The sequence below is a fragment of the Cervus elaphus genome, chromosome 14 (genome assembly GCF_910594005.1).
Source record: "Cervus elaphus chromosome 14, mCerEla1.1, whole genome shotgun sequence".
NCBI lineage: Eukaryota > Metazoa > Chordata > Mammalia > Artiodactyla > Cervidae > Cervus > Cervus elaphus.
The window spans coordinates 72,198,726-72,259,673 of record NC_057828.1 but is presented as its reverse complement, the minus strand read 5'-3'; the positions used below and the strand labels follow the sequence as shown (position 1 = coordinate 72,259,673).

The 60,948-nt window shown below is 50.9% G+C and overlaps 2 protein-coding genes across 7 annotated transcripts; one reads left to right on the top strand and one right to left on the bottom strand.

Annotated features, from left to right (window-relative positions):
- Positions 1–209: 209 nt before the first annotated feature.
- On the bottom strand, positions 210–31,919 carry PACC1 (proton activated chloride channel 1). Of its 5 annotated transcripts, XM_043924439.1 has the most exons (10): positions 31,723–31,737; positions 26,614–26,710; positions 24,442–24,531; positions 23,071–23,849; positions 10,712–10,921; positions 9,220–9,371; positions 6,728–6,870; positions 5,449–5,590; positions 2,769–2,876; positions 210–962 (listed from the first exon to the last, which is right to left on the bottom strand). In XM_043924439.1, exons 5-10 carry the CDS (start codon positions 10,821–10,823, stop codon positions 801–803), a joined length of 819 nt encoding a protein of 272 aa, XP_043780374.1. In that variant the 5' UTR covers positions 10,824–10,921; positions 23,071–23,849; positions 24,442–24,531; positions 26,614–26,710; positions 31,723–31,737; the 3' UTR covers positions 210–800. The 5 variants fall into 5 exon arrangements, with proteins under 5 accessions (XP_043780374.1, XP_043780373.1, XP_043780370.1 ...); XM_043924438.1 differs by lacking the exon at positions 23,071–23,849; XM_043924435.1 differs by lacking the exons at positions 23,071–23,849; positions 24,442–24,531 and having other exon boundaries at positions 31,723–31,917.
- An 8,980-nt stretch (positions 31,920–40,899) lies between these two features.
- On the top strand, positions 40,900–48,237 carry NENF (neudesin neurotrophic factor). 2 transcript variants are annotated; one of them, XM_043923924.1, is made up of 4 exons: positions 40,900–41,150; positions 45,750–45,810; positions 46,648–46,751; positions 47,598–48,237. In XM_043923924.1, the coding sequence occupies exons 1-4, from the start codon at positions 40,983–40,985 to the stop codon at positions 47,871–47,873; spliced, it is 609 nt and encodes a 202-aa protein (XP_043779859.1). In that variant the 5' UTR covers positions 40,900–40,982; the 3' UTR covers positions 47,874–48,237. The 2 variants fall into 2 exon arrangements, with proteins under 2 accessions (XP_043779859.1, XP_043779860.1); XM_043923925.1 differs by having other exon boundaries at positions 40,910–41,150; positions 47,697–48,237.
- The last annotated feature ends 12,711 nt before the right edge of the window (positions 48,238–60,948 follow it).

Here is a 60,948-nt window from a genome sequence, read left to right as displayed (position 1 = left end):
GCACACTGATTCCTTCTGTATTAACCTAACTTTTATTCACCTGTTAATGAGATCATCAAAACACAGAGGAGGGACCTACTATGCACACATGTCCTAGCGCCTCTGCATGTTAATCACACCCAACTCAGACATGCATCCGTCAATATTCTAGCCAGACAGGCAGGTGGCTGCTCAGTCCACAAGTGATCTAATTACTATAGTATCCACAGTAGTTTTAAAAAAGTCTCATTTAATATTTAACACATGAGAGTATGTCAGAGACTTGCACATGGCACCAGAGATATGAGGGGTTTTCTGCTTCTCGCAAATAGCACACTGGTTCCACACTGTGACCTCCACCGCCGGAAAGTCACCAGTGCGGAGAGAAGAAAGTCACACACCCTTCATTTTAAAAAAATCTCAAGGAGAAGACCTGCGGTCAGAACCTTAATCATCCTGTCGGACCTTAACTATACACCAAACCAAGGAAGAAGGAAGACAGCTTCCACAAACCTTGAGAACACTGGATTCTATCTGAGTCCATCTTCCATTTGACATATTCATGTCATATGTCAAAAAATGTTCACCAATAATTTAAATACTTAAATAACGTTTATGTCATCCACTGGATCTGTTCCACTGGGCTCTAAGATAGTCTCGTTGGGGGGCCGGGTTAGAAGCTGCAGTGTGACAGGCTAGGCCCCCGGCAAAGCCTGTTTTCTTCAAGTGAGGACTGGATTGCTGGCAGCCTGGTTTACCAAAGTGGAAGTGATGAGAACTTCCATCAACTCGGGCAGTTTCTAGGAACAACACCGACAACCTCAGCTTATGTGGTTTGTTGCCTGACCTCTTCTCTTAAGGTATCGTCTCCGAATTTTGATCATCCATTTCACACTCAGTTTGGCAAATTCTGCAGCTTTAAATAATGCCAAGAAGGCTCCACAGAGAAGAGCAATTGTGTTCCAAGGATTGGCGGTGATTATCTGCGAAACGGAAACAAACACAAGTTTCTCAGCTGGCTTCCATTTTGATTCTCAGTGTTATTGTCAAAGAGCCCCCCAAATTACTGGCACAACAAGAAAAACAACTGGTCTTTAAGACTGCCATAACTTGGGACTTTTCCTGGCTATCCAGTGGTTAGGACTCCATGCCTCCATGGCAGGGTGCACGGGTTCGATCTCTGGTCAGGAAACTAAGATTCGGCATGCCACTTGGTGCAGCCAAATAACTGTTCCATTGCCATAACTCTATGCTTCGTTCATAGCTCCAGTTTGAGGAGAAAAATACTAGTCCCTCCTGATAATAAAGTGATCCTGAAAGGGAAAAAAAAAAGGGAATTTTTCAAAAAAGCTCTGCACAAATAAGATAATCAGTGCTGCGTTTTAAATTTCTGGCCTAATTCACAATGCAACCTTGTTTCCAAACAACACTGACGGCCTGCCTGCAGGCCAGGCCCCTCGGACTCGCCTGCCCGGGCTGCTTTCATGAGTCACTCATCTTTCCAGGCCCCTCACAGCTTCCGCTGGCCACTAAGCCAAACCCTCTCAACGTGAGCAGAGAGATTTCTCCCACAATCTCCCCTGGCAGTTCCTCACGGTCTGCAATTACTTCCTTTATGGCTTAGACGGTCCTTTGACCGACTGAAAGAAACTCCTTCAAGGCCAAAGTCACGGCTTGTATGTCTGAGTTCCCCGCTTGGTCAACACACAGCACTTCAAAGTCCTGGTTCAGCAGGATCGGGCTCATCTATGAAAGCGGTTACTCCACCACCACCATTCAGGATGGCTGTGAAGCTGACAGACGACCTAAGTCAAGCGACCTTGAGCTCAGGGCTTTACGTGGCCCGTAACAGCAGGTGGCTGAACACAGCAGGTTAGAAGACGCGTGATCACACATTTCCCCTGTGGGACTAAAGGCATTCACTCTTCTGTGTGGCGTCTTTTATTCAGGGAGTCCGCGCACACTTACTGCGTGCACGGCCCAGCTAGGCCCATGACTTAACAGCGGGGTGGCATCACACACCACGTCACAGAGACCCTCCCGGTCTGAGCCTCAGCTGTACGATGTCTTCCCCCAGCCCACAACCGCATCAAGATACTTTGTGATGATCTTAAAACAACTGGTTATCAGATCCAGGACTGGCTCTGGTGGATGGCGTCTCAGGAATGTTCTTCTGGCAAAACTGTCCCATTACTCCTCCCCTTTTGAGACGGTGAGTCTAGAATCTGACATTAATTGATGCTCCCTTTAATTTCTGATTAGTACCTTTCCTTTTTTTTTTCCTTTCTGGCCCCACACCACAGGCCATGTGGGATCTTAGTTCCCTGACCAGGGATCAAACCGGCGCCCCTTGCATTGGAAGCATTAACTTAACTACACTGGACTGCCAGGGAAGTCCCCTGAAGAGTACCTTTCTACTCTGACTTATGACAAATAAAAGATTCTTACTCTACAGAGAAGCAATAAAAAAACACTGGCTTCCAACAGCTGTAACTAGATGATTAACTTCGTGCTCGCTACCCCACTCACTCACTACCAATACTCAGTGGCTGCTCTGGACTACGCACCTGTGGACACCAGTTAAATGGTGAACAAAGACGGAGCCCCCGTGTTCGCAGGGCAGACAGTCCAGAGCTGAAGTTGAGATTAAACACAAATGAGACACAAGACGCATGCCATAAATACAAGCGACAGATCAGCGCTACAGAAGGAGATGAGGACGGCCCGCGAGGATGAGCCAAAACGGCTCAGGGAGGAAGCTCTCGGTCAGGACCTGAGGTAATACTCACGTCCTGGACTTTCTGGATGAAAGGATCTTTCCATTCAAAGACCACGAAGAACAACTGAGCGCTCTTCTCGGCTGCGGGTCTCTGGTCAATGTAGTTAACCACACTGGTCTAGGTACAGAGGAGAGAAAGCAGTGTCACCGCCTGTGTGCTGCCCTGGCCGGGGCTCCGGGGAAGGAAAGGGCAGTTTAGGGGATCCAACACCCCGGCTCCCCTCGCTCCATCTTTTGGAGGCAGAGAGACAAAAACCCTCCTCTACATGACGTCCTGAGACTGGTCCCAGAGCCCAGGCTTCAGCTCGGTTCCTACAGTTTCTGAAAGAAACAGGCAGGATCTGGAGTACACAGTAGGTGTTCTGGACTCACCGAAATCTGTAACTAGATGCCCGTGCGTGCTAAGTCACTTCTGTCGTGTCCGACTCTGTGCAACCCCATGGACCGGAGCCCACCCAGGCTCCTCTGTCCCTGAGATTCTCCAGGCAAGAATACTGGAGTGGGTTGCCATGCCCTCCTCTAGGGGATCTTCCCGAACCAGGGATCGAACCTGTGTCTCTTACGTCTCTGGCACTGGCAGGAGGGTTTCTTTACCACTAGCGCCTCCTGGGAAGCCAGATATCTGTACTCCTGATTAAATCATTTTCAAAGTACTGTGTAAGACTCAACTCACAACATAAAAATCTCACATTTCAAAATACTTGACCTGAAGAGCTGAGTGTTACAACCCTTCCAGTCTTCCAGGACAAAGTGCAGCCTCACAGCCTGGCCCAGCCGAACATTCCCTGTAACGGTTAGCAGGCGTGCTTGGTGAGGCCTGGCCACAGCTGCTGCAGAGGCTGGGAGGCGAGATGGAGAGCAGACAGGTCCCGGGGCAGAAGCCTGGCTGTGTCATCATCTACTCTGAGCCCTTCCTTTGCATTCATCGGTTCAGTTCTGTTCAGTCGCTCAGTCATATGCGAATCTTTGTGACCCCATGAACTGCAGCTCGCCAGGCCTCCCTGTCCATCACCAACTCCCGGAGTTTACTCAAACTCATGTCCACTCATGTCCACTGAGTCGGTGATGCCATCCAGCCATCTCATCCTCTGCCGTCCCCTTCTCCCGCCTTCAATCTTTCCCAGCATCAGGGTCTTTTCAAATGAGTCAGCTCTCCTCTGCACTCATAAACAGGACAAAACGCCCATCTCACTGAGCTGTAGTGAGGCTCTCATAAAACAACACACAGGATTTTGAACCTTACAACATGATATAAAAACATTACAAAAATAATTTTTAAAAAATTTTTGTTGAAAGGAGTGTTCACATCCCCTGCCAAAGACTTCCCGTGCAGACAATGCTAAAAGGCACGCATGCCTTCCACAGCACACAGGCTTGCAGGGGGCTGGCCCCCTGGTTTCAGGTCACAGCTGGAGCTCCCAGGGGACCCAGGGAGGCCTGGGTGAAGATCTAACCATAAGGTGGACACGCCGAGTCTCCTTTCTCAGCTGATTTGGGGGCCAGATAAGAAAGAACTTGTGGAGCTCTTGGCAGAAAAGGGTGGTGTAAAAATCCAGGTGATGACAACCATCTTGCACAACAGAAATATTTTAAGGACCTACTGCCAGGGGGTCGTCACCACCTATGGCAGGAAAGAAAAAAAACTGTCTCTTAAAGACAACTGGCTTCAAGCCTTTCCCAAAGGCCTCCCACCTAGAGAAGTCCTAGGAGCGTGGTGCAGGCAGGGGCAGACCCAGAGGAGGCCCTGAGTACCTGGCTTCCATCGGCCCATCCGTCAGCTGGAGTGGGTCCTTCTACTTCAACCCGGCCCCTCCCTAACGCTGCCCCTCGGAGTCCAACCCAAATGGAACTCCTCCATGGGGAGCAGAGGATGAGAGAACAGAGCGGTCTCCTCCACGCCCCTGCAGGCCCCCAGCCACCGACACACAACACTCGGGATGGTTGGCCCCTGGGCGTGGATGCCGGCGGGAGGACTGAGCCCCCGCAGGGGCTGAGGCCGAGGCAACCCCAGGGTCCCCTCCCTCCACCCCTGCTCCACGCCTTTTTCCAAGAACCTCTCCCTCTCCTGCCTGGATCACGGCATACTTCCTGGCTTCAGGTTAGCAGGCTGAAAGCGTTTGGATTACACTTCCCATCAGTAGAGAGTTCTGAGCATGTACCCAACACATTTATCACTCTCTTACAAGTGACATTACTATTACTGTCCTAACGTTACCTGCATTTTAAAACACTCAAAAAGAAAAAATGAGATTTTTAAAATATAAAAAGAAACTTCTCCCCCTGTGTCCCAACGGGTCACCATGCACCCAACACTTCAGAGGTGACTCACTATATCTAATCTCTGCGAATAGTCTTTTTTTTTTTTAATGCAGCTACCAGCTATGAAGGCAGGAGGGAGTGGAGCAGAGCTACATGCCAGCTCAGATCCAGCTGGGCCAGGCACCGCTCTGTGAAACGCTCCAGCGTGTGCGCTCTGAGAGCTGCTGGGACAAAAGCAAAGGGTCTGGAGCAGGCCAGGCCTGCAGAAGGGACACGCAGCGAGCCCCCAGCGGCAGGCCCATTCTCTTCCTGGTGAACATCCACTCACCCTTAAGATCCCAGGGCAAAGCTGACCCCTCTGAGAGGCTTCCCTGCACCTGGGATTCAAGGGTGGACCCAGGGCGCTGCGAGGCGAGCCCAGCGCCACCTACCTCCTGCCGGAACTCCACCGCCTCCCGCCTGTCCTCCTTGGTCTCCACCAGGGACATCTTGACCCAGGTCCGGAAGCCCCCCGAGAACTTCCAGCTGGAATAGGCGCTCTCGCAGGCCTGCATGAAGCCGGCCCTGTCTGGGCTTGGAGGGCAGAGAAGGAAGATCCGTGTTAACTGGCCAGACTTAAACTCCAGCCCCTACAGCCAGCCAGCTCCTCTGCTGGTACCGGCAGGACATGGCCCACCCACTCCTTCCTCACGGCTGGAGGGGGAGCTGTCACCTGCCTCAAGGCCAGAGTGTGGTCCCTGGAGCCCCCAGCAGGAGCCCCCACTTCCTGTCTTCTCCACCACCTGCTCCCAGCAGAGGCCTGCAGACGGGGCTGGGCCCCCCAGCACCCTGGAGAACTCAGCTTCAGCAGCCCTGGGGTGCTCTCACTGCCCGTCAGCCTCCCTAAAGGCCCGGAGAGGGGAGGAGGGCTCCCTTGGGAGCTCTCAGCCAGAGGAGGCACCTGCAGTGCCCGCCCCAGGGTCACAGAGGAAACGACGGGGCATCGCTGAGAATGCTCAAAGCGGGGCAACAGGGAGGCACTGGGCAAGGAGGGGACGTGGCCCGCATCCGCAGGGAAGGGCGGGGAGCTCCAGCTGGAAGAAGGCACAGAAGAGGCTGAGGTGGAGGCTCCGAACCCCAGGACGGGGCCACAGGTGTGACCGGCGGAGGCGGCTCATGGCCACGTCAGCCCAGGGATGGGGAGGCCTGCCTTCAGCCACGGCTGCTGCTCTGTTTCCTTGAAACCGAGTCACTGCCCCCTCAGGCCCCCTGCAGGACCCGCTCCTGCCACCCACGACCACTCTGGGCCCCAGAGGTGGTGCAACGGGGGTGTCCCAAGATGGACAAGAACTTGCACCCTCCTGCTAGAAACGGGTGGCATGTGGGCACCGGGCCCTCCCTTAGGGCCGGCCCCAGCCCCCGGACACCGCAGGAATGCAGCCCAGGGCAGAGGCTGGCCGCCCAGGGCCTCACAAAACCCAGGCAGCTCCAGTCTGTCCTCCACAGCGCCGTCAGGGAGCGGTGGATCCAAGCACCCACCCTCCGGGGCGCAGCCAGCTCTGCGTGAGGGGTCAGAACACGCCCCCAGGCTCCCCAGACTCGGTCAGGGGCCCTCCGTCAGCCTGGCGGCCACCTGACGTCCCCGATTCCTGGCACCTGCCCCCGCCCCCAGCCCTGCGATGCACACGGCTAGAGTGAGATCCTTGGGGTCGAGCGGGGTCTGAAGGGCACCTCTGCAGGAACTCCTGGAAGGACGAGAAGAGCAGGTAATCAATGGCGCTGAAGTCCTCGCTGCTCTGGTTCAGGCGGAACTGGAGGAAGACCAGCTCCCGCTTCTGCACCTCCCGCGGCCCCTGCACAATCAGGGCGGATTTCTGTAGAGACAGAGAGACCAGAGTGCCAACCTGGGGAGCCGGGCACACGTGCCCACCCACCAAGGCCAGTTCCCCAGCAGACCAGGCCCGGGCAACCCAGGACACAGGAGTCTCCGCCAAGGGGCAGCCCCTGCCCCACCTTGACCTTCCTCTCAGGCTGGGGCAGGACACACCTCACAGGTCCCACCCTGGGGGCATCACCGGGCCTGGCGGTGCCTCTCGGGGGAGCTCCACCGCTCTGCCTGGTGCAGGGAGGGACGTGGGGCCCGGGGCGCAGGTGTCTCCTCTCTAGTTCACGGCCGTGGACGGCAAGAAGCCAGCTGGGACCGCAGGCAGTAATTGCAGTCAGCTTCTGTCTGCACGGAAACGACTCTCCCTTTGAGCCCTCACTTCATGAATTTCTATAATAGTCAGTTAAACTATAACTACTATAACAAATACAACTGGCCTGGACAGGTGTGGGCCGCAAGGACTCCTAGTAAGCATCCCACTCAGAGGGCAGCCAGGAGGAAGGACGGCCAGGGAGCCTGTAGCTGCAGCATCGTCCCAGTGGGCACAGGCTGGTACCCAGGGAACTAAGACAGCAGGGCATCCGGATAGTGTCTGCACTGTCCTATCCAGCTCTTCCTTAAAATTTCTTACAGTTCTTTTCATTTAAATTAGCTTCCATTTCCTGGAGTCAGTTCTTTTCGTTCCGCTCCATCCTTTCGTGCTGTTGGCCTCACATCACAGTCCGGCGGCCCTGAATTCTCCATTCTGAGTATAGGGCCAGGCTGACAAACGCGGGTCTGGGCTGTGGGCTTCCTCCTAAGCGGGGCTCTTGCAGGCTGGCCCCGGCCTGGGGCTGATGGGGAGGACACCCCGAGGCAGTGGGCCGTGCGGGCCAGCAGGTCAGGCGCTCCGCGTCCTCGTCTGCCGTGAAGTCCTTTCCCCCAGCGCTCTCCTCCTTGCACTGCGGACGTCCCATCTCCAGTTCTGCTGTTCCTCTCTGTGGGCCCAATGCCCAGGCAGGTACCCCCCACCCCGAGCTTATGCAGAGAAGGGCCCCGGGGCATTCTCCCCAGAGCAAACACTGTCCCCAGCAGCCCTGCGAGGGCTGCAAGCCGGGCCGGTGGGCCCACAGCCAGGATCCCCCTCTGCCCAACGGGCAGCCCGGCTCTTTGTGATGACAAAGAGCTGGGAGTGGGAGGAAAGCCTTCACCACGACAGCGGGGACCCCGTGGCACCTGCTTCCAGGCACGGGCTTTCCCAGGCCCTGCTCCATCGATCTGATCCAACAGGCTGTTTATACTTTACCCCAGTTCCTCAAAATCTCTGGTCCTCCTATCCGTTCTTGGTTGGCAGGGATATTATCGCTATTGTATCTTACGCTATCGTGTGCAGTAGTGGGAATCATTTCAGCAGGATTTTAGGAGGAGGTCTAGAATACATATTAACAAAAAGTCTCAGAGGAATTCTTTCATCTCAAGGTCCACCTGGGGGCTCTGTTATCACCCAAGAGGCAGGTCCTGCTCCATACTCGACATGCAAGCTGCCTCGTCCGGCCAGTCCTTCTATCCACAGCTTCACCATCTACTGCCCTTTGGGTGCCCCTGGCTCTCCAGAGACATCCACCTGTGGAATTTTGCTCAGAGACGCAAACAAGCATGCCGCTGCCTCCCTTTATGTTTTGGTGCAGAGTTCCTCTGCCTAGAAAGCCTTTCATTTCCTTCCTTGCTTTAAGCTGGAAAACTTAACGCAGCCCTGTACTTTAGGAAACAAGGATACAGGATGCAAAGGAGAAGATGTACATATACACAGAATTCCTTCCTTGCCTCCAGAACCCTGGTCGTCCACTTCCCGCTGCGCGGAGCCTCGGTAACGGCAGGGCCAAGGTCCTTGTTCCAGGACCAGCGCTCCTTCTCACACTGGCCCCTGTTACTCCAGAACACGGATTTCCAGGCCCCATCCCCAGGAAAGAACCATGATTCTGGTGGGCCCAAGTGGAACCCGGAATCTGCATTATCAAAAACGACCCTGGCAGTTCTGTTGCACACTCAGGTATGGGGCCTGCCTGGCAACATCACACCAGCTCCACTCTGCAGCCCTGCCTCCTTCCATCCAGGACCGGTCTCATCACACTGCTGGGAATCGCAGAGGGTCACTCAGAGAACGCTCAGGCCCCACTGCCCGCCCTGGATGCAGGCGAGCCAGCCACGGCCACACCCCAGAGGATGGCCCCGTGTTTGCTGGGGGCAAGGGCCCACACTAAGGGCATGGGAGGCTAGCTGGCAGAAAGAAGGCGGGGACCCTCAGGGAACCCGCTGACGGAGCCCTCTGCCCAGCCCCAGCCTGGGAGACGAGCGTTACCAGGGTCTGATTGGAGAAGGGGTCCGTGTAGTTGATCCTCTGAGTGGTGCAGTTCACATCTCCAGGCTGCCCGGGGCTCCTCAGAGGCGGGATGACCTCGTAATAATGCTTACAGCTGAGCAGCTGGGCCTGACCGGGATACAGAGCGATGCCTGGAGGAGGGACAGGGAGAAGTGAACACACCCCTAAAACCACGTCATGCATACTTTTTCACACTCATCAATCACCTAAGCCCAGGACTCCCGGGGTGACTGCAGAGGAGGAAGAAGAAAGAGGCTGTTTACAGAGGGTGGGGAGCCCCACACCCTGCCCTCAGAAAGCCCTGCTCTCATGGAGGCAGCCGGGGCCTTCTCAGTTAGCCCCTCTCCTGGCCGGGGACGCAGCCTCCCCGGTGTCTACACCAACACCCACCCCATTCAGAGCCCCGCTCCACGTGCTCCCAGGGGGCCCCCCAAGACCGAGCCGGGAGGCCAGGCCCCCGGGACTGCCCCCCGCCTGCAGGCTCACCAGGCGGCCCTTGGCGGTGGGACTCCCCAGGTCTCCCCGTCTCTCATCTCCTGCTCCGGCTGGGAGCTCCCAAGTGTGCAAGTCACACCTCCCAAGTCCCTCCCCTTCCCCAGCCAAGGCACCTCGCTCCAAGCTCCAAGGATGGCAGCTACTCTAACCTCACTGAGCGCTGCACGTGACCCCGGACACCGGCAGCGTCAGAGAGGCAGATGGACCAGATGAAACCCGCCAGACCAGGGAGTGAAAAAGGGACCAGGTAAAACCCCCAGACGGAGGCCAAGGCGGACACACAGCGAGGGGGGCAATCACAAAACGGGCGAAGGCGCCGCGACCCGAGACTCCGGCTCTGTGCTGTGAGCAGTCCGTCCGGAGGGTCACGTGGGGTGTCCTGTGGGCACAGGGTGCGGGCACAGGCCGGGTGGGCAGAGTCCAAGCCCCCAGAGCTCACGCCCTCCCCACCCCACGCTCCGTTCACACCACGCTGCCAGAGCCCAGTACCAGCACCGCCGCCCTGGAGCAGGCAGTCCCCTCTTCGGCAGAGATGGCTCCCCTCTCCAGGCAGGCCCCAGCCACCTCTGGATGGCCGTGCCTCCCCCGCCCCCTGGGACTCCCACTTCCCGGCATCACTGGCCCCGGCTCCAGCCAGGCTAGACTCACCTCCCCAGAGAAGCCCTGTCTCCCTAAGCTCACCTCTGCTCCTACAGACCCGCCTCCCAGAGAAACTCTTCCATTAGCCAACGCCCAGATCAAATCCCGCTGTGAGCGAAGCCTTCTGTGCCCACTCCAGCCCTGCAGCCAGCACTCCAGGCTCAGTCCGCCTCCCTCCTCAGTACACGACCCTCTGGCTGGGTACCAACCCAGACTGTGCTGGGACTCCCTGCCCTGCCCGTGGTGCCTGGCACTATGCCAGGAATGCAACGGTGGCTCAGTGGGTATTGAGAAGTCACTGCCCGGGACCTGATGCCTGTCCTGGGGCAGGCTCTACCTGGGGCATCGTAGCGATCCACCTCCTTGTAAGACACTGACATGACAGGGTGCTTGAGCTTCTCGCGGAAGTCCATGATGGTCTGGTAGACCAGGAAGACAGCCACGGCCATGAGCAGCAGGTAGATGAAGATGAGCAGGACTGAGAAGACGTTCTTCAGGCAGGCCTTGCTGAAACGGATGCTGCTGGAGGCCGACTCGCTGTCCAGGGCTGACCGACAACAACACACACATGACCCAGAGGTCGTCTCCAGGCCCCTGACATGCTTTACCCCAGAGGCAAGGCTGTCTGCACACCTTACCTCCCCCCACCCCAAAGCCCAACACCTGGCACCCATCAACACCACACACCACACTCCTGCTCTGCCAGGACGGGGACCCTGAGCTGGAGGAGACTCCCCCAAGATACGCTTCCAACCCAGCATGGGTGCTGCCCGCCCCTGACGAGCTGTATCAGTGTGCCCTCCTCTGCCCTGAAGGCCCTCTCACCCCAAGCCTGGCCTGGGAACACTGTTCTCCCAATGGCTGCCTCCTAACTCATCCTTCAGGTTTCAGTTTAGAAAGGCATGTCCTCAAGGAAGCCTCCCCTGACCCCATAACTTGACTGCGGCAGCCCTTCCTCGGTGCCCCCAGGACACTCTATGGCCCCGGTCCCCACTCTGCAATGTCACTGTCTACATGTCTTTTTATCCCCCCAGGCTATGAGCTCCATGAGGGCGGACACGGGGCCATTCTTGTCCACACTGCACCCCCAGCCCTTCATGCGGTACCTGGAATACAGCGGGCCTTCTGTAACTAAACGGTGAATGACGGCATGTGTCCTGAGGCCATCCCCTCCCCAAAAGTCCTAAGGTGATGCCCCAACCCCGAGGGTGACAGTATTTGGAGCGGGGCAGTTAGGGAGGTAAGGAAGTTAAAGAAGGTCGTAAGGATGGGCCCTAATCCAACAGGACGAGTGTCTACAAGGAAGAGGAGGAGCCCAGTGGCATTTTCCACAGGACGAGAACAAAACATTTTCAATTTGTATGGACATACAAAACACCCAAACAGTCAAAACAATCTTGAGAAAGAAGAACAGAGCTGAAGGAATCATGCTCCCTGACTTAAGACTTTCAGTTCAGTTCAGTTGCTCAGTCGTGTACGACTCTTTGCGACCCCATGGACTGCAGCACAGCAGGCCTCCCTGTCCATCACCAACTCCCGGAGTTTACTCAAACTCAGGTCCATTGAGTCGGTGATGCCATCCAGCCATCTCATCCTCTGTTGTCCCCTTCTCCCTTCTTCAATCTTTCCTAGCAACTTGAGACTATGCTACAAGGTAATCAAAACAGTATGGTATGGGCACAAATACAGAAACACTGGTCAAAAGAACAGAATATCAAGCCCAGAAATAAACCCACACACTCGTGGCTAATTAATCCATGACAAAGGAGGCAAGAATATACAAAGTAAAAAAGAAAGTCTCTTCAGTAAGCGGTGTTGGGAAAACTGGACAGCTACGTGTGAAAGAATAAAATTAGAACATTCCCTAACAACATACACAAAAATAAACTCAAAATGGATTAAAGACCTAAACGTAAAACCAAATACTATAAAACTTCCAGAGGAAAACATAGGCAGAACACTCTTTGACATAAATCACAGCAATATTTTTTTGAATCCACCTTCTAAAGTAATGAAAATTAAAACAAAAGTAAATAAATGGAACTGAATTAAACTTAAAAGCTTAAAAATGAAAAAGACAATCTTATGGTCTAGGAGAAAATATTTTCAAACTACAAGACTGACAAGGGATTAATTTCCAAAACACACAAATAGCTTACATAGTTTAATATCAAAAAAACAAAAAACAATCCAAACAATGGGCAAAAGACCTAAACGGACATTTTTTCCAAAGAAGACATACAGATGGCCAAAAGGCACATGAAAAGATGTTCAATATCGCTAACTATTAGAGAAACACAAATCAAATCACAATGACATGATCACCTCACACCTGTAGAGAATGACCATTGCTGTAAGAGGCCTACAAATAATAAATGCTGGAGAGGGTGTGGAGAACAGGGAGGGCCTACACAACTGGTAGCAATGTAAGCTGGTGCAGCCACCATGGAGAACACTACGGAGCGTCCCCAGAAAACTAAAAACAGAATTCTCCATGACCCTGCAATCCTACTCCTGGGCCTGCATCTGGAGAAAACTCTGATTCGAAAAGATAACATGCACCCCAACGTTCACTGCAGCACTGTTTATAACAGCCAAGACACGGAAGCAACCTAAGTATCCAGCAACAGGTGCGTGGACAAAGATGTGGTACACACACATAATGGAACGCCGCTCATCCATTATAAAGGACGAAATAACCCCATTTCCAGCAACATGGATGAACACACAGATGACCAGATGAAATCAGTCAGACGGAGAAAGACAATCACAGGATATCATTTATACGTGGAATCTAAAAAAATAACACAAATGAACTTCTTCACAAAAGAGAAATAGACTCACACACTTAGAAAACAAATTCATACCAAAGGGGGTAGCAGGAGGGCGTGTGGGGAGAGAGAGATTAGGGATGTGGGATTAACATATACACACTATGGTATAAAAACAGGGCAACAACAAGGGCCTACTGCAAGCACAGGGAACTGTACTCAGCATCACGCAACAACCCACACTGGAAGAGAAGCGGAAAAGGAACACACGTGCGTAACTAATTCACTCTGCTGTACAACCGAAACTAACAAAACACGGTAAATGAACCACACTCTGAGCGAGCAGAGGGAGCGACACGAGGGAGCTGACACACAGGAGTCACACATTAGAACATGCGGCCGGCGCCAAAGGAAAGCGGCCTCGGAGACTCCAGACTGCCGGCGCCGGGACCCTGAGCCTCAGCCTCCCTGACTGAGAAAAACGTTTCTGCTGCTTCAGCCACCAGCCTGAGGCACCTGGTTAGGACCAGCCGAGCTGAGACACTCCCTCGGTGCTCCGGGAGGGTCTCTGCTCCTGAAACCGCTGGCTCCCTGAGGAAAAGGCCTGTCTCCTCCCCAGCCGCTGAGCACAGGGCTGAGGAGGAACGGGGCTCAGAATGGAAGCCCCCAAAGCTACGTGCTTGGCTTCTGGCTTCCAACAGCGACAAGGCTGCGTGGTCACACCACCCTTCTACAGAACACAATTACACACCTGGACAAAATAATTTAAAATTATTTGAAGGCACTGGAAAATGATCAAAAGCAAGCTGAAACTACCTCTTTTGGAAAAAAAAAAAAAACTGCATCTGGTCAACTTGCAGCTTTTCGCCTGAGGGCGCTGAACAGTCTCCACAAGGTGTGGTGCAGTGGACAAAGCTCAAGGCTGGGGAAGCAGCCAGAAAGTTAGGGGAAAACTCTGACAGGGAGGCAGCCACATGGGGAAATGAACTCCCAAACCTGCAAACAAAACATGCTCCAGTTCTTGGTGGAAGACCCCAGGAGGGCCAGAAAAAACAGCAGCTGGAAACTGCAAGATTGACAATAGACTTCAGCTGCTCTTCATGCAAGGAATATAGAAGATTAGAACTTGAGTCTTGCTATTTTATCTACTTGCTAAAAAAAAAATTCTTCACAGGATGATAAGAGAATTCAGAACTTCTACTATGTGTCACTGAAAATGTCTAGTGTTCAACAAAATAAATCATTAGATGTGCAAAGAAACAAGAAAATGTGACCCAGGTTCAAGGAAAAAAGCTGTATATACAAAGCAGCACTAAGACAACCCCAAATGTTGCAATTAGCAGACAGGAATTTTACAACACCTAAAGGACTTAAATGAAAATGTATGGCTAAGGAATGAACAGAGGGAAAATACAGAAACTATAAAAAAGAACCAATTCTAGAGCTGAAAAGAAAAATAAATAAAATGAAAAACTCAACTGTGTAGTCTTTAACAGCAAAAGATGGCAGGAAAAACAAAAAGCCAGTGTAGCTGAAGTTACATGAACAGAAAATATCCAATCCAAAAAAGACTGAAGAAAAAGCTAACAGAGCCTAGATAACTGTGGGACAACATCTAGCAGTCTAACAAAGGGCAACTGGAGAGAGAAAATAGATTGCAAAAAATATTTGAAAAATGAATGGCCCAAATTTCCCAAAATTTGGAGGAAAAAACATCAATTTATAGATTCAAGAAGCCCAATACATGCCAAGCAGGATAAGTAATAAACCACTTCTAGGCAAATCATACTGAAACTGCCAATGCAAAGATAAAAAAAATCTTGAAGGCACCCAGGAAAAAAAGGAGGGGGGTGCATATTACATACAGGAAATTATATCTAACAACAGGTTAATTTTTGATCAGAAATAATGAAGGAAAAAAAAAAAAAAGAAATAATGAAGGCCAAAAGACAATAGGGGCTTCCGTGTAGCTCAGATGGTAAAGAATCTGCCTGCAATGCAGGAGACCCAGATTTGATCCCTGGATGGGGAAGATCCCCTGGAGAAGAAAATGGCAACCCACTCCAGTATTCTTGTCTGGAGAATCCCATGGACAGAGGATCCTTGTGGGCTACAGTCCACGGGGTCACAAAGAGTTGGGACACAACTGAGCAACTAACACTACTCCTACTACTAAAAGACAATGGAACATCTTTAAAGTACTGAAAGAAAAAAAAATTCCATCAACTCAGAATTTTTAAATTCCACCAAACTAACCTTTAAAAATGAAAGTGATATTAAAGTAATTTCAAACACAAAAGCAGAGAGAATTTGTTACCAACAGATCTGCACTAGAATGTATGCTAAAGAAAACCCTGAAATGACACTAGATGGTAACTCTCAGATGCATAAGAAGGAACAAATATCCCTGGAAATGTTAAATATGTGGGTAAATATAAAGCTATTTAAATAATTTTAATTATTTAAGGCTATCTAAAGCAAAAATTATACAATAATACTGCAAATTTTCTAACTTTCAGGAAAGAAGCAACAGAGAAACAACAAACAAAATTTGTCTCTATATGAGACAAATAGAGAATAATAAAATGGTAGAACCAAATGCAACCATATCAACACTTACAGTAAACAGACTAAACACCAATGAAAAGGCAGAGACTATCAGTCTGGATTAAATATAAGACCCAACCAAATGCTGTAATTAAGAGATGGACTTCAAATACAAAGACACAAGAGTATTTGCTCGTAACTATCTCATTTTCTTTTATTTAAAAGGCACAAAAGCAAGGCGCACAGAACTACAGAGGGTCCCAGGTGGTCAGAAAGAAGGAAACCATTCACTTCTCATCTACAAACAGTGAGCACCAACTCTGCGTGCAACACTTCGCACTGCGTGCTTCAGGGAGGTTCCGAGAGAGGAAACCAAGAGAGGAGGACTGACGGTTTGTGCTACAAGTGCTACAGAACTCCAAAGGCTATGAAGATGTAAGATGTGAGATTTCTTTCCTCAGAGGGAAGAAGGGGAGTCAGGGGGAAGTGCAGAGGTCAGCAGAGGCTTTGTGGAGGAGCCTGCATCAGCTCTGGGACTAAAGCACCAGGAGGATTCTGAGGAAGACATAATCTGTGTTCATTATTCATGTGTTTTGTGAATTGGAAGACCAGATCTCTAGCCCAGTGGAACAGTAGGAGCATGGGCTGCAAACCCAGCTCTGCTACCAACTATCACTGCTCTGTGACCCAAGGCAAGCTATCTGACGCTCCTACGGCTCACTTGCTTCATGTGAAAAGGAAATCATTTCCGTTTTCTAGGATGTCTGGGAGAAGCAAATGAGAGACTGTTGTAAAATGCATGACTGAGTACCTGCCCAATGAATTACTGTAACTGGAGAGACAGAATGTACTCGCTACCCCTCAAAAAATGAAGCCCTCAGCAATGAAGATAACAAAGATGAAGACCATAAAACAACAATCTCATAATAATTAACGAGAAAAAATACATGAAGATAAAATGGAGGTGGGACAGAATATAGTCTTTCACATAGTAGGCATGTAATGTTTTCATGTCTGTTAAACGGATGAACAGCCAAAAAAAACCAGATGAACTAAGTTGTGCAGTGCTAACTTAGCTACCTCTCAACTGGTTAGTCAGTACTTTTCAGGCAAGTAAAACTATAAGCCAATTGGTGTGCCTTACTAGTAATGACAGAAAGTTTAAAAAATTCTTCCTTTACAGGAATGCCAGTTTGCAGAAGTGTTTGTGTGGTTCCTTCAGGTCGTGAAGAAGAGGTTATTCTAGACAATGGATGTTTAAGAGGAAGCAGGAAGCCCCTAGGAAACTCCTTGGGTAGCTGAGAGTGAAGCCAAGGTACAGAGCAACTCCAGTTCTCCAAAAGGAATTAAAGCAACTCACGTTTGCAACTTGCGTTGTCTCTGATTCTACTTCTGCTGCTTACTGTTACCAGGGACTGTGCCATTTTCTGCTCCCTCACAGCTTTGCCACCTGCCTTCTCGCCGTGTCGCTCTCATAACTCTGCTCCATTTTACTCTCAAAGTCTTTCTCTCAGTCTCGCATTCAGACCTTCTGGAGAGTATCCCGTATGGGACAGGGTTCCCCATTAGGCATGTCACAAGACACAGCCCTTCCTCACACTCAGCTGCAGGTGGCTTCCTTTCGCTCAGGTGCTGAGCCCTGATCGGTCACCAGAAGCACAGCGGTCTGTGCACAGGGACCTGCCCGCAGCTGTTTTGCTTGGAAGGCACTCCCAGCCCCTAGGGTCCATGTGGGACCACAGGTCCACTTCGGAACAAAGCAGGTGAAAGCGCATTCACTGTCTGAGTGGCTCGTAACTGCAGTGGCCACAGGCATCTGGGTGCTACATCCTAAGCTCACAAGATGACAGTGAAGGAACTCTGAATGACTGAATTCGTGCCTAACATCTGAACAGAATCTTTTAAGAGTTGCTAGGGACCTAAAAGGCCATCTGGTCCAACTCCATTCCTTGTGCAATGATCCTGGCCCCACAGTCAGCAATGGACATCGAATGAGGGTCCTGGAATACTGACTCCTAGACTCCAAATTTAGCTTCTTTACAGGGCTTTCAGTGATCCACAAATTGGCATGTAATTAAAAAACCGTAGAACTGTTTATCATCCACACATGCTATATGTGACACTCCAATGCCTCCTGAGCAATCTGTAAGCAGGTCAAGAAGCAACAGTTAGAACCAGACATGAAACAATGGACTGGTTCCAAATTGGGAAAGGAGTAAGTCAAGGCTGTGTACTGTCACTCTGCTTATTTAACTTACATGCAGAGTATATCATACGAAATGCCAGGCTGGATGAAGCACAAGCTGGAATCAAGATTGCCAGGGAAAATATCAACAACCTCAGATATGCAGATGATACCACCCTTATGGCAGAAAGCGAAGAGGATCTCAAGTTTCTCTTGATGAAAGTGATAAAGTGAAAGTGATGAAGTCACTCTTGCTGAAGGTGAAAGAGGAGAGTGAAAAAGCTGGCTTAAAACTCATCATTCAGAAAACTAAGATCATGGCATCCGGTCCCATCACCTCATGGCAAATAGATGGGGAAACAGTGGAAACAGTGACAGACTATTTTCTTGGGCTCCAAAATCATTGCAGATGGTGACTGCAGCCATGAAATTAAAAGATGCTTGCTCCTTGGAAGAAAAGTTATGACTAACCTAGACAGCATCTTAAAAAGCAGAGATATTACTCTGCCAAGAAAGGTCCGCAGAGTCAAAGCTATTGTTTTTCCAGTAGTCATGTATGGATGTGAGAGTTAGACCATAAAGAAAGCTGAGTGCTGAAAAATTGATGCTTTTGAAGTGTGGTCTTGAAGGCTCTTGAGATTCCCTTGGACTGCAAGGAGATCCAACCAGTCCATCCTAAAGGAAATCAGTCCTGAATATTCATTGAAGGACTGATGCTGAAGCTCCAATACTTTGGCCACCTGATGAGAAGAACTGACACATTAGAAAAGACCCTGATGCTGGGAAAGATTGAAGGTGGGAGAAGAAGGGGACAACAGAGGATGAGATGGTTGGATGGCATCACCGACTCAATGGACAAGAGTCTGGGCAAGCTCTGGGAGTTGCTGATGGACAGGGAAGCTTGGTGTGCTCCAGTCCATGGGGTGGCAAAGAGTCGGACACGATGGAGTAACTGAACTGAACTAACTGAATGCTAAAAGTATTTTTACATTTTACCATTATTTTTAAAAAGGTGCTAGATATTTGATAAAATGCCCCATGTACTCTTCAGTCAGAGAAACCAAACGCTGGCTCTTCTGTGGCAAGTTGGATGAGTGCTTGTTAAAAGTACGTGTCCCTGTGCTAAGCCGCTTCAGTCATGCCCAACTCTGTGATGCTAAGGACTGTGGCCTGCCAGGCTCCTCCTTCTGTGGGGCTCTCCAGGCAAGAATACTGGAGTGGGTTGCCATGCCCTCCTCCAGGGGCTCTTCCTGACCCAGGGATTGAACCCATGCCTCTTATGTCTCCTGCACTGGCAGGCGGGTTCTTTACCATTAGCACCACCTGGGAAACCCATACATCCTTCATATATATGCAAACTCAGAGTAGTAGAAAGACAAAAAGAATGCACAAGACTTTCTTGAGGAAAGTAATTTGAGTTTTGTAAAACCCATAACAGAATTGTGTCAAAAACCAAACGTGCCCCAGAATGTATTGGTAAGTCAGTCCATTAAGATGTGTGATGAGCAACTCAATTTCTGAAAACATTGTGAGACCTTTATTCACAGGAAAGGAAACAGGCTGACTACCATAACCCTGCAAAACTCTACCTTGCAGACAGCACTGGGCTAAGATGCATTCAGATTGCAAATAAGAAATGAATTGTTTATCCTTTTCTTCTTTTTAGTGATGTGACGGGTTTGTTGTTTTAATTTCATTTTGTTTTTTCTTGAGATATAATTACATACCATAAAATGGACCTTTATAAAGTGAATATATTTAGTAGTTTTTAAAATATTCACAAAGTGTACAGTCACAACCACTATCTAATTACAGAACACTGTCATTACCCAAAAAGAAACTCTATACCCACTGGCAGCCACTCCATCTTTCTCTTAGTCCCTGGCAACCAACAGTCTACTTTGTTTCTATGGACTTACCTGTTCCAGGCAAGTCTCATAAACAGAATCATACTATATGTGACCTTTTGTGTCTGACTTCTTTCACTTGACAGAATGTTTTGAAGATTCATCCATGTTGTAGCATGTATCAGTTCTTCATTCCTATTAATTGCACAATAATATTCCATTGTGTGAACACAGCATTTTACTTATCCATTCATCAGTGGATGGACATTTCTGTTGTTTCTACTTTTTGTCTATTATGATCCTGCTATAAACATTCTTTACAAGTTTCTGTGTGGACATACAGTTTTCATTTCCCTTGGATATATAACTAAGAGTGGAACCACTGGGTCATATGGTAACTCTATATTTAACCTTTTGAGGAACTGCCAGGCTATTTTCCACAGTAGCTGCACCATTTTATTAATACATTCCCATCAGCAACGTCTGGGGTTTCTAATTTCTCTACATCCTCACCAAAACTTGCTTATCATCGTCTTTTTGATTGTAGTCATCCTGGTAGGTATGAAATTACACCTCATTGTGGTTTAGATTTGCATTTCCCAAAGACTAACAATGTTGAGCATCTATTCATGTGTTTATCCGTCATTTCTATACCTTCTTTAGAGAAACATTATTCACATCCTTTGTCCACTTTTAATTGGGTTGTCTTTTATTACTGAGTTAAGAGTTCTTTATAATTGCTAAATACAAGTCCTTTATCAGATATAAAATTTGAAAATTTCTTCCATCCTAGGGGCTATCTTTTCACTTTCATGATAATATCCTTTGATGTGCAAGTTTTTCATTTTGATGAGGTTCAATTTACCTTATTTTTCTTTGGTTGCTTATCTTTGTCTGTTCTATTAATATATAGTTGTTTCCCTGGAGAACTAACTAGCCAAATGTTCTCTTCGATTTGATTACATCCCTAATACAATAAACTGCTTATTCAATTAGCACGTCTGGTCTCATCTTTTCCTCTGAGAAGAATAATAAGCGGTTGTGCTCCCCCTGGTAGAGAGGAAATGAACAGACTGAGGCTTTGACCACATCATGGCGTGGAATTACCTCCCTCACAGTCACACTGGGATACAGTCCCGAGCGCTGGGCGCTTAACTCCAGCCTCGGCTGCTGAACACTCAGCGCCCCTGTGCTGTCTTCCTGTCTCGCTACCCCGAGCTCCAGCCCACCTCCTCTTCTGGCCTCCAAGTGAGGACCCTTCCCGTCCTCACGGCCCTTCCCTGCTTATTCCACATTCTGTGTCCGTGGCTTTCAACCAGGCCCCTAAACCTCCCGCTATGGGTCCAGTCCTCACCTCTCTCCCGTCAATCCTGTAGCTCTCACAGCCTCTGGACCAACTCCACCCAGACACCACACCCACTGAAGCTGGTGTGTCTTCTCTTCCAGCCACTTGCCCCTCTGGACTCTATCTCTGCATGTTATTCTCCCACTCACCTGGCTCCAAACCTCAGGATCTTCTTTGATTCTTCCTTTTCCCTCTCCCCCACATCAAAGCAGCCTATCATATCAGCCTCCAGCCTCTGATATGGCACAGTTGCCTTCAGTTCAGTTCAGTTGCTCAGTTGTGTCCGTCTCTTTGCGATCCCATGGACTACAGCATGCCAGGCTTCCCTGTCCATTATCAACTCCCTCAGCTTGCTCAAACTCAAGTCCATTGAGTCAGTGATGCCATCCAACCATCTCATCCTCTGTCATCCCCCTCTCCTCCTGCCTTCAATCTTTCCCAGCATCAGGGTCTTTTCCAATGAGTCATTTCTTTTCATCAGGGGGCCAAAGTATTGGAGCTACAGTATCAGCATCAGTCTCTCCAATGAATATTCAGGACTGATTTCCTTTAGAACTGACTAGTTTGATCTCCTTGCAGTCCAAGGGACTCTCAAGAGTCTCTACAACATCACACTTCTAAGGCATCAATTCTTTGGCACTCAGCTTTCTTTATGGTCCAACTCTTACGTCCATACATGACTACTGGAAAAACCATAGCTTTGACTAGATGGACCTTTGTTAGCAAAGTAATGTCTCTGCTTTTTAATATGCTGTCTAGGTTGGTTACAGCTTTCCTTCCAAGCAGTAAGCGTCTTTCAATTTCATGGCTGCAGTCACCATCTGCAGTGATTTTGGAACCCCAAAATAAAGTCTTTCACTGTTTCCATTGCTTCCTGATCTATTTGCCATGAAGTGATGGGACCGGATGCCATGATCTTAGTTTTCTGAATGTTGAGTTTTAAGCCACCTTTTTCACTCTCCTCTTTCACTTTCATCAAGAGGCTCTTTAGTTCTTCTTCACCTTCTGCCATAAGGGTGGTGTCATCTGCATATCTGAGGTTATTGATATTTCCCCCTGCAATCTCGATTCCAGCTTGTGCTTCCTCCCACCCAGTTTCTCATGATGTACTCTGCATAAAGTTAAATAAGCACAGTGACAATATACAGCCTGCTTATACTCCTTTCTCGATTTGGAACCAGTCTGTTGTTCCATGTCCAGTTTTAACTGTTGCTTCTTGACCTGCATACAGATTTTTCAGGTGGCAGGTAAGGTGGTCTGGTATTTCATCTCCTTAAGAATTTTCCACAGTTGGCTTGCTTCACCTTAATCGAGCCCCACACCCTGGCACACTCATCTTCCTTAAATGCCCACTTCATTTCTTACTGTTCTGTTCTAATTCCTTTAAATACTGCTGTTCCCTAGAGAAAGCCAAAACCCCCCAATGCTGAAACCCTGCCCCAGTCTGACCCAGCCAAGCTTTCCTACTCACCTCCCTCTACTTCTCTCATCAACCCTCTGTTCCAACCACTTGCTTTCCACTGGTGCTGAAACACCCTATTTTCATTCCACCTCTGTGTGTTTGCACATGCCACCCCTCCTCCTGGGCCAGCCCTTCTTTTCCACCCATACATCACCCTTCCTTCGGATTAATCCCATTTCCTTCACCAACCAGCCCTCGTTCATTCATTCCTGAAGCCCCTGTCTCCAGCATTTCTTTGGCCTTCGTTCACTCATTCATTCAAGTTGGCTTAGATGTAAGATACTTTCCTGCTCTAAATCCCCACCTCCCTCTCCCAGAGCACTGATATACATGGAGCTCCTAGAGAGGGCCAGGCTACTAAGCACTGTAATTACAGTGAGGGTAGAGAGGGGACAAACCTTCGTGCCTCACAGAACTCAAGGGCAGGCCCACGGGGTTGACACAGCTAAAGAATTACAGTCAATAAACATGTCCTCCCAGCTGTGCTACGAAAGAAAAGTAATGAACACTAGGAAAGCAGGCAACAGGGAGAAACCCACCCCATTCGGTTGTTCAGGGCAGGCTCTGTAGAAGGAGGGTTAAGTTCTTCTCTCTCCACACGGCCTGAAATCCTGGAAGCAGGCCATGTCTCATGCCCCTTCTTTGTGGTTTTGGCATTTGGCGCAAAGATGAAGGAGTCCGAGTCCATGAGTGACTGTGGCGGATGATGGGCAGGAGTTCGGGACAAGAAAGCACCTCATCCAGGAACAACTGAGCCAGAGTCAGAGTACATTCAGAGAGACAGGCCTGGGTGCATCGCGAGCCCTGCCATTCATTCAGCTGGAGCACAGTGCTTCTCTGTGCCCCGGGTGTGTCTATCAGCTGGGACTAAACATCTCCCTCAGAGAGTGGCTAGGAGGATTATAAAGTAGTGATAAAGTCTGTAGAAAGCCCCACCCAGGCCTGGTGCAGGACAGCACCTAGCCAGTGTGGCTGTTGTCGTCAGTACCATTAGTTTTATTACCATAAGGGGACTCAGAGGCACGCCATGAACTCAGAAAGTCGTACACCACATCGCCAAAGTCACTACTGAGACTGGCTAAAGGGACTTCTGAGCACCGGACTGTCTATGGTCTAAACAGGACATGCATCCAGCCGAGTTCCCCCAACAGCAGGGAAGGCTCTTGCTGGCCAACTACCCAAAATCCGCCTGCCTGGGGGCTGGCTTCCCGCTCTGACTGATCGCAGGCTTTGAGGCCCCAGGAATCTGAGGCAGAAGGAGAGGCTGCTAAGGTTGAAGGTCGTCATGGCCATGTCCTCATTTGCCTGGCATTTATCTCTGAAAGGAAACACAACAGGGAACTTCATCTTTCCCAGTCTGGCCTCCATCCTCTTCCTGCTGCCTCCAGCCATCCTCTTCTGCCTTGGGGTAAGAGGGCCGTGCAGGGCGCAGCAGGCAAAATAATGACCCACCAAAGGTGTCCATGTCCTCAAGCTTGGAACCTATAATTATGTCAAGTTACAGGGCAGAGACGGGATTATAGTTGCTGATTATCTGACCTTAAAATGGGGAAATGGGACTTCCTATTCAGTGGGTAGGAGTCTGCCTGCCACTTCAGGGGATGTGGGTTCAACCCCTGGTCCAGGAAGATCCCACATGCCTGGGGGCAACCGAGCCTGTGCGCCACAACTACTGAAGCCCATGTGCTCTGGGGCCCGCAAGCCACCAACTACGAAAGCTCATGCACCTAGAGCCTGTGCTCAAAAACAAGAGAAGCCACCGCAAAGAGAAGCTTGTCAGTGCAATAAAGAGTAGCCCCTACTCACCGCAACTAGAGAGTCCACATGCAGCAACGAACACCCAGCACAACCAAAAAATACATAGACAACTAATTAAAAAACAACAGGGAAATGAAATGATTCTGGATTACCTGGATGGGTCCAGTATAATCACAAGGGCTCATTAAACATGGAAGAGGGAGGCAGAAGTCAGTGTCAGAATGAGGAGATCTGAGAAAGACCTGAAGGTGGAAGAAGGGACATGAGCTGAGGAAGGCAGGCAGCCTTGAGACGCTGGAAAAGGCACTAAAATAGATTCTTCTCTGGAGCCTCCAGAAAGGAATTGAGGCCTGCTGACACCTTAACTTTAGCCCAGGGAGACTCATTTTGGACTTCTGACCTCCAGGACTGTCAGATAATAAATCTGAGCTGTTTTAAGTCACTAAGTTTGTGGTAATTTGTTACAGAAAAGATAGAAACTAATACACAAGGCTTTTAAAACCTTCTCCCTAGGACCTTAGGGCTTCAGAGGCAATGTTCAGAGTCAGAGTGAAGGCAGTCCTGCTCCAACCTTTAGCACATTAGAATTTAATAGAAGGATGTGTAAGTTATTTTTTCAAAACATCACAGGTGCAGTAGAAAGCATCTGGGGTCAGACAGAGCCTGATGCAGTCAGTTTGCAGGCCAGCTTCAAGATTCTCCCACAATGCACTTAACCTCCCTGAGTCGTTTCAAGTGGAATCAAGAGGATGACTGCCTCACAGGGCTATCATGAGAATTAGATGGCCATGGGGATGACAGAGCCTGGCCCGGGGGAAGCAGTCAGTAAATGTTATCTGCCCTTCCTGCCTCTTTCCTTCTACGAAGTCTTCTCTAAGGATTAGACACAACCACAGAATTTCCGACCCCATCCCCACCCCTCCAAATATGGGAATCCAGAGGAGCAGAAGCCCACCTCCCTCAATCCACCCAAGAAGCTGTAGTCAGGCGGGACTCCACTCACTCATTCACTCAGGCATTCATCCGACAAATCCTTATCGCACGGCCAGGGCTGAATGGGGAAGCAAAAAGGACTGGTTTCTACCTTGGCGGGGTTTAGAGTCTAGTAGATTACACAGACATTAATCCAACAGTCAGGCAAACTCTTACACCATCCATCAGCGACAGTTGCAAGCCAGAGATGCAGAGATTACCAGTGACAGTGGACATGATCTAGCCAGGCAGTCAGACAAGGCTTTGCAGGAAAAAAAAAAAAAGTGAGCTGACAGCTGAAAGATGATTATGCGTTAACTAGATGACAGACAGAAGAGAACTCCAGGCAGAGGAATAAAACAACAAAAAAGCCCGGAGTGAGGCCTGAAGTAAAACCCCAGCAGGGTCAAGGGGCAGTGAAAACGGGGAAGCGGGGAAGGAAGGAAAAAAGAATGACTCTCAGGTCCAACTGGGTGGTGCTGGCATTGTCCCTGGAAACAGGAAACACTGGGAGAGGGTCAAGCTGGCAGTGGGGAAACCATAAGGTCAATTTTGGACGTGTGGAGTTCGGGGGAACTTTGGGACATCTAGGCAGAGCCATCACCTGGGAATCAGGGTACACAGCATATGTAAAAAGGTACCTCTGGGCCAGAGATAAAACCACGCAGACACGTGTGAGCAAACAGTGACTGAAGCAGGGGAGGGGGCTTGGGTGAGGATACCCACCAGAGACTGGAAGAAGGGGCGTCTGGTAAATATTTAATGCCCAAGAGCGGGAGGGTGACTGCAAAAGAGGCTGCAAGGAGCAGTCTGAGCAGCGCAGTGTCACATGATGGCAGCTAAGGGAGCAGAGTGTAGGCAGGAGGAACAAGGGGTGGACGCTTCAGACGCTGTCACTGCCAGGCTCTGCAGGATGCCACCTTACTGATGGGACCAGCTAGCTGGGGGGCAACGAAACTGGAGAGGCCTCTTGTCGGAGACGTGAGCCTACCAGATAATCTCCCAGAGGACCCTGGGAAGTGACCCAGGTATCAGAGGCTCAACTGCCAACAGCTTCCCAGGGAAAAAGAAACAGAAAAGCAGAGACCCAAAGTCCCTGCCACTGTATCCAATGACCGGGCCTCAGGATCTGGCTCAAACCAGAGGACAGAAAAGAGCGGATGCCGGCATGACCACATCCTCTGTCCGGAGGCTGGTTAAATATGTATGGCTGCAAAACGAGGGTGATACTGGAGATCCGACACGGGGCAGGGACTGCCCCTCTGACACAGGTGTCCGGCTGGACTGGGGCCTGCAGCGGCAGCTAGGGCTCAGCATGGGGCACGTCCACCCCCAGCACTGAATCCACTTACCTGGTAAGATCCCTGGACCCTGGACTTTGACCGTCTCCTTGTCCCGCTCGTCCGCGTGCTCCGAGTTCTCAACCACCTGATCCAACTCCTCACTCAGCTAAAGGCAGGAACAAAGAGCACAAAGCCGTCAGCTCCATCAGCTTGGCCTTTCTGGACTAAAATAAGAAAGCAGAGGCTGCTTCTCACTTAATTATCACCAAAAAAATAGAAGACCATATGTTGCAGGGCATGTGCATGCGTGCATGTGAAGTCGCTTGAGTCCTATCTGACTCTTTGCAACCCCAAGGACAAGTTCCTCTGTCCATGGGATTTGCCAGGCAAGAATACTGCACTAGGTTGCCAGGCCCTCGTCTAGGGGATCTTCCCGACCCAGGGATCGAACCGTGTCTCTTTACGTCTCCTGAATGGGCAGGTGCCACCAGGGAAGCCCATGATGCAGGGAATGTTATACCACCTCTACAGATGAACACAACGAAGCTCAGGAATTTCAAATAACTTCTTATATGTTAGTCTTCCAGGGCTGCCATAACAAAGCACCGCAAACTAGCTGGCTGAAAACAACAGGAATTTATCCCCTCATAGTTATGGAGGCTAACACACTGAAGTCAAGGTGATGGCAGGGCTGGTTCCTTCTGAAGGCTGTGACGGAGAACCTCTTCCATGCCTCTCTTCTAGCTCCAGGTAATGCCAGCAATTCCCCTTGCTCCTTGGCTTGTAGATGCATCCACTCTCCACACTGTCTCCATCTTTACATGGAGACAGTGTCTGTGTCTCCACACGGTCATCCTTCTAGTAAGAATACCAAGCATGTTGATTTAGGGCCACTTTCCTCCAGTACAACCTCTTCTTAACTAAGTACATCTGCAATAACCCTCTTTCCAAATAAGGTCACTCTCTGAGGTGCTGGGGGTGAGGACGTCAACGTATCTTTTCAGGGAACACAATTCAACTCACAAGACTTTCCATGGCCACAGAAACAGGAGCCAAATCCAAGTTAGTCTAGTTCCAAAACCCACGCTCTTAATCACTTTCCGGAGGAGGAGGAAATGCAAGCTTAGCGTCTACTGAGACAGAAGATGGAACAGTGAAGTTGGCGTCAGAGCTAAAGTCCACCAACTCAGGCTGCAAATGCAGAACAAAGTGGGGAGGACAGGCCACCCCAGAGACAGGTGCTAACGAGCAGGCTCAGAGCAGGCAACCTCCACCTCACTGCCTCAGTGTTCTCACCTGTCAAATGGGGACAATGATACAGTGATAACCGACAAGGCTCCACAGTATCAAGGAGAAGAGCAAGAAACACCAAGACCAGTGTGTCTCACTCCAGGTAGCAGCCAGCAATCCCCCGGATTGGGAGGGTGGGGGAGGGAATAGATTTCCCCAGTGTTTTCTTAGGTTCACAATGTCAACACTCAAGGTTTCAAGATATTTTCTCTTTTTTAAAAATATTTTTTCTCATTAAAAAAAAAATAAATTTACTTATGTATTTATTTCTGGCTATGCTGGGACTTCACTGCTGCTCAGGCTTTTTCTCTAGTTGAAGCAAGTGAGGGCTACTCTCTAGTCGTGGTGCGTGGGCTTCTCATCACAGTGGCTTTTCTTGTTCCAGATCACAGGCTCTAGGCACACGGGCTCAGTAGTTGCAGCGCACGAGCTTAGTTGCTCCGTGGCATGTGGGATCCTCCCGGACCAGGGATCGAACCTGTGTCTCCTGCATTGGCAGGTGGATTCTTAACCTCTGGACCACTAGGGAAGTCCCTCAAGACATTTTCATTAAAAATTCATCTCTATGAGACTTGAGCTAAAATAAAGTTCTCATGTACTTAATACTCTTCTGTCTCCTCCTCCACACCTGTCCTTTTAGAATCAGGGAAAACTTCTAGTTTAAAGCCTTCCAAGCCCAAAAGAAAAGGAAAACCAACACATGAAAGAGGGCTAGGAGCTTAAAGAAGATACCAGGAGACCCAGGCCCCCAGTGGGAACACAGACCAAGAGGACCCCAGGGCTCCCACTGGCCGAAGGGAAAGTCCTGGAAAGGCCCAGAGCTCTAGCATCCAAGCTTCACACAAGTTCAGCCTACAACCCTGCTGCTGCTGCTAAGTCACTTCAGTCATGTCTGACTCTGTATGACCACCGTAGATGGCAGCCCACCATGCTCCCCCGTCCCTGGGATTCTCCAGGCAAGAACACTGGAGTGGGTTGCCATTTCCTTCTCCAATGCATGAAAGTGAACAGTGAAAGTGAAGTTGCTCAGTCATGTCCGACTCTTTGTGACCCCATGGACTGCAACCTACCAGGCTCCTCCGTCCATGGGATTTTCCAGGTAAGAGTACTGGAGTGGGGTGCCATTGCCTTCTCTGGCCTATAACCCTAACAGGCCCCTAACCCAGGTCCCCTCCTGACTACCTAAAGCCATAACAAACCCACCTCCTCGCCCGACCCTGGCCAAGTTCTCCAGCATGACGCCTGCAAGAAAGAGACAGGAGGCCCCCTTCTTCTGAAGGTGAGACAGGACCCTCAGAATGGGCCACTGAGGAAGGCAAGGGAAGGAATCCTTCCAGTGTCTCCCACCATGGGGCAACAGAAACTGAACCCACCCGTGGCCTTTTCCCTGCAAGCAGGATAACTGTCTCTGTTTTAGCAAACGTGTTAGGAGCCTTGCTTGAGAAGGGGACGGTAGCGTTTACGTGCAGATGATGAGGGACAGGGTCCTGTAAACCAGGACCCCAAAGCTTCCCAGAAGCAGGAGCTGCCCACACCCTGTTAACAAGAACTAACATCCACTGAGGGGCCACTACTGCAGGCACTGAGCTAAGCACCCTACATACCAACTCAGCCAGTCCTCACAGCCCATGAGATAAGGACTACCACTACCTTCATTTTACAGAGAAACTGGAGGCTCAGAGAAGTGACTTGACAAAAGTCACACAAATGGCAAGAGGCAAGGCAAGGATAGGAACTCGGGCTTTTTGACTTAAAAGTCCTGGTATTTGGGGGTTCCCTGGTGGCTCGGTGGTGAAGTATATACCTGCCAATGCACAGGTACGCTCCCTGGTTGGAGAAGATTCCACATGCCAAGGAACAACTAAGCCTGTGCACCACGACGACTAGGCCTGTGCTCTAGAGCCCAGGAGCCGCAACTACTGAGCCCACATGGCCTAGAGCCTGTGCTCGGCAACAAGAGAAGCCCCCGAAATGAGAAGCCTGTGCATTGCAACAGACAGTAGCCCCCACTCACCGCAACTAGAGAAAGCACGCACAGCAACAAAGACCCAGCAGAGCCAAAAATTAATAAATCAAAAAAAATTTTAAGTCCTAGTATTTATCCATTATGCTCTATTCCCTATAAACCTGAAAACTTGCAGAGTCAGGAAAAGACACAACTCATTCCCCAGGATTCCCTCACTGCCTCGGGTACAGGATCTAGGGGCCACAAAATCCCTAGCACTGGCTAAAATCCAACAGGCTCCTTTGGGATAAAGGAAATGGTAGGAGAAACACAGAAATTTGTCCCAAAGTCAGATTCTAGCTCAGATCCTGCATTAAAAAATGGTAAACCGCAGGCAAATATATCACCTGTTTTCAACTTGGCTTCCCTTTCTACTATAGGGAGAAGCCATCTGCTTTACAGACTCCACACAGTATCATTTACAAAGGGTGAAATGTACATGAGTATTGATCAGTATTGCTCAAGGCAGCAGCCGGTCCCAAGAGAGGGACTGACAGAAACTTCAGACAAGTCTGGAAAGTCAGACTGCATGGAGCACGTGAGATTTGAGATCCCTCCTTGTAAAACAAGGTAATCTTAACCAAAGGACTTGAAGAAGCAGTATGAGCACAAGCATAGCAGGAACACATTTTGAAACGGTGGGTTTCCAGCATGGTCAGAACCTAGGTGGGTGAGGAGATGATGACGGGATACAGCTGCTGGGCTGTCAGAGCTTGCTAAGAAGTCTGGACTGTTCTGAGCAGACTAGTGCCAGCACCAGGTGTATGTATAAAGGGATGTTCTGGAATCAAGGTAGTGAAGTGAAAGTCGCTCAGTCGTGTCCGACTCTTTGCAATCCCATGGACCATACAGTCCACGGAATTCTCCAGGCCAGAATACTGGAGTGGGTAGTCGTTCCCTCCTCCAGGGAATCTTCCCAACCCAGGGATCAAAGCCAGGTCTCCCACATTGCAGGAGGATTCTTTACCAGCCCAGGATCAAGGTAGGACCCTGAACAAATGTGCACAGCATGGAAGACACCAAACAGGGAGCGCTGATCAGGACAGACTCAGGGACACAAACCTGAGGATGGAGGATGTAAGCTGCCTGACTTGCCAAGGGAGGGGGGCACGGTGAGGGGCACGAGAGGGGACAGTACCGGAGAGGACCAGGGTTTGGGACCCTCGAGGAGGAATAGGACAGCTGGAGTCAGAAGGAGAACCTGGTCTGGGGGAAGAGCTGGAACCGCTCGTCGGTAGCTCAGGACAGGCAAAAACAAGAGACAAAGAACTGGAAAGTGAGAGTTACAGTCGTGGGAGGAGGTGAGGCAGGAGAGAGAAACAGAGCGGAGCGAGAAGCAGCTCTGTGGGAGAAAGCACATTCTCAAAGCTTGCTGGCCATTCAGACGAGCAGGGATGATCGCTACCGCTAGCAGCTGAGGGGCCACGAGGCCCTGGGCGTGTAGGGGGGCTGCCGCCCAGCGCGCCTCTACTCCGGCCGGGGAGGAAGAAGGGCGCGGGTGCTTCCACTTGTTGCAAAGAACCCCACGGTCCTCGAGGCGACCCGGGGTGCTGCCCGGAGGGCCGCGCTGCCGCCCGGGTCCGGACGAGGCTTTTAATCCTTCACCGGCTGGTTACGGGTCGCGGTTCCGGGGCCCCAACGCTCTATCCTTCGGCCCAGCGACGGCCGCGTCCAGAGGAGGCTCCGCGCCCCGCTTCCTTCCTGCTCCGCCGCAGCTCGGCACGCGGGGGGACCCCTCCCCCGACCGCTCCTCGGCGGCGCGCTCTGCCCGCCCGGATGCCCCCCACCCCAGGGACCCCAGAAAACGCCCGGACCCCCGAGACCCGCTCCGCCTCGCGGCAAACTGTGCTGTCGCGCCCTCCCCGCCACTGCCGTGCGTGTACCTCCTGGTAGGATGTGGAGAGCTCCTGGCGGATCATGGCCGTGACCGGAGCTAAGGCACACCTGAGCGCGCTCTAGTTCGCGAGAGGCAGCTCTCCGAGAACGGCCGCCGCGGCCCCGAGGTTCGCCGACTCTCGGCGGCGACGCGAAACCTGTTCGGAGAGAGGAGCGGCTTCGGGACCAAGGCGGGGCCACACTCGGCCACGCGCCTCGTGCCCCACGGACGCCGGGGCCGCGAAAGGCTTGCTGGGAAATGTAGTTCTAGGCGGAGGGCAGTTCCCTTCAGTCGTGTCCGACTCTTTGCAACCCCATGGACCACAGCACGCCCGTCCTCCCTGTCCATCACCAACTGCCGGAGTTTACCCAAACTCATGTCCATTGAGTCGGTGATGCCATCCAGCCATCTCATCCTCTGTCGTCCCCTTCTCCTCCCGCCTTCAATCCTTCCCAGCATCAGGGTCTTTTCCAATGTGTCAGTTCTTCGCATCAGGTGGCCAAAGTATTGGAGCTTCAGCTTTAGCATCAGTCCTTCCGATGAATATTCAGGACTGATTTCCTTTAGGATGGACTGGTTGGACCTCCTTGCTGTCTAAGGGACTCTCAAGAGTCTTCTCCAACACCACAGTTCAAAAGCATCACTTCTTCGGCACTCAGCTTTCTTTATAGTCCAACTTTCACATCCATACATGACTACTGGAAGAACCATAGCTTTGACTAGACGAACCTTTGTTGGCAAAGTAATGTCTCTACCTTTTAATAAAGCAGGTTGGTCATAACTTTTCTTCCAAGGAGCAAGCGTCTTTTAATTTCATGGCTGCAGTCACCATCTGCAGTGATTTTGGAGCCCCCCAAAATAAAGTCTGTCACTGTTTCCATTGATTCCCCATCTATTTGGCATGAAATGATGAAACCAGATGCAGGCGACCGCGGTCCGCTTTCCTGGGACAACAAAGCCTGCGGGTTACCCAGAGCCACTCGTTCACCAGCGCGTTAGACGCACGTGCTTTCCTCATCTCTTACTTCCTCTCTTTATTGGAGGGGGAAGGACGGAGAAGATGAGTGGAAAGTGGAACAAGGGGGCCAACTCAGACGGGTAGGAGATCCTAATCTATAACTGCAAGAGGAAGCCTGGCCTGGTGGTTTATTACTGTTGTAAATACCTGCAGAGCAATTTGTTACGGAGCAAGTTCACGGCCATTACGCCTTTTATCCCACGAGGAACCCTGTAAGAAGGGCATTTTTCTTTCTGTTTTACAGATGAGGAAACTGAGGTACCTTGTTTCAGAAAGGATGGGGAGAAGGCCATAAACAAATGAAGATTATTTAACCCAGGAACAAGTGACAGAACCCAGTTCTTTCATTATTCCTGGGCCAGACCCATGGAGTCAGGACCTCTAGATTCTCATCCTGGCTCTCTGCCCCTCTCCCACAGGTCTGAGCTGTCCTCTGTTCGCCTTAGTCTGCAACTGCTAAATGCTACCTGCTTCCTAGGTCCTTCTTTGAATCAAAGTAGGTCATGCAGCAAAACCCAAATGTGCTGTTTGCAGCAGCAAAAGCCTCCTGCCCTGAATGTGGTGGAAAATTGGGTGTTTGCCCTGTAGCCGGTGAGACTCACATCTTCCCCTCCTCCCACTGCCGGAACAGCTGTTCTGTGCGGTGCCCTGGGCTGCTCGGTGGTGCAGCGGATAGAGGGTGCCTATGCCTTGGTGAATGCTTGCTCTGTGTTCCGTGCAGCTGCAACTCTACAGACCCCGGCACGCAGGCCACTCAGGGCCTCTTCCCTCCTCAGTGGCAACCACCGTAGCACCAGCCACATCAGAGCACCCTGAATCTCCAGTGTTCCTAGTGGGGGGCCTCCACCACCTCTTCTGACCACTCCACCCAAGCCTAGGCCCTCTCAGTTCAACTCAGTCGCTCAGTTGTGTCTGACTCTTTAAGACCCCATGGACTGCGGCATGCCGGGCTTCCCTGTCCATCGCCAACTCCCCTCTCACATCATCAAATGGGACAATATATATAGCACCTAACATAATGTAGGCAATCAGCAAATACGTGTTAGGTTTATGAATGGAACACTTTTTCCAGCCATTTCATTTAACAGTTGCTTACCAAAAAAATAGACAATAATAAACAACTCATTAAATGCCTTACTACATTACTACAAGGGGGGGTTGATAGAACAAGTCATGAATTCACAGAAATGTATAAGTAGAAGGAACCAGAGAAGTCCAGTCCAGCCCTCATTTCTCTCTATTCTGTTGGTATATGACCAAACTGGAAAATGATGGGTTCCTGCATTTGAAGGAGAAACTGATTAATACAATATTTAAATATTTAATTATTATTTAAATATTAATGTTATTAAATATTTAATATTAATACAATGTTTAAATACAGTGTGGTCAGCACTGGGATATAGACATGAATAGGGTACTCCAAGGTCCTTGCTCTCTGGCTCTTCCATGCTAGAGTCGAGAAACAGACCATGCACATGTAAATGGAATTTTCTATACTTGGTGTCCCTGAGTCCTCTCCTCCTATTTCCACATGAACACATACCAATCAGGCTTTTATGTTCTCCATTCCACTGAAAGGGTGCTTATTACGGTCTGACCTTTGAGTTGTCAAATCAGATGGCCATTTTCCCACCCTCTTCTCTCTTGATCTATTGACTACACTGGCCGGGCTCATCCTCCCTTTCCTGTACACTCTCTTCCTCTGGCTTCAGGACACACATACTCCCATTTTGCCTCCCACCTCACTTGCTGCTCCTTCTCCAGATGCCTTTTTGCTGATTTCTCCTCATCCCCTCAACTCTACAGGGTGGCCTTCCTCAAGTTAGGTCTTTGATCTTTCTTCTCACTCCCGAGGGACTAATAAAGTGGTCTCTTGTAGTCTCATGGCTTGAATTACCACCTATACCCTGCGAATTCCTGTTATGGGTTGAATTGTGTTCCCCCAAAAGATGCGTGGAAGTCCTAACTCCTGGTATCCCAGAATGTAACCTTACTTGGAAATAGGATTGCGGCAGATGTCATTAGTTAAGATGAAGTCGTGCTAAGCAAGGCAATCCCTTCATCTATTATAACCCATGACCTTACAGGAAGATGGAAGAGGATATCAAGACACACACACCAGGAGAATGCCCAATGCAGTTGTAGTCCACGGTGAGCTGTAATTCACCTGCTGGTGCATGGTTCAGGAGGCCAGGCTCCATCCTTAGTCAGGCAATGGGTAGTATCCCGAGGATTGCCAGCCACCACCAGAGGCTAAGAAGAGGCAATTAAGGATTCTGTCTAGAGTCTTGGAGGGAGCATGACCTAGCTGACACCTTGATTTCAGACTTCTAGCCTCCAGAACCATGATAGGATACATTTCTGTTATTTTAAGCAACCAAGTCTGTGACATTTTGATATAGCAGCCTTAGGAACAGAGCACAATTCTAGTGTGAATTTTGTATTCCAAGTGAATTCAAATGCATATCTCCAGCCTCCAGCTCTCCCCCGAGCCCAGGCTCACCCGTCCGGGTGCCTAAGCAACTTCTCCACTGGATGTCCACCTGGCAACAGCAGAGCGTAGCTGTGACCAAACTGCCTGGTTCTAAGTCTTGGTTCTGCCACTTACTGAATAGGAACTTTATTTAATCTCTCTGTGCATCCATTACCTGCCATGAAAAATAGGAATATTACTACCTGCCCCTACAGTTCTGAAGGAGTCAGTGAGTCATCAGTTGTAAAGTACTTGGAATCCCACCTAGCACACTGTAAGGATATGGTGTATTAGTGTCAGTGTTTACTGCAAGCTTTAAGTGGAACTGTTGATCTTCCTATCCCAAACCCACTCCCCTCTCAGGCTTCCTCAATGTCATAAACTCCATCCTCCCATTTGCTTTGGTCAAACTCTGGAGTCATCCTTGGTTCTTCTCTTCCTCTTACACTCCACACCTAAATTAGCAAATCCTGCTGACTCTACTTTATTCAGAATCTGGCCCCTTTCCATCACCTCCATCATCACCATCGTGGTACAAACCACCAGCATTTCTCGTAGGTTATTTTCAGTCGCCTCCTAGCTGATCCTCTCTATTTCCACCCTGGCTACAACGATGGCCAATTCCCAACACAGCTGTCAGGGAGAGCCTGCTAGACAAAGGCAGATCACGTCACTCCCCTGCTTCGCTTCCTCCAAACCTAGAGTCCTGACAGGGACCTACCAGGCACTGTAGGATCTGTCCTGCAATGCCTACCTTGTCTGTTATTCACCCTCACCCTCTCTCTCCTCACCTTAACATGCTGAGCCTGGGAGACTTGCAGTGGCTGTTCCCTGCTCTGGGGCCGCTCTAATCCTGGGAGCTCGCTGACTCACTTCCTCACTGCCTTCAGGTCTTTCTCCCAGTATCTCCTTATCTATATCAGTATCACCTCCTCTGAGCACCCTGTTAAAACAGCAAACCCCATTGCCAGCTCATCCCCCTATGTGGCTTTAGTTTTTGCCCTAGTATGTACCACCTTCTGAGTTTCTTATATTGGGTTTGAAAAATTGAACATTTCCTGCTATATCAGTAAACAAGAATGCAAGGATGTCATAGCCATCAGCCATTCCAGCTCTCCCAATGAGCCAGTGAGCCCTAAGGGAACTCAGGAAGGAGAAGGCCTGCCATCTAGCAGCCATCACACTGCAGCCGCTTCCTACGGTAAACCTTCAGAAAAGAAAGCATAGAACGTGAAAATACCGCAACTGGCCCCAGATAGCTGAGGTGCATATGAAAGGGATGATTTCAGTGAGCCCAGATCTTCCATCTTCCCATACATAGAAAAGAGCTATATTCCTTAATTGGGTTATCTGGCTTTCTTCAATTAACAATCATCTTTTGATGTTCGGACTACCTGCCCTTTGTTGCAAAACTTCCACATAACCTGGCTCCTCCCCTCGCCTCTTCAAAGCAGCTCTCCCAGGGTCACTTGAGATGCTATCTCCTGGGCTGCAAGTCCTAAAGATTCCCACCGAATGAAACATAACTCTCAACTTTTAGGTTGTGAGTACTTTTCAGTCGACCGGAATTTTCTGTACCAGCGTCCAGAAAAACCCGTACGAACTTTTTAGCCGCCAATATTTTCACCCTCCTTGTACTGGTACTCCTTGAAGATGAGGTGTTTATGTGTTTGGCTCATTTCTATATCCCAGGGCCTCTGACAAGGATATGATTGGCGGTTGCTGGTACCCAGAGTAGTTGAATAAAGAAATGAACAAAGTAATTTCACATAGTGACCAGAGCTCTAAATAAAGGAAAAGAGAATACGGGAATAGCACACGAGTGACAGGGCGACTGTGGGAGGAGGCACTGGTCGTGGGGAGTCCAGAAAGGCCTCAAGATGGTAGATTCCTGTGAGTTGAGACCTGAGTGACAAGAAGGTCCTGACGACCTGCACCCCAGGCCCATGAGGACCTGTACCCCAGTATGGAGGCCCAGGCTGGGACCCAAACAGAAGGTGATGTCGCTGGAGGGGGCTGATGGAGGGGCCCTTAGGAGGCAGTCAGATGGTTGTAGGAAGGAAGCCGATTCTTACTCCATGTTGGAAACTGTTTCTTTGACTCGCTTTTCGTTGCTTTTGTTATTATAATTATGCTTACTGTCTTGCCTGGAGGACCCTGCCCACTCTGCCTGACTGTAAACTAAAGTGCCTTTGTTCAGCTCAGGGAGTAATGGTTTGTCCCCGCCCACCTGTGGATAGAAGAGATGAACACACCCCTACCGAAGGCCGGCCACTCCCTTGGAGATGTTTTGCAAGACTGTAGACCCTTTCACTTTACTTCCCCACCGCCTCTCCCTCTCTGTTTTGCCTTTTGACTTTAGTTCCTCACTGCTTCTTTCTCTCTGACTCTACAAAAGAACCTGGCATCCAGACCCCAATAAGATGGTCATTTTGAGGCACTAGCCTGCCATCTTCTCGGTCTGCTGGCTCCCCGATTAAGGTCTCTTCCGCGCCTCAGCCCCTGGTCTCTCAGATTCATTGGCCTGTCGTGCGGTGAGCTGAGAGAGCTTGCACTTGGTAACAAGATGAGCGGGTAGAAGCCAGGTCGGTGGAGGCCGGGTTGGGCTGATCCTGGGCGTGTTTGCCCTCAGATCCCATTCTTGCCTCTCCTGCTCTGGGTTACAGGGACTGGTCCTGATGGTTGGCTTTCCACTGGGCTCAGTCCAGAGGAAGCTCTGCTGCAAGCCTGGAGCAGAGCTGAGAAAGAGAAGCCGGGGTTTTCTCTCCCTTGTGCTCTGCCCCAGCAGCTTCCCTTCCACAGCTCTAGCGCTGATGCCAGTGTTTTGTGTGTGTGTGTCTGTGTGTGTGTCTGTGTGTCTGTGTGTGTGTGTGTGGTTCTAGCTTCAGTCAGGTGACCCAGGCTCCTAAACTCTAAAACAGTCCCAGATGTTACCAGTCTTCCTGCTTAGCTAATCTCTGGGCTCCCCCAGGGCTGCTTCTTAGCCTCTTCCTTCACCTATGTAACCAACTCCCTACATTACAGCCACAAAGTAGTTTCTGTTTTCCTTGACGGTCACTGGCTGATTCGTTTGGGAAAACAAACATGGGTTCAAGTAGGGAAGAGCAATCAGGAGGATGCCTGGAGAAATCCAAGGGCATGTGAACATGCTAGTACATTATAGGCTCACACTCAGCGTCTCTGGGACGGGGAAGCTAGATCTGATTAGTAGAAATTATAGGGAGTTTCCTTGGGCCCAGAGCAGTTCCTAACAATACAATTGTAGGAAGAGAAAAGGGCTCAAGCAGAGATGCTGCATCCTGTATGCCAAGGAACAAGAGGCCTCAGGAAGGGGGTGATATTCTAAGGGCTTAGCAGGGCCTCTTCTAACCCGGAGACCTGGTGACATGGTGTGACACAGATATTGCACAGCTTACACAGATTTTCACACCTGTATCACTTTTAGTTTCAACACAGTCCTACCTAGGAGGTAGGCTGGTATGTTACTGATGTGGAAATTAAGATTCAGATGGTTTGTGGACAGGTCCTGTTTAGGTTGCTCTGTAACCAAAGCCCACTCTGTTGAAGAAGTGCAGGGCTGAGAACTTGGTACAGTCACAGAGGGGAGGGATAGCCTGGTGGCTCTGGGACACAGGGCCCATGCTTGAATCTTGGCTCTTCCACCTACGGTGTGACACTGAGCAAGGCACGTAAGGTCTGTGCAGTTCAGTATCATCCTTTGTAAAATGCGTGATAACAACAGCTCTTCGTACAAAGAGTGGGATTCCCTCGTAGGTCAGTCGGTAAAGAATCTGCCTGCAATGCCGGAAACCCTGGTTTAATTCCTGGGTCTGGAAGATGCCCTGGAGAAGAAAATGGCAACCCACTCCAGTCTTCTTGCCTGAGAAATCCCATGGACAGAGGAGCTTCATAGAGTTACAGTGAGGATTAAATCAGCTAATAGACGTAAAAGTGCTTGGTACACAGCAAGCCCATCTTTGGTGGCCGGTTCTCCCAACCACAAAATGTTGGCATGCCCCAAGAACTCAGTCCTCGGTCCTGCCTCCTTTCCGTCTACATGCCCTTCCTGATGATCTCATCCATTCCGCGGCTTTAAATACAAACTAAATGCCAAGGGTTCCAAGGTTTCTCTCTCTAGCCTGAGCTCTCCCTCCAATTCCAGACTCATACAGCCAACTGTCTATTTGAGACTTCCACCTGGCTATCTAAGTGTTCTCAGAGTGAACACGCCTGATCTTGATCTTCACCCAAACCTGTTCCTCCTACCGTCTCTCCTTATCTCAGTAAGTGGCGACTCCATCCTTCTGCTGCCCAGGCCAAAAACCCTCGGGGTCATCCTTGGCTCCTCTCTGTCTCTCAGACCCCATGTCTCATCTGTCAGCAAATCCTGTGAGCCACACATGCAAAACAAATCCGTGATCCACCCACTTCTCATCACCTCCCTTGCTACGGACCGGGGCCAAATCACCATCATCTCTCACCTGGATTATAACAGAAGCTCCCACTTCTGTCTCTTCTCCACACAGGACAGCCAAAGTCATTCCATGAACATTTTAACTCATTCCTCTCTTCCATTCACTCAGCCTAAAAGCCAAAGTCATTAAAGAGAGAATAAGCTGTGAGGCCCCACAAGATCTGCCCCTTGCCTCCAGCCCCCGAGACCCCCATACCCTCCTGAACTCACCTCCTACCCTTCTTCCCCCTTTGCTGTTCCTCCAACAAGCAGGACACTCTCCTTCCTCAGCATTTCTGCTGTTTTCCCTTTGCAAGGATTGCTCCCCACACCTCCAGGCTGCCTCCCTCATTTCCCAAAATGTGTATGTGCGTTAGTTGCTCAGCTGTGTCCAACTCTTTGCGACCCCATGGACTGTAGCTTGCCAGGCTCCTCTGTCCATGGGATTCTCCAGGCAAGAATGCTGGAGTGGGTTGCCATTTCCTTCTCCAGGGGATCTTCCCCATCCAGGGATTGAACCTGGGTCTCTTGCATTGCAGGCGGATTCTTTACCATCTGAGCATATTTCCTCTAGACGTTTATACAGATACTGTCTTCCCTGGGGCTTTCCCCCTGTCAGCCTATTTAAAATTCCAATTCCCAATGCTCTCTATTCTGTTGCCCATTTCCCCCCCTCTCTAGCATTCATCACCACCTAACATGCTACTTTTGTCTATTTCACCCATAGAATGTAGGCTCTGTTGGGCGTGGATCTGCCTTCTTCAGTGACCTGGTAGGTGGAGACCCTCAAAAAGCATTTGCTGAATAAATCAACGAAGAAATAAATCCTTGCACAAATGTTAGCTATTATTATTTCGGGGTATGTCTTTGATGTGCCCAACCTTTGCAAAAATCCTTCGGAGATCCGAAATTTAAACACAACTGGGAAGAAAAAAAAAATCAGCCCAAACTAAAAATGAATTAAGAAAGTTGGGGTCCTAGGTTATAAATAACATCTTCCCAGGTGCTGGAATGCTGGGCTGGGTCAACTCTGTAATCTAAACACAAGGCACTGCTATGACACGTGCCACTCTTTGAAGAAATTTTCAGTCTGTAGCTTGTAGACCCCAGCATCCCAACTCCAAGTTTCCAGTCTCGGGGTCCGGGTGGCGGAGCGCGGGACGCCGCGCACGCGAGGCACGGAGTCCGGCTCCCAGGTCCCGGCTCCCGGGCCTCCAGGCGCTGGGCCGGCGCGCGCGGGGCGGGGCTCCGGGGCCGCGGGGCGGGCGCGCTCGGGCTCCGCCGCCCAGGCCGGCCCTGGCCCGGCTCGGCGCGCTCACCATGGCGGGCCCCGCGCCGGGGCGGCGGCTGGTCGCGCTCGCCCTGATCGTGGCGCTGGCTGCGGGACTCCCCGCAGCCGAGGCCGGGCAGGCGCCGCGTCCCGCCGAACGGGGTCCCCCGGTGCGGCTCTTCACGGAGGAGGAGCTGGCCCGCTACGGCGGGGAGGAGGTGAGCGCGGGCCCGGGAACTGGGCCGAGTCCGGCCAAGCTGAGACCCCAGCGAGGCCGCTGCGCCAGAGAGAGATCTCGGGGTGCGGGGGGCGGGGCAGGCGCAGGCCTCGGGGGACGCCCCCTCCCGGAGTCCCGGCCCCGAGCGGGGCGCGAGGCCTGCCCGGCCCCTCTGTCCAGGCCTGATCGCCGCCTGGGGACACGGGGAGGTCCCCAGCCGTCGGGGCGCCCGGCTCCCCGCTTTTCGGGTCGGAACACCCACCCCGCGCTTCTCCCTCTCTCTTCCCTTGAGCTGTTGCCTTGAGACACATTTCTGATTCACAGTCAGTACAGGAAACGGAGAAACTTTTTTGTTTACAGTGTGAGCATCAGCTAGGGACAGACACATCTGCCTCCTCCGGGGGGTAGGGGCGGGTGGGGGCGGGTGGGAGAGAGGGCAGCAAGGCCTGCTCCCTGGGCTAGGCGGGCGTGGGGGCAGGCCCAGGGGTGCTCCAGGCTTTCCCTGCTCTCCTGTCTCCCGGCCTCCCTATCTCGGGACTCGTCAAACTGGCTTTTAGTGCCTGTGCTCTTGGGGCTGGACCAGAGCTGGGGGAGAAGGCAGAGGGGGAGGTCAGAGGTTAGAAACAGAGACATCCCACCCCTAGACACAGCCCCCGGTGGCGGGTCCCACCCCGAAGTGTCCCAGATACTGCTCACAGTCACCTGACCGTTAGGGTTGGCGGGGCCCAGTGTGATGGCTGTGGAGCCTGGGAACAGGGTGCTCTCCAGGAGAAGGGCCATGGGGTCTGGAATTAGGTCAGGAGATGGGGAAGACTTAGGTGGGGAAATCAGGGAAGGATAACGTTTCAGAGTAGATAGGAATCAACCTCCTGCTTTTATACTGTGAGCAAAAGGAGGCATGCCACCAGATAGTGGTAGAAGAAGGAAGGAACCTAATATTCTCTTGTTAAAACCCTCTGCTGTGGGCTCCCTAACCCGCAAGTCAAGTAGCCTTAGCGTGCCTAGGTTCCCAAGAGGGACTTAGAAACCTGGGCCCTAGGCACTGGTGCTAGTTTGGATATCACTGTACACAGAGGTTGGTTAGAAGCCTGAGTCACTGAGAACGCGAAAGGAGGGTGACAGAGATGTGGCAGCATGTTAAAGGACCCCCGTTTGGAGCAGCAGGGAACCAGGAAATCTGTGCAGGGAAGAGTTAGCATTGCAGGCCTGCCATCCTTAGATAGGCCCACTTGCAAGAGTGGCTCTTGGCTTGGTGTCTGGATTTCCAGGGTGTTCCGCACCTCCCTAACAGCTAAAGGGGGCTCAGTCTGGGCTCTTTGTACAAACTGTGTGTCCCTGTTAACAGTGCTGGGCAGAGAGGGCTTGCAAGGTGGGCCCACAGCAAAGACCTTGGGCTCTGAAGCTCTCCCGGGCTTCTCTGGGCAGAAATGTCATACATGTGTTGCTGCATTTTGTTGCGGGGGAAAGAATGTGCTCTGTTGACCCCCTCTTGGGAGGGCGAGAGCCTAAGAAAGCCCACAGGTGGATTCCTCTAGGCTCCTCCTGTGTCCCTTCCCCTTAAGATCCAGCTGTGTATCCTCGCTGCATTGCTGTAATAAACTAGCTCTGAGTCTGACTCTGCCAAATTCTCTGAGTCCTTCTAGTGAATCTCCAAATCTAGGGGTGATCCTAGGGACCCCCAGCACAGAACCCAAGGGCAGAAAGAGTTCTAAGTGGCAGTCATGTCCAGCAGCCATGCCTAGGCTACAAGAAAAAGACCCTTGTTTTTTTTTTTTTATGTGGGTATCATTGATGGATGCTCAGCCATGGGAAGGAGAGAGGGAAGCTTGAGATGGAAGCAGGTTAAGGAAAAAATTGTTTCAGGGTGTGAAGCCCAGAGGATGTCTGTAGTAAGAGGGGAAAGAGGCAGTTCAATGCAGCTGGTTTTAACCGCCTTGTGCTGAGGTTTGCCCTGGGTGGTTCTGGTTTATGCCTGTTGTCCTGGGATAATTATTAATAGCATCCCCTTTCACTCTCAGAAGTGTTAACTGTTTGTTAATGCTCATTAGAGCATTAGAGCTTTGAATCATATCTGGGTTTGAGTCCCTTTGAGCAAATAGCTAAAGTCTCAATTTTTCTTTTTTTTAATCTGTGATACTTGTTATCAGTCAGGGTTCCACCACAAGCAGAACCGGTTAAAAAAATTTTATATCTATGTATGTGTGTGTATATATTGTATATATATATTGGCTGCACCACGTGGCATGCACGATCTTAGTGCCCCCTGCAGTGGAAGCTTGGATTCTTAACCACTGGACCACCAGGAAGTCCCTATGTGTGTAAATATGTGTGTGTGTGTATATATATATATACATTTTTTTTTTTTAATTGCAAGAATTGGTTTATGTGATCATGCAGGCTGGCTAGGTAAGTCTAAAATGAGTAGGTCAGGCTGTCAGGAAGGGCTGGCGAGAAACCTCTGGGCAGGAACAGATGCTGCAGCCCACTGGTGGTATATTTCTTCCTTCTCAGGGAAACCTCAGAGGCTCTTAAGGCCTTTCAACTGATAGTATCAGGCTCACCTAGATTATCCAGAGTAATCTGTACACAAAGCCAGTTGTAGATATTAATCGAATCTACATAATACCTCTGTACAATACCTAGATAAGTGCTGAATAAGGATACTGTCACTGATCCAAATTGACACAAAAAACTGACTGTCATGCTGGCTATAATAAGAGTTCCTACTCTCTGTGGGGGTTTTGTGAGAATTAAATGAGGTGGTTCTGTGCAAAGTGCTTAGCTGAGGCCTGGAGTAGTCTTAGCACATTAAACCTTAGGCAATCTTAGCTGGTATTAATATTATTTTTATTAGTTTATTATTAAAGATACAAATAAGAGACAGTATAACAGACCCATAATCCTCTTATGCAGTTCAGAAATCAAAGAAAAGAAGCTTTGAAAAGTAGAAGGTTTTTTAAATATCATTTGACAGCAAAACCCCGCCTGATCTGAACACCTTTGGTAATGGAACAGTGTTGGAGCTATGCAAGTCTATTTATAGACTTTATTTATCCTACTTAGTGTGAATATTCACGTTTATGCTTTACTGTGAAATACTGATATCCTTGATGATGGGGTGCTTCCTCAGACCCCTTGTAGGTGTTCCTATGTGAGCCCTAAGACACCTTTCTAAAATCTGACAAATTCTGAATTCCCAAACACATCTGACCCCCAAGAGTCTCTGCTGTGGGATTGTGGACCTTGTGTAACAAGTTATCCTGAAGTACCTAGCGATGAGATCTCATTTGTATGAAAATCCTTTTGGATGAGAACCAGGGCAGACCCTCCTGTCCCAGACTCTGCACTGTGATTTGTGCTGAGAGCTCGGACTCCCGGCAGGGAGCTGCACAGAAGCTTCGATGGATGCTTCAGATTGGAGACCACAAAACACAGGGGTCCCGGCTGCTGGTGTCTTTCACAGAACCTACTGTGTTCTGGGGGCTTCCCAAGTGCTGCTAGTGGTAAAAAAAACCGGCCTGCCAATTCAGGAAATGCAAGAGATGTGGGTTTGATACCTGGGTCAGGAAGATTCCCTGGAGGAGGGCATGCAACCCACTCCAGTATTCTTGCCTGGAGAATCCTCATGGACAGAGGAGCCTGGGGGGCTACAGTCCAAAGGGGCGCAAAGAGTGGGACATGACTAACGTGACTTAGCATGTTCGATTTTTCCAGATCCCACGTATATGTTAATATATACAGTATTTGTTTTTAATTTAAGGTTTCTCCAGAGTCCTTAACTGTCACTTAGGAACTACATTTTATTTTCTGTCCTTCCTTTTGAATACCCACAAATAGAGCAAAAAGTAAAATGTAGAACCCATGGTTACAGCTGCAAGGAAACGGCATTGCTTGTATATTTCTAGCACCATAGATGACTTTTTGAAGGACAAGCTGGTAAAACATAAAAAGTGATTGTGTTGTTCATCTGCTCAGGCCCCAGAATTCGATATATTGAAATAGGCCTCAAAGAAATAACTCATTAGATAGTAACTTGAAAGGTATTCATAATGCTGCCATTTATGGTGCTAAGGAATTGGAAACCATCCAGATAAGCCAAAATAGAAAAATAGTAAACAGGTACAGCATCACTAAAATAAGATAGAGCTGTTTAAGTGACAGCTATTTTGGTTATTTCAACACATGACAATGTTTGTATGAACCAATATTACCTATAAGAAGCAAAACATACAATAGATCATTTGCACTGATTACATCCATGTGTGGTAAAAATGAAAGGAAATGTGAACCAATTTAAGTAACTCCTTGAATATTCTTTTGAATTTTTATCTGTATAGAGCTGCTTCAGCTCCTGATTTTTCTTTAAAAGAAAGATATTGCCATAGACTTGTCATGAAGCTTCTTAGCTTTCCCCAGGTTTCGTGAGTGGGCACGATTCTGCAGGTAGGGTCATATGCTGGCTGGACTGGCTGACAGCGGCTGCTTTGTAACTTCACCCACCGCCCCCTGCACTGCCCATGATGGGAAGAGATTTTACTAACTTGAGCCAAAAGAGTAGGGTTCTCTGCTTCCTCCTCACACCTTCCCTCTTGCTTTCTAGGAAGATCAGCCCATCTACATGGCAGTCAAGGGGGTGGTGTTCGATGTCACTTCTGGAAAGGGTAAGTGGCTTGGTTTCATGGACCCTTACCTCTGGGGGTGGGGGTGTGGCGGCCAGAGTGGGTGCTCTAGGTGTGAGGGAGCAGAGGGAACACCGGGCAAGTCCTTTCCCTCCAGAGTGAATTTGTAATTTTTTTTTTTTCTTTTTGGCTGTGCTGTGCGGTCTGCAAAATCTCAGTTCCCCATCCAGGGATCAAACCCTTGCTGGACTGCCCGGGAAGTCTCTGAGTTCACCGTCTTTGTCAGGGCTGTTCTTCAGCAGTGTTTTTCTAATAATATCACGCTCCTGCTCAAAAATCTTCTATGGCTCCCTGATGCCTATACAGTCAGAGTCAAACTGGATGATTTGCCTTAGTAAAAAACCCTTTACTTAGCAAAGGATTGAGATCATAGAACATTGTAGAACTTTTTAATGCCCCTCTGTGTTTTCCGTGATGAAAACTATAGCTGATATCGTGGAAGCTGTCTTGTAAGGGTTCGTTGTTTATTTGATACCAAACCAAAGATGTAGGGAAATAGACTTGGTTTCAGTGAGCATTTAGGCAGACAGGACATTCCTCTTGTTTACATTTTAGATATTTTTAAGAGATTGTTTTCATTCTGTATTTTTTAAAAAGTCACCTCTTGGCCCAGCATATATGACTTATTCATTATTCTGAACTGGGGGACTCAAGCAGATAACTGGGGTGGCTTGTTGGACTTCCCCTCCTCACTGCTGTCCCTCCCCTCAGGCCAGTCTTTCCAGGATTCGGGGGGTGGGGGTGGTCTTGGAAGCCCCCCCCCCTCCTAGCTGCTGTAGGCACACCCATTCATATCCTCTTCCATCCTCCCCACTGCAGAGTTTTATGGACGAGGAGCCCCCTACAACGCCTTGACCGGGAAGGACTCCACCAGAGGGGTGGCCAAGATGTCCCTGGACCCTGCAGACCTCACCTATGACACCGTGAGCCAGATTTTGAGCCTCTGTCAGAGTGCCCCACCTCCTTGGCCATGGCCTTCCCCCAACACACACACACCCCTGGGCAATAGCAAAGCTTCCTAACTAGTTTGTTTACATTCCAGTCCACTCCGTGTGATAGCCAGTTGTTTTCTTAAAGTAGAGATCTCACTGTTAAAGCTCAAAAGTCCTCCATGGCTCCCCACTGGCTACAGAGTCAAGGCCAGACTCCCGGGCACTTGTGATCAAGCTCAGTGATCCTCACAGTCTGGCCCCCGCCTGCCTTGGCAGGGCCGTCCCCCTTACAGTCTGCCCTGCCACCCCCAGCCCCTGGGTGCTTTGCTCTTTGTCTCTGAGACCCACTTCCCAAGCCACTCCTGGTCGCTCAGGGGATGAAGCAGAGGCTCCCCTGTGCTCATATTTCTGTGAAGGAGACCACAGCCTTAACAAAGACCATTTCAGGGTCATCCCAGTCATCCCGACAGAAAGGCTGGCATTCACTCCCGTGTTGCTCAGATGAGCCAGACCTGAGCAACAACGTTATAGAAGCAAATTAAGAAATTACAGAGCGGGGAGGGTGTGCAGATCTATAATGGGGGGAGGGTAGAGAGCGGTGGGAGTCACTGGGGGGAGGAGGTGGCTGCAGACCGCACACGGCGGCCCCCCTGCACCACCTGGGAGCTCTCTGGACCCTTTCATTCCCATGTCAATCAAACCCCACAACCTGATGTGGCCCCTGCTTCCCCCATCTCCTCCCCCTGCAACACTCATGAGCACACAGGGTGGCCTCTTAAAAAGTCAGCTGTCCGTGATTTGATTTTCGAGAGATTTTTTTTTTTCTCTTGCCTGAAGGATATGGGGAGAAGAAGGCAGGGAGGAGGTATGAGAGGCCGGGGCCAAGTCCAGTTCATTCATTCCCAACCCTGGGTTTCTCGGGCTTTTCTCCCCAAGACGGGCCTCACGGCTGAGGAGCTGGAATCCCTGGACGACGTCTTCACCAGAGTGTACAAAGCCAAGTACCCGATTGTCGGCTACACGGCCCGAAGAATCCTCAATGAGGATGGCAGCCCCAACCTGGACTTCAAGCCTGAAGACCAGCCCCACTTTGACATAAAGGACGAGTTCTGATCGGCAGGAGCTTGGCCCTGGGAAGGCGAGGCGGGGAGACCCTCCAACACAAGATCTTCTGCAAAACAGGCAGTCAGAGCTCCGGGTCACCACCGGCTCTGAATAAAGCACACGTTTCACCTGGAATGCTGAATGGCTCTCATCGCCCTGGGTCAAGTGTTCTGTTCACCCAGGTGCCCTGCCTGCACGCCAGCCACGGAGGTCATGGGGGCCGAAGGGAGACGCCTCCTAGGTGTCAGCGGGGGCTTCGTGGGCAGTGGAATTACAGGTGGCCTTCTTCTTTATATTGTTCTATACTTGTCAGATTTTCTCCTGTGGCCGTGTGTACTTAAAGCACCAAAATAAACTTCCTGTTTTCACGAAAGGAGAATTCTTCCCCGCAGGGCATTTCTTTGAGCCTCATTAGCACCACTTGTCTCTGCTGGTCTGCTTTCTGTCTCTCTGGCGAGCGAAGGGGCCAGGTGGCAGAGGCACCCATGAGATGTGGCAGAAAGGGGGTGCATTAGGTAGAAGGGTGGAGAAGGGGAAGCTGAAACTGTTGTCGCTCATTCCTGTCCAACTCTGCAACTGCATGGACTTAGCCCACCAGGCTCCTCTGTCCATGGGATATTCCAGGCAAGAACGCTGGAGTGGATTGCCATGCCCTTCTCCAGGGGATCTTCCCAACCCAAGGATCGAACCCAGGTCTCCCACATTGCAGGAGTATACTTTATCATCTGAGCCACCAGGGAATAAGCCACAAGGGAGAAGGAGAAAGGGAGCTCTTAAAGGGCCTGGCTCTTCACCACAACCAGGAGAACGAAGATGTGAACTGGCCTCAGCTCCACCTGCAGCTGGAAAGTGGTGAGGAGGGCGGGGTTTCCATGTGGGCAAGGGCCTGGCCTGGAGGTCATTCCAACGTCGGTGAAGAACACGCAACACACGAGACTCAGCTCAGATTTCATAAGGAAAATCTCTTGAGGGCAGGATTTTTCCCTTAAGGGACTTTAGGCAGTGTCTGGAGCTGTTTTGAAATGTTTGGTTGTTACAACTGTAGGATGCTATTGGTATCTAGTGTGTGGGGATGTTTTTAAACGTCCTACAATGCACAGGACAATGCCCAGAACAAAGAATTATCTGGTCCAAAATGCCAGTTGTGCCAAGGTTGAGAAATCCTGCGTTAGACTCATCCTGGAAATTTTATAGCAGAGACTAATTTCTTTGACACAAAACTTTGTCTTTTATTAAAACAAATAGCACTTACCCCACAAGAAAGAATTTTATACTAAGCAGAAGACTCTCCTAGGGTGACCGTTGAAGATGCTGATTCCTGTGTCCCACCCCCAAGGCTTAGCGTTTACTATTTCAGGGACACAGCCTGGGAACTGCATTTGTAATGAGCTCCCTTAGAGACTGTGAAACACTTGGGCCCAGATGGACTTTCAGGAGCACTACCTTACCAGTCACCTCAGGGAGGACTCAGCCCCATCCTTACTAAGATCCAGGATTGACCTTGGCTTTACTCTTTGTGTCCAGACTAATGGTGGACTCCTGGGTCCCACGCAAGAAGCTGGGAGCTTGCTGGCCATCCAAGGGGAGTGGGTCTAGAACTTATCAGACAGAAGACTCTTTGGCCTGGAATTCAGGAAGTTGTTCATGTTGGTGGTCTGTACTGGGACATTTTGCCCTGAAACAGATGATGTGTGAATGAATAATGATGGTTACAAGTCCTTGGGAACCCCCGAGAGATAACTTTCCTTTAATTACATGCCACCCACTGCCTGCATCACCAAGCAATGGAAGGGCCAGGATTCCATTCCTTAGAGCCCCATCTCTGCAGGGTGAGCGAGGTCTCCAAGCCCAGTCCCCAGGGACTTTTCAGAACTCTTGTTTCCCCCACTTCTCTCCTCCCCTCGCCTCCATCACAGCACAGGTTCCCTTCAGGGGAACCCCACTGCTGGGGCAATTCTGCCTCATTTCCCTGCTCTGCACTTCAAAGACCGCCTCCACCCCAGCAAGGATCTTCTCTGAATAAGACTGTCTCTTATTACCAGATTCCAAGTAAGCCTCTGTCAGGGCTGAGCACACAGAAATCTGGGCACCCCAGACGGGCTCCACTGCGGTTGGGTGGGAGGGGGTGCAGCTGGGGGAGGGGGTGCAGCCTGGCCTGGGGATTTGCATCACTGGCGTCTGTAGGACACACACATTCCTGAAGCCCAAAGCCTGCTGCCCCATTTATCCCTTCTCCCGCATTTGCTTGTCATGTCATCTTCACTTTAAGGGCTTATATCCTCTTAACAAGACTCAGCCAGGATGCATCTCTGCCAAGAAGCCTTCCCTTCTGGGGTCCAGTAGAGCTTAGCGCACACCTTGTAACTGCCAGGTTTTTAAAAATATTTTTATGGTACTTATTTGGCTGCACCAAGTCTTAGCTGTGGGCATGCGGGATCTTTGATCTTTGTTGCGGCACTAAGGATTCTTCAGTTGTGGTATGTGGCATCTAGTTCCCCGATACGAGATTGAACCTGCACCCCCCCCACCGCCCTGCCCACCCCCCATGCATTGGGAACTCAGGGTCTTAGTCTTCCACTGGACCACCAGGGAAACCCTGTAATTGCCTTTTGATGAGGTTGTCTCCTCCAAACATGAAAGCAGACACTCATCTAGGGTGGCTAAACTTGCCAAACTTTCTGGGTTTTACAGTGAAACTCTCACATCCCAGGAAACCCCTCAGTCCTAAGCAGACCTGAGGGATAGAGCTGCACCAGCCTCCGAGTCGAGGACCCCTCCCATCGGAGGACCCCGGGTCTAGTGGGGAGGTCACGCATCACCCTGGAACGAAGCAGGAGGAAAGGAGCCATGACCTATACCCACGAGTGTGAAAGTGAAAAGTGTTAGTTGCTCAGTCATGCCTGACTCTTTGTGACCCTCTGGACTGTAGCCCACCAGGCTCCTCTGTCCATGGGATTCTCCAGGCAAGAATACTGGAGTGGGTTGCCATGCCCTTCTCCGGGGGAATCTTCCCAACCCAGGGGCTGAACCTGGGTCTCCCGTATTGCTGGCGGATTCTTTATTGTCTGAGCCACCAGGGAAGCCCTAGGAGAACTGAAGGTAAAGGTGATGGGAGAGCGGGTGGGGGCTGGGTTCTTAGTATACAGGTTCAAGTTCAACCTCTCAGAGGGGACGCTCAGTTCCTGGCCTATGCTAGGTGTTGTAATTCGTGAAGTCCTTCCCCAAATCTAAGTTCCTCCAGCGAGCTGCAGCCCCTCCACAGTCCCCCAGGGGGAGCACAGTCAGGCCCTCCTCCCTCCGTGTGTTCCCGGCTGCCAGGCCTCCCCTGCAGCTGGTGCAGAGCCAGCTCCTGGCCCATAACCGGGATGAAGAGGCTTAAAACTGTAAAGGCCGGAAGCAAGGCGCTGGAGCAGGGAATCTCGTTCTCCATTTGGAAGACCACTAAGTATAGAATGTCCCATAACGGAGATGAGTGGAACTGGCGGAGGGGTCTGCCCAGCAAGCCAGCTCCCAGAGGTGGGGTCATGCAGAGGGCACCCTGCCCTCGTCCCAGCCTGGACAGATGACCCCCAGACTCAGACACCCCGTGTCCTTCAGGCTTCTGCTCACCACCTCATAAGCTTCTGGAGAAAAACCAAGGGTCTGAATAAAGCAGCCTCACCCTCTACACTGACTTCCTTCAAAAGGCCACTCCTCAAAGCCCCAGGCTCTGGCAAGCATGGCCTGCTGGGGCTCTGTCAGCAGAGAGAGGCTTCTGGGGGACAGCGGCTCCCAGGCCTCACACGGGCCTGCAGCTGCACAGGCGAGCAGGCTGCCCCACGGCCGGTGGGGAAGCCGTCCAGGCAGAGGTTGGTCCTGCTGGCCTCCGTCCGGGGCAGCGGAGGTAGGCACTGCCTTGAGGCTGCGGTGTGCTGCTCCCCTCTTATGCTTCATTTCACTGTCAGCCCAGCATATGTGGTGTCAGCTCACAGTGCAGACTCAGCCCTTTCCCCTCGGCTCTTGGCCAGGCAAGCTGCTCCGAGACATTCCCGACAGCAAGTGCAAGGACTTAACATCTGGGGAGCAGCCCTCCACCAGCAGGGCTGAAACCAGTAGACCAATCCTACCTGCTGAGAGCCATTCTTCAAGGGTCCTAGGAGATGCTGAGCCCCAGCCATGCACGGCCGGAATCCACTCCATAATACATTCTTTTTTTTTTTCTGCCGCACTGTGAAGCATTCTGGATCTTTAGTTCCCTGACCAGGGATCAAACCCACGCTTCCACTGTCACAAGTCCAGTCTTAACCACTGGACCGCTATGGAAGTCCTCCATAATGCATTCTTGAACAGTCTGATCCCATGGATCATTTCTAAAACATGGGTCCCTGCACACAAGCCCCTGCTCTGTTTTTGCTTTTGGGGGAGAACCCTGGTTAAGACAAAATTTACTTCCTAAGATGTTAACACAATCCCCTTATGCCAAATTTAGGTTTACTAACTACATCTGACTGTTGTATAGCACTTTACAGTTTATGAACCTCTCATTCCAGTGACCGTGGCTTACAACTCACTCCAAAACTTAGTGGCACGAACCGGCTATTTCTGGTGCTCAGAGATTGTGTGTGAGGAACTCTGACAGCGCGCAGTGGGCTACAGGGCCGTGGTGAGCCTGGCTGCTGGCAGGAGCTCCAGTCTTGTCCACGCGTAACTTCTCACAGCGCGGTGGCCGGGTTGTGCCTCCTTTTATTACCCAGCCTCAGCACCAGGCAGTGTGACTTCTACTTGCCGAGGCAGACACAGAGTTCCACCCTGGCTCCCGGGGCAACGGGCCATTTTGGGAAAATACAATCTGCGATCATTCCTCCCACGTGATCTCATTAGATTCTCAGAGATGAGATGGTGTCTTGCCTTTTGGTTTGCAGCACTTAGCTTGGTGCCTGGCAAGCACGTAAGTTACATTGTGGAGTAAATCATCTTGTGGAGAGATAGGGTTTAGCATAAGACTGACCTGGTTTGAATCCTGGTTTCATGACTTCCTACCTGTATGATCCTGGAGGAGTTATTCAGCTTCTCTGAGCCTCAGTTTCCTAACCTTTAAAATGGGGGGGTGGGGTGGGGTCAAAATACCCATTTCACAAGGCTGGTGCTAGGATTAGGCTCGGTTGTATATGTGCATGAGGTGTGCACGTATGTGAGAGTGGACTCCTGACCCTGGGTGGTGTCACTTTTTTGCCCCGTGTCCATCCCCTTCTACCCCCATCTTAAGGATGGATGGCTTCTTGGACTTTCCAGAAGGATCATGGACCAAGGTGAGAGAAACCTTTCATTGTGTGTCTGGGGTTTTGGGCACAGGCTGGGGTTGAGGAAGTCAGGGTGACCAGCTATGGCACTTTCTGTCTCTCTCTCTCTCCCCCTTCCCGGGACACTAGTGCTCAGCCCAGAACTATGAGCAGTAACCCAGCTCCACTGATGGAATCTGCCTCCAAGAGCTCAGACTCTGTGGTTCCCCGGAAGCCCTGGAGATTCTCCCAGAGTCCCAAGGGCAATGGGCAGTCATGCCCCTGCCCACCCCCTCCCGCCAGGGCATTGTGTGGACTGCAGGCTTGCTGCCAGAGGCCTGGTATCAGGTGTGCCTGGGGGTACCTGCTGTGGTGCAGCTGTCCCACCCCACCGCCACCTGATGCTCTGGGTCTGGCCCAGCTTCCACCCTCGCCCACACTGCAGAAGTTACGTGACTTCAGTTCTCAAAGGTGCCTCACTCACAGTCTCCCCTGGCCCCTTGCCCATGCTGGTCCCTCTGTCTGGAATGCTCTTACCCCTTGTCCACATTGCCTGCAAAGCCTTATCCTGGCTGAGATGTCCTCTCATCAAGGACGTTTTCCTGGATCCCTCTCTGCCAAGATGGTACCCATGGTACCCTGTGGAAGCATTTGTGTTTAATTTGTCCATCTCTCCACCAGGCTGAGATGCACTCACCCTGTTCTCAGCTCTCTCCCCGACCTGGCCCACCACGCAGCACCTTCTGCGTTTGATGAAATGAACGGGTGAGTGAATGGATTGGTGTTCCCACACCTGGGGCACCCCTCCCCTTGGCATGCCCCTCCCCCGGGGATGTAGATCTGAATCCCAGACCCCCTCCTGGGGCCTCACGACAGCTCATGCCTCCCATCAAGGTCTCCAGAACCCACTGGACATCACTGGGGTCCCTCCTCGACCCACCACGCCTGCGCCTGTCCACAGGCTTGTCACGTGGGAACATGTAAAAATAGTAAGTGGTTCCCCTGGCAACCACCGCAGCAGATGGAAGCCAGAGTGGACAGTCTCAGAAAGCCTGAGGGTGGAGGGCGGAAGCCGTGCCCTGAGTGTTGGTGTCCAGTGTGGGCCGGGCAGGGCCCATCCAAGCTGCCCCTCCTCTCAGGGCTTCCTGGAGACCACCCGCTCTGATGCCCAAAGGGAAGAAAAGCATAAAGGGGCTGCCCCTCTGCCCAGACTATCCCCCCAGTCAGTCCCCAGGTGGCTGCCCCGTCCCTGCCCCGTGGGTCACTAGGGGTCCTCCATCAGCCACCCCCCAACCCCGTCCAGGCCCTCACATTGGAGGCTGCCAGCAGAAGACCCGTCCTGCTGCCAGAGGCCTAGGATCACACATGCCCATCGCATGCTGAGCTCGCCCCAGGCCTCACCCGCACTGTTTGGGTCTCTGTCCAGGTCTCCAAAGCCCACCCTCCAGCCAGGCCCACGACTCTGTTCCTGCCAACCCTCCTCCCGGCTCAGTCTAGACCCTGCCTGTGAATGAGACTTGTGGACTACTGGTATGTGTTACAGGTTCAGGGTGCTGAGCCCCGGGGCTTCACCCAGAGGGAAGCCAGAGGAGCCAGGCCACCTGCGGGAGCTCCCAGCCTGATCATGGCCGCTGCAAACCACTCCAAAGACAGGAGAGGCTAACGATGGTCGTGGGGCCAGTGATGCCCCCCTGGAGGTCAGCTAAGCGGTGCTCGGCTGCTTGGGTTCATCACCCCCAAATCCTGGTGCTGCTGCCCAGGGCTCTGAGGTAAGGATTCGACCTGGGCAGTGAGCAGTCTCTCATTATCGGATCTCTGAGCTACCCCTGTTGACTCCTTGCCTAAGCCTTCCGCCTTATTTTCCCAAATAGCCATGACCCTCCTCCTGACCATCAGCCGTAACCCTCTCTCTGATCTGTATCACTCCACACTCTCACCATTCCCACAGGGCATAGGCAGTTTCCTTTCCACAGTTTATTAGTGACACTGGACTTCACACATCCATCTACCAACCAACAGTTCAATTCAGTTCAGTTCAGTTGCTCAATTGTGTCCGACTTTTTGTGTCCCCATGGACCACAGCACACCAGGCCTCCCTGTCCATCACCAACTCCTGGAGCTTACTCAAACTCATGTCCATCGAGTCGGTGATGCCATCCAACCATCTCATCCTCTGTTGTCCCCTTCTCCTCCCGCCTTCGATCTTTCCCAGCACCAGGGTCTTTTCCAAGGAGTCGGTTCTTCACATCAGGTGGCCAAACACTCGCCTGCTATGTGTCCAGTGCTGTGCTGGGCCTGGGGATAGGCTGGGCGTGGGATGAGGTGAAGGGAAGGAGCCAGGAAAACAGAGGCAAGACCCTGCTCTTACAGGTCCCCCAGGAGGAGAGCGGTGGGCTCAGTTGCAAAGAGGACCAGGAATGCGTGATCTTCCGGGACCCTAGCCACAGCTCCCTGAACAGGACAGGCTGGGGCATGAGGTTGTGCAGAGGTGGTGGAGTTTTATGCGCCAGTTCTGGCCCAACCGGCCACCATTGCATGGGATGGTAGTGTCCCCTGGTGGTTAATTCATGGAACTCTCCAGCAGCTGTTTTGTAAAGCCCTGAGGATTAAGCTCCCCTCAAGAACATCTATTTTTGGTTCCCAATTTTTCCACAATGAAATGCTAACAGGAGTAGCCAGAGGGCTTCCCAAAGGGCTCAGAAGCTGCCTGCTGAAGCCCCACATTCTCCAACTGTCTGCTCCCCGGGGGTCAGAGCTGTCTTTCATTCCCAGGTCCAGTCTCTCCCTTCCATTCAGTTTGACTAAAGGGCCCTGGGGCAGCGGCCACATGTCCACTTTGCCGAGTGTGAGCCCGGCCTCAGAGGGAAGACCGTGTGCACATTCAGAGTGACGTGTTGGAAAGAACACTGGATCCGGGATCAGGAGGCTTGGATGCTCGCCCCACGTCAGTCGCTAACTGGTGATGAGATAATCAAGACAATAATAGCTACCTTTATTCAGTATTTACTGAGTCAGGTGTCGCACCAAGAGCTTTACATACATTGCTGACTGGTCCGTACAACAAACCTCTGAGGTTGTGATTATTATTATTTCCATTTTACAGGTCAATAAATCAAGGCACAGAGAAGTTAAGTAACTTCCCCAAGCTCGCAGGGTGTGTGGCAGAGTCAGGACTTAAGCTCCTGGTAGGATCCACCAATTGGTCTTTTTATTTTATTTACTTTTTTTAAAACCAATATTTTTGATGTGGGCCATTTTTAAAGTCTTTATTGGATTTGTAATAATACTGCTTCTGTTTTATGTCCTGGTTTTTTTTGGCCATGAGGCATGTGGGATCTTAGCTCCCTGACCAGGGATTGAACCTGCACCCCTGCATGGGAAGGTGAAGTTTTAACTTCAGGACCAGCAGGGAAGTCCCCAGAGTGGTGTTCTTAAATGTCCCCCAGGTAGTTGTGTTGTGGAGCCGTCTTCAGAATCGATGGGGTCCCATCAGTTCTAATATTCAAGGAGTCCAATGCCTTTGGAGGGTCAGGAGGTGAGGCGGTGATGTGGAAGAAGCCTAGGTTAGGTCTTCATCCCCGTGGGCGTACAGGTGTACCACAAGCCTGGCAGAAATGCCGCAGAGGGCAGGACCGTCCTCGGCCCGCCATCCTATCAATCTGGAAATGGTTTGTGGGAGAGGAGAGGAACTGTCTTTCACGACATTCTTCTCGGAATTGGCTATGCCACCCACACCGCTAATTCATAGATCTGTCATCCATCAGTTTATCACAGTTCATCTAGAACTATTTGATATTGTGAAGTCGAGTCATTTGACAGACACTTACAGAGACCTACTACGTGCCAGGCACTGGGCTAGATCCTGAGTCTGCAGAGGTGAAGGGCTGGCATGACCCTCCTCCTGCTGTCTAGAGGAGGAGACTGGCAACACACCTCAAAAAACAGAACTCCTCCGTGACAGGTGCTCCGAAGGGGATGGAGAACAGTAGGGTGGCAGAGGGACCCAATTAGATGGAACAGGCTGGGGAGGCTTCTACGAGGAGGTGATGTTTAAATGGACTCCAGAAGAAGGCTTTTAGCCCATACCTCCTATTGGTAGGGGCTTCCCTGAGAGCTCAGTTGGTAAAGAATCGGCCTCCAGTGCATGAGACCCCAGTTCGATCCCTGGGTCGGGAAGATCCACTGGAGAAGGGATAGGATACCCACTTCAGTATTCTTGGGCTTCCCTTGTGGCTCAACTGGTAAAGAATCTGCCTGCAATGCAGGAGACCTGGGTTCAATCCCTGGGTTGGGAAGATCCCCTGGAGAAGGGAAAGGCTCCCCACTTCAGTATTCTGGCCTGGAGAATTCCATGGACAGTATAGTCCTTGGGGTTGCAAAGAATCAGACATGACTGAGTGACTTTCACTTTCTGTTGATAGAGGAGTCTCACCGTGTTTCCTGTGTAATGAGCAATTTAAATGTGGAGGATTCTCTCCCAGGACAGGGGTGGGCACTTCCCCCACATCGGCCAAGATGTCCCTTCAGAGATGGAAATGCTGAGATTCCTTTTAATACAGGATCTCAAACCAGGGGACTGTTTGGGGGTGGGGTGGTAATGGGTCCAGGGACAGACAGTTCAGAAGCAGAAAAGTATCCCCCACCGTGGTCAAGGCCATGAGATTGGCTGACTTGGTTCTGACACTCAAGGGGCATGACCCGCAATCCAGCCTGCAGGGAGGGAGCTTGTGGTTTCAGTGTGAGCATCTGTGTGGTGTGTACCTACATGTGTATTTGTGTATCTGTGTGTGTATCTGTCTCTGTGTGTGTACACAGCTCTGTGTGTGGTGTGTATCTGTGTTTGTGGTGAGTGTATATGTGTGTGTGTATCCGTGTGTCTGTGTATGTGTACATCTGTGTGTGTGACGTGTGTGCCTGTGTGTACCTGTCTGTATCTGTGTGTATGTATATATCTCTGTGTATAGTGTGTGCATATCAGTGTGTGTAGTGTGTGTGTGTATCTATGTATGTATCTGTGTGGTATGTGTATATGTGCATATCTATGTGTATATCTCTGTGTGTGTGCATATCTGTGTGTGTATCTCTGTGTGGTATGTGTATATGTGCCTATCTGTGTATATCTGTGTATATCTACATGTGTAGCTGTGTGCATGTATATCTGTGCGTGTATCTATGTGTGTGGTGTGTGTTTATCTGCATATCTGTGTATATCTCTCTGTGTGTGAATATCTGTGTGTGTATGTGTGGAGCTGTGTGCATGTATATCTATGTGTGTATCTCTGTGTGGTGTGTGTACATGTGCCTATCTGTGTATATCTCTGTGTATATCTACATGTGTAGCTGTGTGCATGTATATCTATGCGTGTATCTATGTGTGGCTTGCGTGTATATCGATGTGCGCGCACACACACGTGCAGGAGAACAGCTTTCCCCTCTCGGAGCGCTGGTCTCTCTGCCCACCTTCTGAGGCGCGGGGGCTGGGACTGGCACGCAGCTTCTGGCTCTGGCGGCGGCTCGCGATTCGCCTCTCTGCCGCTAAGAGGCGCTGGAGGGAGCCCGGCTCGCCTCGCTCCGCGTCCTGCCCGCGAGCCGCGCGGCTGCCCCGCCTTCTCTCCGCTGGAGCCTGGCTCCCCCGCCCCCACCCCCCCTACCAACCCCGCCGCCGCGGCGAGTCCGGGCGGCAGGACCAGCGTCGTCGCCCTGCCCGCCACCCCAGAGAAGGCCCACCAGCCGGCCCGCCCCCACCTCAGACGTCTGGGCCCAACCCTGCCCGGGCACCCCTGCTCCTGGGTTCTAACGATTCCCCACGCTGCCCTCCCTGGCCTCGGCCCCGGGCGGCGGTGCTTCCCGCGGCCGCCACCTCCCTGACACACGGTTAGGGTCTCCTCACTGGGTTCAGGTGGCCCAGCCCCTGTCCTGGCCTCTGGGGGCCTTTCGGGCCATGGAGCGCGGGGCCTTGGAGAGATCAAAAGCAGGTCGGGCCGGCTTGTCCCGGAGAGGTGCCCGGGTCTGTTCTCAGCGCCTCCCTGCGAGGGCCTCCACGTGTCAGGGAGGAAGGACAGGGAGAAGGCCGCTCCAGCCTCTCGCACACCCACCCCATCCCACCCCCCTGCCGGCTGGCCTGTTCCGCCCACAAAGCGCCCTGGGGGCCGGGCTCCTCCCTAAGGTCCCCGTGCCCTCCACCTGGGTGGGAGGACCATCGCAGGACAGAGGCACAGGGTGGCCACCGGCCCCACGCGGTCACCCACCCCTGCGGCTGACCCGTAGGGCTGGCCAGCCAGCAACTGTGTCCGGGCCAGGTAGAGACCCATCTGTTCCTGCCTTAGAAAATTCCAGAAACTGAGGGCACCGCGGGGAGCATTCCAGAGATAAGCTCCAAGTGTGAGGGAACCGAGGTGGAAGCTGGGCAGAGGGGGGACAGGGGCAGGACACTCCGATGCCTGTGGGGGAGAGACAGAGACTGGCTCCTGCGATCCTGGGCCTTTCTGTTTCCTTTTCTAGGAAAGCCTATCTTTCCCAGAAAACCTCTTTTGCTGCAGTTACTTGGCTGAATCTTTGTTTCTCACTCCCAGAAAAACCCAGGAGGTGGAATCTAAGGGGAAGGGAAGAGGAATTTCCCTGGGGGTCCAGTGGCTAAGACTCCACACTCCTCACACAGCGGGTCTGGGTTCAATCCCTGGTTGGGATTGAGTCTCACATACTGCAACTAAAACTCACTCACACGGAAATGAATGTCAAATGTCCTGCGAGCTGCAACAAAGACCCAGAGCAGCCAAACAAATAAGTAAAAATAAATACTAAAAAAGACAAGACACCCAACATGTGCAGAGGACCTCTATGTGACAGGCACCGCACTGGGGGCCTGGTCTCACGTATGACACCTGAGGTCTGGTTAGCTGATGGCTCAGAGGGGAGGACAGTCTCAGAAGAAAGGGTGGCCCAGAGTCAGACGCCAGAACCTCACAGAACGGCTGGGACCGGTGGCAGGACGCTGGGCCACAGGCAGGAGCAGCTGTCTACCCTCGTATATTTTCTCCTTTGGTCTAGCTTTTCCTGTTTTGAAGCCAGGAGAAATATAACTCTGTGGACAGAAAGACCAGGCGGTGTGGCATCAGGCTTCTGAGAGAATAGGGACGTCTGGGCACTCTGCTCCCACCAGGCCTGGAACCTTTGCTGCTAGAAGTACAGGCAGCGGTATAACTAGAACCTGACCAAAGCTTGTCTGAAAGTGAAAGTCGCTCAGTCATGTCTGACTCTTTGTGACCTCATGGACTATACAGTCCACGGAATTCTCCAGGCCAGAATACTGGAGTGGGGAGCCTTTCCCTTCTCCAGGGGATCTTCCTAACCCAGGGATCGAACCCAGGTCTCTTGCATTGCAGGCGGATTTTTTACCAACTGAGCTATCAGGGAAGCAAGCTTGTCTAATGTTCATCTTTCCTCTCTCTGTAAAGCCCATCACAGCCCTCTTATGCTTAGGAACACCTGCTGACACTTCAGCAGCATCCTTGAGAAATCATCAACAGAAAAGCACAAAAACTCTAAAAACATGACACTGATGAGACACTAAAAGAATACTTGTTTCCAGTATGGGGGTTGAAATGAGAAGGCAGAGCCTTCCCAGCCTGTGACGTCATCTGGAAATGTCTCCATCAGGTGGTTCCAATTTTCACCACTTTGCATGTGTTCGTGAAGAACCATGAAAGAGCCCTGAGTATTGATTTTGAGGGAAACACGTTTTAGAGAATAGGTGAATTTGCACATGATCTATCTATAAGTAGTGAGGGTTCTGTTGGTCCAGCGAGGTGCAGGATCTCTTGGTGACC

Coding starts and splice junctions, on each gene's coding strand:
- PACC1 (XM_043924435.1), bottom strand. CDS start 31,758: ATGATCCGCCAGGAGCTCTCCACATCCTACCAGGAG. Junction 26,711..31,722: donor TCTCCACATCCTACCAGGAG/GTACACGCACGG, acceptor TCCTGCCTTTAG/CTGAGTGAGGAGTTGGATCA. Junction 10,922..26,613: donor GGGTCCAGGGATCTTACCAG/GTAAGTGGATTC, acceptor GTTGTCGGTCAG/CCCTGGACAGCGAGTCGGCC.
- NENF (XM_043923924.1), top strand. CDS start 40,983: ATGGCGGGCCCCGCGCCGGGGCGGCGGCTGGTCGCGCTCGCCCTGATC. Junction 45,811..46,647: donor CGATGTCACTTCTGGAAAGG/GTAAGTGGCTTG, acceptor TCCCCACTGCAG/AGTTTTATGGACGAGGAGCC. Junction 46,752..47,597: donor CAGACCTCACCTATGACACC/GTGAGCCAGATT, acceptor TCTTGCCTGAAG/GATATGGGGAGAAGAAGGCA.